This window comes from Muntiacus reevesi, chromosome 18 (genome assembly GCF_963930625.1).
Source record: "Muntiacus reevesi chromosome 18, mMunRee1.1, whole genome shotgun sequence".
In the NCBI taxonomy this organism is placed as follows: Eukaryota; Metazoa; Chordata; class Mammalia; order Artiodactyla; family Cervidae; genus Muntiacus; species Muntiacus reevesi.
Window position 1 is genome coordinate 29,469,517 of NC_089266.1, and position 71,635 is coordinate 29,541,151.

Below are 71,635 nucleotides of genomic sequence, written 5' to 3' on the forward strand. Positions count from 1 at the left end.
CAAACTTAGGGTTACTGAAGGAAAACAGCAGGGAGGAAGGATAAATTAGGAGTGTGGGATTAACAGATACACTACTATTTATAAAATAAATAACAAGGACCTACTGTATAGCACAGGGAACGCTACTCAATATTTTGTAATAATCTATAAAGGAAAAGAATCTGAAAAAGAATATACGTACGCATACATAACTGAATTCCTTTGCCATACACGTGAAACTAATACAACATTGTAAATAAACTATAATTCAATTTTAAAAAATAAAAGGAAAAAGAGGATAGAAAAACTTGAACTTACAGAAAAAGTCTTATTGCCTTTTCTACTAAACCTCACATTCTCAGGAAAAAGGAAAAGAAAAATGGCTCCACCAGTCACCTGGGTGGACGCATACCTGCTGGTGCGCTGTCTGAATGCGGGGCTCTGGTGCATAGGCTGGTGGACCAGGTTCCTGTTTTCTCTAGTTCCATAGCCAAGGGGTCCCGGTATCCAGCCCCTCAATGGTCATCTTTCTCAGCTTGCTGGAGTGGAGCATCTTTCTCAGAAGGTCTTCCTGTTGGGGGCCCATCCCCGACAACCCTCGCCAACCACTCTCACCCTGGATTCTCTGGAAGAACCTCTTGGGAGGGGGTTATTTGAGAAACCTGGGATGATCTGAGTAGCAATGTGATCAGGATGCTTTTGTTTCTCTGGAGGAGTTCCTGCCCTCCCCTGCAGCCTGCATCCCTGGGGCATCGCTGGGCTTCCATCCACCGGCTCAATATTCCTCTCTGTGTCACTGGTCTCTGGGTGTGGAGGTGTATCGGGGGGTCCCGGAGCTGACCTAGGAGAAGAGACACAGCCACAAAAGTCTGCAACACACAGCAAGCTTCATCAGTGGATCTTGGACAGGGCTGCAAGAGAGACAAGGTCAGTTCATCACAGCTAGAGACCATACACAGTGACCACCATACAGAAGGGAAGGAGGGAAAGGGACTCCTTGGGAGGGGCGCCAGGAGCGAGGGCTTACATGTGTGTCCAGTGGGACATCTCTGGGTCAGAGGACCGAAGGACTGTAGCGGTTTGCGGGGGTCTTACAACCACAGACTCTTTCTCATCAATGGCTTGGAGTCATGGGGTGAGGTCTCACGGGGCTTGCAAAGCAGCCAAGTTCTAAGTGGCTAAAACTTTTGGGCTATTTTTAAATAATTGGATGTGTAAGCTTTGGAGTTAGATGCCAGGGAGCTTTTAAGTAATGGGTTTCAGCCTGCAGTGAAGACGTAAACCACCCAGAGGCCACCTTCAGATCATTCCTATAACCCCATAATTGGGGTCTGGGTGTTCTTCCAAAGTCCATGATGAGGCCACACCCTGAGCTAAGACTCAGTGGTCTCCCTGAGAGGAGAATGACCACCTGACAGGGGAGAGCCTGAGTGGTCACTGGAAACCACGTGTCCCAAATGGCCTCAGACCACATTCTCCCTATTCCTTACTGGGGATCACAGCCCTTGTGAACACTGCCTCTTCCCTGCCGGGGGTGGGGAGGCCTTGGCCGATGCCTCCTGCCCCCACACCTGCCTCTTCATTTCCTGAAATGCCTGGAGCCATCTCTTCCATTTGTCTCCATTGATTTAGGCTAGAATGTCAGGGCCCAGGAGGGTCATATAGCCCAGTGTTTCCAGTGGTGAGTTCCAGGGAATCTAATCCTTGGAGACAATCCGAGAACAAGCATTCAGTGCTCTGATACATCTAGGAAAGGCTTCATCACCTAGTCCCCTCCTAGGGCCTCCCAAGACACAGTTGTAGGTTCAAGGATCCAAGATGATAATGGAGTGAGTATGTTGTGCGGGGCATCCTTTGGGGGAGATTCTGGAAAGGACATTGCTGGGGAGGAAAATGCAAAAGAGTCCTGAGTTCTTCCAAGGACTGAGAAGCTGACAAGATAGTGAAATTCAGCTTTTAATGGTGTTTTGATTTCATTATGGTTGTACAGCACAAAGGATGGATGAGCTATGAAAGCAATGATGGAGAGAGAGCGAAAGAAGGACAGAGAGAGATTCAGAGACTTAAGATAGTAAGACAAGGGGAGGGGCTTCCCTGATGGTCCAGAGGTTAAGACTTCACCTTCCAATGCAGGGGGTACGGGTTTGATCCCTGGTCGAGGAGCTAAGACCTCATATGCCTCGTGGCCAAAAAACCAAAACATAAAAATACAGAAGCAATATTGTAATAAATTCAATAAAGACTTAAAAAAAGGTGCACATAAAGAAATCCTTAAAAAGAAAAAGACAACAAGACAAGCGAGTCATTTAACCCCCGTGGTCAAATGGACCACACTTTTTATCTGAACCATGTCTGACCTTGCTTTTGCTGAGGGTTATAACAATTCTTAGGTTTTCCAGATGGTGCTAGTGGTAAAGAACCCACCTGTCAATGCAGGCGATGTAAGAGAAGTAGGTTTGATCCCTGGGTGGGGAAGATCCCCTGGAGAAGGTCATGGCAATCCACTCCAGTATCCTTGCCTGGAGAATCCCATGGATAGAGTGGCCTCATAGTTGTGGTCTCAGTACTTGTGGTGCCTGGGCTTAGTTACTCCTTGGCATGTAGGATCTTCCTGGACCAGGGATCGAACCCATGTCCCCTGCACTGGCAGGCGGATTCTTAACCACCGGACCACCAGGGAAGTCCAACACTTTCATTTTTGTCACTATGAAAACTGGCTGAGTCCACAGAGGCACATTTATGGGATGTAGTGGCTTATGGTCTAAGTGAATGTTTGGGCTGCATCACCTGCCAGTTGTGTGTCCTCGGGCGCTCTGGTAACCTCTGGGGGCTGAAAGGGTCACAGCGGTCCACCCCTCCTGCGATTGTTGTAGGTATTAAAGTCGAGGTTTCAGCATAGCATCTGGGGAGTGCCTGATCAGTTATACGGATCGTGTTTTGTAACTCCCTCCCCAACCACACGATGCTGACTTTTCTTCATTTCATTAAATTATCTTCCTCGACATTATTTTTAATACCTTCACAGCATTTCATGTTATGACTGTACCAACCTTTATTCCATATTGTTTGAGATATAGCATGTTCATTTTCCTTCATTATAAAGGTGCTGCAACAAATAGCTGCTTTTTTTTTCTTGCATATCCATATTTCTAGAATTTTCCTTTCTGGATCAAAACTTTAAGGTAATTGCCACACGAGGTCCGGGATTTATCACTGAAGTCCCCTGGAGAAGTATTTCTTAGTCTCAAACAATGAAGAGTAAAAATACTTGAAGCTTTGCCCAGTCTTGCCTTGAACCTCTCCAAAGGTTTCGACCTTGATCTGTGAACTTCCTAGGCTTTCGCTGAGGTTTCCCACTGGATAAGTGGTTCAGGAGGTCACGAGCAAGAAAACATCTGTTTTCAAGTTCATTTGAAGTGCAGCCTCGTTCCTCCAGTTCAGAAGTGCTCATGGAACAAAAGGAAGCATCGTGGGGACAATGAGGTAGCTTGGGGAATGCTCCTCCAGATCCCTTGCTGAGATGCTTTGTGTGTGCCCGTTGTTTTGTTTTGCTTTGCTGGTAATGAATGCTTCGCTGCCTGGTGTGGTCCACCTGCCTGAAGCAAGCATTCCCTTGGCTTAGAGAGGACCTTCCTGTCCACCTCACTCAAAAACAACCGGCCTCTGCCAGCCAGCCCAGGCTTCCTTCTTGGCCTTGTCTCACTTGATCTGCTGGACTTGGAAAGTCCGTCCACGCCTCTCCAATCCCCTCACCTCAAGGCTGTCACCTCCTCCACCCAAGGGAGCCTCTCTCCACCAGGAGAAGAAAAACGTTCCTTAGGAGTAAGAGTTTTTAGAAAAGTTTCAGAGTTCTCAGTCCCAAGTGCAAATCCACATGGGACCCTCTCTTTCTTGGGTTGCTTCAGAATCCCCGCTCTCGCCTGCTCGTGAGATGCCAGAGAAGACCGCCTTGCCCCTCCACTTGCATCTATGGAATTCGGCCTTTCTCAGCAACAATGTGTTTGGGAACAAAGAGCTCTTTGTACTTTGTATGGTGCCAATAACTCCACACGACCATTCTGTACTTTCTCTCTCCTATAGGTGGGGCAACTAAAGATGCGATGTATCCCATGATAAACCGCTGGTCTGTGTAACTGAGGGAATGGCCCTGTGCCAGCCTGAATTTGTGTGACTAGGCTGCTTTTTACCTGCGTCTTCGTTGCTCATTGAGAATATCTTCTAGGGGCTTGGAGATGACATAACTTCAGACACATCCAGCTATAGCGGAATCTGCACACGGAAGTCAACAATGGCTTTATTCCTCCCCTTCCCCCTCCCCTCCTCTTCCCTTTCTCCTCCGTCCTTCTCTTCCTTCATCCCCCTCTTAGGCTCACTCTCTTAATAACAAACTGCTCAGAGAGTCTAAATGGGTCTGGATGGGGCAGTAACCAGCCTTCCGAGGCCCTTTCAGACCAGCTGTGTCCCAGCCCCGCCAGGAACGCCCACACAGGCTGCAGGCTGTAAGGAAACAGGAAAGGCCACCCTGCTGGCGTAAACACTCCCCAGATATTGACTGAGTGCTTGGTGGGGCCGATGCGCCAACGACATTCATCCCCTGGACAAATGCCCGATTGAGACTCATCTCTGTTTTTCCTTTGGGGAATTCTGTATAATGGAAAAACATCACAGGTTTGGAAACCAGAGGAGCTGGTTTTAAGTCCCAGCAGGTACTCGCTGGTCCATGGAGGAAAGACCCTCAATTTTCCAAGCCTCAGTTTCCAGCTAGAAAATAGTCCTGATTCCCTTCAAGTAAAATACTATACGGAATGGCATTTTAGCCGCTCTAAGAGCAGAAAACAAGGGTTGCCTTTCACTTCCATGCATCTGCTCTGATTCTCCTCCCTGTAGAGAGCAGTGAGGGTCTCATGAAATCAAACCGCCAGCCATGTGCCGGCTGCACAGGTGAGTGACGCTGATATCTTGGAGGCAGGATGAGTCAGGGCACTGGGATGGGGGCCGCACAGGATGGGGCAATGTGTAGAAGTTGTAGGATATTCTCTTACTTTTTTTTAAATGAGAAAATAAACTGGGATGCATAAACAGATAAAACATGTCAGTATCTTTGGTGAAAAAATGGAATTAGATCATATAACATCTATGGAAGCACCATGAAAAAGGTATAGATGTACTATGAATCCAGACAGCTATGTGTGTTTGTCGCTCAGTGGTGTTCAACTTCTTTATTTTTTTTTTTTTTGTGACTGCATGGACTGTAGCCCACCAGGCTCCTCTGTTCATAAGATTCTCCATGGGAATCCTGGAGTGGGTTGCCATTTCCTCCTCCAGGGGATCTTCCTAACTCAGGGGTCAAACCCAGGTTTCCTGTGTTGAGGCAGATTCTTTACCACTGAGCCACCAGGAAGGCCCCCAGACACCAATAAGAGGCTCCAAAAAGCAGTGGGTACCAAGAGTGGACTCTGTAGCCAGCTGCCCGGATTGAAGCCGTCCTCTGCCGTTTCCTCATGGGGCATCTTGAGACAGTCACTCCATGTCTTACTGTGCCTTGATTTCCCCCACACCCCATCTTGCCCCAGTCTCCGTCCTCTGAATTCTTAGGGCCTGGAGCAGGAATCTCCAGGCTGAGTCCTGGCCTGAGTGGCAGCAGCCTCTGCAGTGCAGTCTTCAGAGTCAGATCCTGGGAGCATCCAGGAAGGCGGGTGTCTGGGGGGGAGGTTGCTGGGACACCATGCTCATTGGTCCCCATCACCACCATGTCAGCAGAGGACTGTGGGAAACTCCTCTCTCTCTCTGTCTGTCTCTCTCACACACACATACACACACATCAGATATACACACAAGCACCTGCTATGCCTACCAAGACTAACCACAGCTGTGTAACACAGCAGCCTGCACTGGGACTTACCTCGATTTGGGACCACCTGACACCATATGATGTGAAGGACTGACTCATTGGAAAAGACCCTGATGCTGGAAAGACTGATAGCAGGAGGAGAAGGGGGCTACAGAGGATGCGATAGTGGGATGGCATCATCGACTCTATGGACACGAGTCTGAGCAAACTCTGGGAGATGGTGAAGGACAGGGAAGCCTGGCATGGTGCAGTCCATGGGATCACGAAGAGGCGGACAGGACTGAGCAACTGAACTGAACTGACGCCACATGACGATCTGACTGGATGCTGAAACATCCCAGTGAATGTTAGAAATGTTCCACACCTGAGCCCCCTCCTAGACCACCGTGTCCTTGTGTGGCTCTGGGCCTGGGCAAGGATGTTCCCAATCAAGGACTGACTCTGAGGAGCAGCCAGAGCTGAAATCTGAGATATGAAAACAGACTAAATTGTTTCCCTGTGACTGGGGAGATGCTGCCTGGGGGCAGAACTCCCTCCTGACTGTGGAGTCCAGCAGAACAGAACACAAAGTGTCTGTGGCAGAGGAGGACCTCCCTGCATGCATGGGTGCTGCAGATGGGGGACCCTTCACAGAAGAGGGAGAGAAACTGCCAGAATTTTGGGAAACTCATTCACTGAAACCAAGCCCCCTTGCCCGGAAGCTTCCACCTAGAGAACTTGCTAGAGATGGAGGACACATTCTTTCTTTTTATTTTTTGAAATCAATTTTTATTGGAGTCCAGTTGTATTTCAGCGTTGCGTCAGTTTCTGCTGTACAATGAAGCGAACCAGCTATACGTATACATACATCTCCTCATTTTTGGATTTCCTTCCCATTTAGGTCACCACAGGGCATTGAGGAGAATTCCCTGTGCTATCCAGTAGGTTCTCATTAGTTATCTATCTTAAACATAGTATCAGTCTGTCAAATGTGTCCATCCCAGTCTCCCAGTTCTCCCACTGCTTGGAGAACAGTTTTCTGAGAGTTTGAAGGGGTCCAAGCTGCAAAGAGTCCGAGAAGCACCCTCCTTTCTTTTGTGCGCCTCTGCAGCTTTTCCATCATTCTTCCAACCTGTCCTGCCTGTCAGGTTAGATTGTTCTCAACAGAGGCTTCTTTATTTGAATTATCTCATAGAGGTCCACATTTAATCCTGACTCGATTAAAAGCCCACGGAAGACAGAGCCGTAGGAGCCCATTTCCAGGAGCTGCGTTTCAATGCCTGCCCATGTGACAGGGCAGAGCGAGGTCTAGACAGTCATGGCAGGTGGTGGGGGCCCTTTGTGGCTGGGGGCTGGGACGGGGCCCTGATTTGGTTCCCTGATGAGATCCTGTGAAGAGATGACCTGTGAAATGTTTGAGTGCCTTAAAAAGATGTTGTTGATAAAGGATGAAACCTACCTGCACACACATTATAAACATAGTGTACTGCACTGAACTCAAAGTCTGTTTGAGCTTGTGCACACGCCATAACAGAAAAACCTGAATGAACCTTTTGGCCAACCCTAGGTTTCATCTCCGCAGACTTCACTGGGGGTGGGGGGGGGCACTGAGGATTGGGTGATCTCTTTGCTCTGACACAGGCTGGCACTGGTGGTGAGAATGGCCTTGGCATCCCAGTTTTTGGGCACACCTGAAGCTCCTCTCCCTCTAGTCCAGGCTCCCCACGCCCCAAGGGCCTCTAGGGATCACTGTGTTCTGGTGAGGACACAAAGCTGGGTGCTGTCTCTTTAAACAGTAGAGGCTGAGCCGCTCTCAGGCCACCATGACATATCCTAGCATTGGACCAGCCCCTGAATAAACTGGATGGACGCCTGGTCTGGCTTCAGTTACTGGGGAGCACCACCAGGGCGCATTTCGGGGATCCTGGTGGGAAGCAGCAGGACTAGACCTGCCAGCTGCTGGTGTCTCGGCTGCCCTGTCCTGGGAGGGGCCTGCCTGACACGCGTCTGAGTGTGAAGAGAGCCGCGTGGAGGAAGGGGTGACCCTGTTTGGCCCGGTGAGTTGTCTTGGCAGACTGTGCCTCTGGATGGTGTGTGCTCATGATTTACAGAGCACTTGCTGCCCAGCTCCACGCCCTGAAAACCACAGATGGAAAGGATCGCAGGGGAGACAGCGCGTGTGTGTTGGAAATGACCAGAGAATCCCAGGGTTTCTAAAATCCTTGGCTAAGAACTGGATATACACTCTGGCTGGGGAGGCCAGAAGGGCCCTCTGGGAGCACCTAGAAACTCTGGCACATCCAGAGTTGAAGGGAGGAAGGGGACCAGACATGCCTGCCCTGATGGAAAACAGCTCCACGCACACGGCTGGCCGGTGACCTTGGAGTGAAAGCAGGTTGGGGAGAGGCTTCCACTTGTAACGGAGCCCCGCCGGGACCTGGGTGTGGCCAAGCTGGTGACATCGCCCTAGGCGCCGGCATTTGTCTTCCACAGCTGTGAGCTGAGTGGGCAGGAGGCAGGCGAGGGGCAGTGAAGTGACTGATTGACAGGGATGGGTGGGTTCAAATGTCCTGCAGTGTGACTATTGTGTGACCTGGTTAATGACTAAAACCTTGGGTGCAAAGGAAAGGAAGAAATGAGCTATACCTTACCATTTGTGCACTTTTCTAGATGTCTATATTTCATTCAGAAGCTTAGCTGGAAAAAAAGACAAGAAGGGAAGAAAATCCTGAGTAGATATGCTAATATTTATAAAGTGCTTAGAACAGTCCCAGGAACCTGGTGATCATGTCAATGTTGGTTTAATAAATAAAAAGTCTGAATGGCACAAAGGCAGGCAATAATTCCCAGGGCAAATCCAGCTTAGAATATGACCCAGGAGGAAAGTGATCACTCTCATTCATTTAGTTAGTCCTTCTACCTACGAATGTGCTTTCAATCTGGGGGGTGATAAGCGATTTTAGTTTAGGGGGTCGGGCTTTCCTTAAAAGGTTGTTGTGAGGATTAAACGTGAAATAATAATAATAGTAATAGTGACAATTTCTTGGGTACTACTGATCCTTTATTTGGTTCGACACTATGCTATTTCACACACTATCTCTTTTAATCAACACCATAACCCTTTAAAATGGGCATTCTCAGTCCTGTTTGCAGATGAGAAAACTGAAGCACCCCGAACCTCAGCAAACTGACCAAATCCACAGCCAAATCAGGTTTATTTGAGCCTCCATGCCTAACCACTGAACCACACCGCCTCAGAGTCCTGCTAACCCACCTACCATATCACTGTGCAGTGAACAAAAATTTCCCAAGGATTCGTCTTTTTGATCTAAGGATTTGTGAAAGACCATTGTTTGAAGAAATTTTCCAAATTATCTTTGCTTGAAGAATGTATAATTAGCTACCACAGGCAGCTGCTTTCAGATAGTAAAATAAGTAGATGGGGGTATTTGAGTCATTCAGAGCGGTGATGTTCCGTGACACAGAGCCGGGCAGGTGCTGGTGACTTGTGTATGACCTGCTGCGTTGGCAGGCAGACCTGTAACGCCCACCTTCCCTCTCCGCGTTCCTGCATCAAGGCGCGCTCCCAGAGCGTCTTACCCTCTTATCCGGGGCGCACCCACCCTGCGCCCGGAAGGGCTATCCTCTCTCCCCGTGACGCTGGGCGGACCGCCTTCAGCCGGCTATGAATCAGCTGATTTCCCTGGCTGCTCTTCCCCCACCTCAAATGGCCAACTCCCCACCCTGTGGCCGGGGACGCCAGCCCAGACCGGGCACCAAGCCAGCAAACTCGCCTGGAGCGTACCCAGTTGTGGTCTGGATTTGCCCAGCGACCCCCGGACGCGCTGTCCTGCAGTGGGCAGCCTTTTCCCTCCTCCTCCAACTCTCCCCCAAGCAGGCCCGCTAGATCCGTCCCGGGAAGCCGAGGCACCTGGCGCACCGCCTGGGCGCAGACGTGATCGCGCGGGCGGGCTTGGTGCGGGTGAGCCGCGCTAGGACGCCGGGGCAGGCCGGGGGCGCCAGGACTCCAGGGGAGGGATGTCTGTCTGAGCTTAAGTGCCGTCTCCCCCTATCCATGGGAGGGGCATCCAGGCTGGGCCTCCGCGTGGGCGCGGTCCGAATGCGTGCGCCGCAGACCCCGGCGCTGGCCACCCGCGGGGGCAACCTCCGGTCGAGTTTCCCACGTGGGCGGAGGGGCCAGTATATCGGTCAACTCTTGGTCTCGGTAAAGTCAGCGAAGTCAGGGGAAACGGAGGTGAGAAAGCTGCGCGGTCTGCTAGTTTCCAGGATAAGTCCCAGCAGTTTTGCCGTCATCGACTTTCTCCCGGGGCGCAGCGTAAGGCCCAGGCTGTCTCCTGCCCTCCCTCTCTCCCCGCTGCCCTCTCCCCTCCCCGAGTCCCGCCCCCCTGCACACGCTGACCCAGGGACACACCCTTCTGCAGCGACGCAGACAGGGCGTTGTTCCCGTTAAAGGGGAACGCCGGGAGCCTCCCTCCTGCCCCTCGCTTGGCGCGCGTAGCCCCGCAGCGCAGCTGTCTTTGCGGACGCCAGTCGCTGAGCGGACGCACGGAGTGTGTGCCCGAGGCAGCTCTGAGGATCTCTGAGGATCGGGGACAGCTATCCTTTGGGCCGTAAGTGCTTTGGCCGGGAGAGTGGAGGAGACGGAGGAGGAATGTGGGTATCTTCCATCGACGGCGCCAGAACGCGCGGAGCAAGGGGGCTTCGGGCTGGCGCCTTCTCCGATCGCTGGCAGAACACCGCCGGTCTGGCGTCGTTCCTGCGGGGCTTGTAAGGGTCTGGTATGGAGAGCCTGCGGGTCTGGAACCGCCGGGGGCGCGGGAGCTGATGTCTGGATGTGGGGCAGGGGCGGAGGACTTTTCGTCTCGCTGGAGAGTCGCCTACTCGGAGACTCGCTGGCAAAGCAGTCCCTGCGGTGGACATCTTCGGGATACAGGGTCCCCGGGCCCCCCCAATTTCTAGCTACATACCAGTTCTTATTTCTCTTGTCTCCCCCCACTTCCCTCGCCTCCTCGGCATGAGGAGTCACTGAATTTAATTTAAACCTTCTGGGAGACGTCAGAAAACCCTGCTTATTTCCTCTGTACGTTCCAGGGTTTTTTTTTTTTTTTTTTTTTTTTTTTTAAGTGTTGCTGAAGGAGAGTACGGAGGGGCCTGCGACTGGGTACTTTAAACACTGAAGTTATTGAATCGTTGTTTCTAGCCCAAGACTCTGTCCTTCAGCAGTTCCCTAAACGCAGCTCCGTCTTCGCAAACGTGCGGATCCTCCCGCTGATCAGACGCGGGATGTGAGGTGTGGGGTGAGGACCGCACCGCGGCGGATAGAGGAGGTCCTGCCGGCTCCGTGCGGCTGCACTTATTTCTGGGAGGCTCACCCCGTTACCTCCGCCTCTTCTTCGCACGGACACTTGCTCCCCTCCAGCCAGGCCCCTGAGCGCATCGGCCGGACCAGCGCCCGGGGAGGGCAGGAGGCGCCGGCCCCAGCAATTCTCCCGGGCGGTTCTTTCCTCTTCCCTCGACTTTGCGCCTTCTTTCCGGGGCCGCTGGTGTTTTTGCCAAGTGGTGCTGGGGTCGGGGCGGCTCTCCGGCGCGGGCCAAACTTGAGTGGAAACTCAGAGCCTAACGAAATGCGGAGCGCTCTGGGGTCTGAGGACCCGGCTCCCCGCCGCGCGCTCTCCCGCCCGGCACGCCGCTGGTATCCCTGGGCCTCTCGCCGAGACCTAGGCCCCTGCCCCTCGCCCCCACCTCCACTCCACCGGGAGAGCGCTGGCTCTCCCTTATCTGTCCCCGTTCCACAAGCTGGGCCGCCCCCGGAGCGCCCGGGTGGGCGGAGGCGCGCTGCAGCCTCTGCTCGGCACTCTGGAAAAACCTCCCCTCCCGGGGAGACTTCGACGTGCGTCGTGCGTACCGCTTGTTTTGTTCCAAAAGCAAAAGATGTTCGGCCCGGCGGACTGCGGGGCGGGGATGCTGCGGTCGGCTGCTGCCCTCTCTCGGCGGCCGCGGGGCGGGGTGGGCGGGCGGCGAGCCAGGCCCGGGCATTCCGAGCGCAGGACCCTCCCTCCTCCCCTCCCTCCTCCCCTCCCTTCTTCCCTCCCTCCCCCTCTCGCCCCGCTCGGGCCAGTTCGCCCGACCTCACGTCCAATTCGGCTGTGTCTCCCGTCAGACCAGACGGACACTCCGCTGAGCAGAACCCGCCGCCAGAATGCTGCTCCTGCTGCTGGGGATCATCGTCCTCCACGTGGCCGTGCTGGTGCTGCTGTTCGTGTCCACCATCGTCAGCGTGAGTGTCCGGCCGGGCAGTGCGCGCGGGGCGGGGCGCCCGGAGCTCACCCCGAGCTTGGCCTCCGGACCGCGATTCCCGCCGCGCCCCCTCAAGTTTGCAGAGCGCAACTCTCAGACATCCTCGGGCCTTTTGCAGTTTCTGGCAATCCGCGCCTTTTTCAGTAGTTTTTGAGAAAATCAGAGCGGATTCAGGGGAGGGGAGGAAGCAAGCAAGCGCTGGGCTAGATCAGCACGCAGGCCTCTCTTTAAAGCAACTCAGTGCAGATCCAGGGTCCCCCCTACCCCCTTCATGTGATAAGCTTGTTTAGCATTTTTCTTGATGGGGCGGGAGGAGAGGGGGCGGTGGTGGTTGTCCTTGAGGAAGGAAGTGGAGAATGTAGAAAGGTCTGTTTTTTTCTCCAAATGGCATCCATCAGATGGGTGACTTAGTTCATAAAACGGTCTTTAGGACTTGAAACTGGCAAGTTAAAATTGGATTTTCCTTAATGGTTCATCGTCCCAGGTCTGTTTTGTGCTGTGGACAGGGCATCTTCTTAGAAAAAAGCCTTCCCCAGTACAAACAGATCATTGGGATAACTTGCATTACAAAATCAGCAAACATCCAGCTCAGTAGGTTTTAAACTTATTTTCTTAAAAATGAGCCCAGAGTTGGGCAGTCATGCAACTGTGGTCTTAACTTCTTAATATACAAGTCCCAGGTATGATGTTCTTGCTTGGTTCAAAGGTTGAAAAATAATTATTTTGGGGACTGATGCGTTGATTCATCACTTACCCGCATCTTCCGAACGTCTTAACTGTAGGTTGACAGGAAGTACCAATGAGGAAATGAGTTCATGGCATGGGGACTGGCACTCAGGAGATCAGGGGAGGAGAGACAGCTTAGTGCAGGTGTCCTGGCTTAAGTCCATGGCTCCTTCTACTGCCGTACACACCTTGGCACAGAGCAACTCATATCTGTGAGGTTCTTTTCCACTTACAAAGTGCTTTATACTTGGAAAGCCCTGGCCCTCCCCTGGACAAAAGGTTTGGGTCAGAGCACCACCTCCCCCCACCAGAGCACGGTGGGCTCTGGTTGGACAGTGGATGAGGCTGCTCCTTGCCTTACCTTGGTCTTCTCCCTCCCTCTCTCTGTCACTCCTCACTGCCTCCTCTGACTTAATGTATCTGTTCTTTCTAGCAATGGATGGTGGGCAATGGACACGCGACTGACCTCTGGCAAAACTGTAGCACCTCCTCGATGGGCGGTGTCCAGCACTGTTTCTCGTCATCAGCAAATGGTGAGGATGGTTTTTTGTTCCACAAACTTGTCCTGGTCTGTCGGTGACATGCCTCTCTCTCCAGACTTAGAAGCACTTGTTCTTGGAAGACTCAAAAGCTAGAGCGGTGTTGCTGGGCTGGGGTGAGATAGGGTGGCCAGGGGCTGGGAAACCAAGATGAAAGGAGAGGGGCGGTAGCTTCACTGGCTAAGCTGAGATCTCAGGGAATTGTGCATTCTCTCTACGTGGAGAGAAGCCCTAGACCTGCCCGCCTGTTCTGCTCATCACTTAGTGTAATTCTTTTAGTGAGTGAAGACATATGGATGCAGATAAGCAATGATGATGCAAAATCTCAGGCAGATTCTGCTGGGAGTTTTGATCCAACAAGCAAGTTTGGTTTGGTGGTGGAATATCCAGGAGTGCCCTGGGTCTTCCTGGTGCAGTGATGGAGGGGCTGTCCCAGGGATGGATGGGCCCCTTTTGGTCTCCAGTTACAGGACTTCCTTTCTGGGTCCTGGGCCTCAGCGATCCCATTTAGCCATCAGAGCTGTAGAGTGGTTCCTTGTTGCAAGCTGGGGCATTGACACTGTTTGCACACCCCCAAGCCGAGCCCCGGGGTATTTTTACTCTGTCCTTAGCATCTTTGCTTGTGAGATGTTGGAAACCGGGCTTTCTTGGGTTCAGGTTAAAGGGATTATTTGGCAGCGGAAGCACAGTCTTAGATTCTTGCAGTATCCAGAGGGAAGGAGGGCTCAGCAGGGACCTGGGCTCTGTGAATGTAGAGAGGGAGTGGCAAATACGATGCAGTGTTTTTGGTGGCTGGGAAGTGTCTGGTGGCAGTGTGGACCCTGGCGGGGGCCACAGTACCTGGTGTTGAGAAAACAGTGGGCCAGGCTCTTCACAGTCTCGTGGCCCAAAGGATGTGTCCTCAGCCTGGACATGAGGTTTCAGTGTGGCCGCAGCTGCCCCTTGATCAGATATTTCTGTGGAAGATGCTATAGCCAGTGAGAGAAATCATTTCAGATGCAGTTGAACAAAGCAGGCGGGGCAGTGGCCATTGGTTCTGGCTTCTCACAGTCCAGTTTCACTGCTGGACTTTCCTTCTCTGGGCTGTGTACCCAAATTGTCCTTGAAGCATCACCAACCAAACATCTCTAACCTCAGCATAAAGAGAAACTGCTACAAGTACTCAAGGAGGATAGCCAAGCAGTAGAAAACACTGTTTCATGAGTGCTTTCCTGGGGACAAGAAAAGAGAGATCCCAGTCCGTGTGGAAGGGAGCAGTCCTTAATTCTTTTCTCTGAGTCTGTGAAGGATATTGAATTAAAACCACCCTAGAGGCTGCGTGGTGAGTTGGTAGCCAAGTAACTGAAACCCTCAGGAGTGTCTGAGCATGTGGCCGGAGCACTGCTTGGCCCGAAAGCCACAGCATCCGGTGTCTCCTGGGCGAGGTTCCCTGAAAGGTTGAGGATGGGAGGTGCTCTGCTCCCTACTGACACCTGGTGGCCTTGCATGGTGACTCCGCCCACAGGGCTGGCTTTCCCTGAGACCCCGGGTACCCACTCGCACCTCCCCCAAGTGGTGTGTGGCCATGTGGAGTTGGCAGAGGATTCTACACTTACAGGCCCGGAAGGGGCAGTTTTGACAGGCATGTTCCAACCCGATTGGGTTTCAAGAGGGATGAGTCGGCAGAGGAGCAGGGATCTAAATTGTCCTGCAGCAGGGCAGCGATGTTCGTATACTGCTGGCCTGCCTTCTGCATCGGCCACGGTAGGTTAGGAATGGCTACTGTACCGTCCTCCCAGCAGCTACCAAAGAGGCACCAGTGTTGTTTCAATTGGGAACTTCCCATTGCTCAGCTGGCTCTTTGTGTTCAACTTCATCTTCTTGGATTTGCTGACAGTGACCTTGGAGTGTTTCATCTCGGGTCTTTATCCAAATCCACATTGTTGCTTTCCTGGGGCGGGAGTTCTAAGATCCTGCTTCTCCCCTACACCTGCCTTCTCATCTGTCCCAGGAAGGGCATTTTTGAGGAGTTCTGGACAAGCTGTGTTTTTTTGCACTTGAACTTCTAAGTAAGATGTTCCCATTTCAGCTTCTCCGGTGGTCAGTATCTCAGTATCTCTGTTCTTCTAATGGGTCAGCTTGTGTTACAGCCTAAACTCTGATGGATTTGAAGCCATTAGGCCTCCTTTGCCTCTTGGATTGGGTTTAACCATTTCTGTGCCACACAACAGGCAAAAAAAAAGCGTAATTAAGAAAAAAATTAGACTGCTTTTACAGATGAACCCTGTTAGTCATAAACCAGTCACCTTGGTTTGTATTTGCTCTTAGAATGTTTCAAACATACCTTTTATTTAAGTCATTGAAAGTAATTTGTTGTTGATACTTGTTTGTGAAGAATATGTCAGCAAGCTTGTTATGTGAAAATACGTTGATTTACTTGACTTGCTATTTTTTTTGAAGGGGCATGTCTTTGTGTGAGTGGTGCTGGAGCCCTGCACCTCTGCAGGGCTTCATTCTTCTTTTTTTTCTCTTACATGAATGGTGCTTGTTACCACATTGACTGCATGGCAGTCAAACATCTGTGTTACATAGCTGGAAGGAGACATATTAGATTTTCCTTGAACTCCCTCTTTGTATTAGAGTTGGTTTTAGATTTCTTTTTAAATGCCCTCAACTTTGTCTGCTTTTCAATTATCTAAATGCATTTACATACATTTAAAATATAAATCCCTGGCTCTATCCTGATCCTGGCTGCAGGCAGAGGTGAAGGAGGCCAGTGAGGGAATATTTATCATGACCTTGTTTTGAGTGCCTCTTGGCCCAGGGCCTGCAAGGACTTGTAGACTCTGGACTTTGGCCTTGATGGTCCTGAGCTCTGTGAGGAGTCAGGAGATCACTGCGGGGGGATGAAGACAGCACAGGCCAGATGCCCGAGGAGTCGGGGCAGGCAGGCAGAGCCAGAATTCAGTGGAGGAAGTGGAAGGCAGGTCTCCTGTGGGAGGTGAGATATGATCCATCCTCCAAAGGATGGGCAGGATTTACATAAACACAGGCAAGAAGGAGGCAATTCCCTGTTGAGGCAATGACACGACCTAAAGCTAGGGGAAAGGCAGTAGGGGAACGCATTAGATCAATCAGCTAGCATTCTGGTTGGGATTAAGATTGACCCCATAAAACAAAACATCTTTAAATGGTAGTGACTTAAGTAAGATAGCTTATTTCTCTGTCTTTCAAAATAAGTATGGAAATAGGCAGCCTAACATAGATATGGTAATTCCAAGAAACTGTCAGAGCCCTGGGCACTTTCTACCTCATTTTTTTGCCTAATCCTTATGGAGCAGACAGCTGCTACAGTGCCAGCCATTTCATCTCTGCTTCAAGTCACAGAATAGAGAAAGGAAGAAGAGAAGAATGTGTCCCCCTCCCTTTTAATGAAACATCTTCAGATAGACCACACACTTCTGTTTTTGTCTTTTCCTGGAAGTCAGTCACAGAGCCACACCCAGTGTCAAGGGAGGCTGAGCAAGGAGTCATTTGATTTCATGGGACGCATGACTTCTTAATTCACAGAAATTTAATAGCAAGCACCTCCCAGTAAACCTGGCGTGAAACACTTGTCTTCAAGGCTGTGACCACCCCCGGTCCGTACCCAGTCATACTCTGACAATAGCTCTGGTGTGTCCCATGCTGTTTCAGAGTGGAGCCAAATTACTTCAGGATTCTGCAAACAGTCCATCTCTGCCGTGTCCTGGGTCCCCTCAGTAGCACAGTGACCCGTGTTGGCAATCGGATGAGCCTTCGACTTCCTTCTCTTTCTCTCTACTTCCCCAGTCATTAACAGCTTTTACTGTTTCATGACGTCTGTTGAATCCTTGTTTCCTCCCAGTCTGGTCCTCTCTTCTGACCTCCAGACCAGCCTGGCCAGCCACCCACTGGACAGTTCTGCTGGGATGTCTCAGAGGCGTCCCCAAACCAGCCAGCCTCCGTCCTCCTCCACCAAGTCTCCCTCTTTGACAGTTTCCAGTATTTTAGTGGATGCTGTCTCACCGTCCAGTGAGCTTCACACTCGGAGTCTGCCTTGGATGTGTCTCTTCTTGCTCCTCAGAATCGTCCTGGTCCCACTGGTCACTCGTCATCCCCACCCACATCGCACCAGGGCCACTGCAGCAGCCTCCTTACTCCTGATCTTTCTTCATTGTTCCTCCTTTTGTACACTGAATCCAGGGTGATATTTAAAAATACAAACCTTGTCATATCACTCTCAATTTAAAACCTCTCAGAGGTCCCTTTGGTCTCCATCTTCAGGTGAACATCTTTGCTAAGGTCCATATGTCTACCTGAATGATCTGCTCCTGTTAAACCTCACCCCATCTCCTCTTGCCTTCATCTTGGAGTTTCAGCCTTCTCTCACTTCAGTGATCATGAACTTCCTGCCTCAGGATGCCCCCGTCCTCCTTTCTCCCCAGTCTCCTCCCTTCTCTCCTGTGTCCTTTCATGTAGGACTATTCACTGAACACCTGTCTTGCAGAAGATTCCACTGCAGACATTTAGGGTGCCAGTGGATGAGAGCTTCCATTTTACTGAAGATCAGTGAATAAATGATCTGGTAGATCCGTCAATAAATGTGGGTAATCAGGAGGCAGTGATAGGAAGGAGGAGGAGAATAAAACACGGTGATGTGTGGTGAGGGATTGGGGTGGGGAAGGAATGACCTCTTGAGGATGACCAGGAAGGAGTCAGCCACAGGGACATCAGTGGGCAGATTCCAGACAGTGGGACTCCCAAGGAGAAGGTCCCTGGGGTGGGAAGGAGCCTGGCAAAGTTGATGCGCAGAGAACACAGGGGATGGAGAAGCAAGCCAGCCTGCAGGGTCTTCTAGATCCCAGGAAGGACTCTGGGGCATGTGGATGGGGTTCTAAGTTTCATGATTTCATTTACACCTGCTCTGTCTTGTATACATTTCTCAACTGTTCTGTTCCAAGTTGGAGTAACAATCCTGTGCCTTTATAAGGCAGAGTATGTCAGAAATCTTACAGAGTGGAAACCCACCTATCTATTTCCAGCAGTAGCAAGCTCATGGCCAGTAGTGTGTTGTGGGCAGCCTTAGACCAGTCCTTTGGATTGAAAGTCAGAAAACAATAAGCCTGGCCAGTCTCCGGAGCCCCTCGCTGAATTGAGTGCTCTGTGTGTGCTGGGACTGTATCTCCTGTGATTGCCAGGTTTATCTTGTTTATCCGTTTGGTGGCATCGCCATTTCGGCAAGGACGTCAGACCATTTCCTCATCTGTGGCTCAGCTTTTGGTCAACAGTTTTAAAAACACAGGAGGCCCTCTGCACTTAGGGGCTCATGTTTCGCAATTTAGCATCTTTGTGGCTCCTTGGGCTAACCCACAAGCTCTGCCCCAGCAGTGGCTCTGGATTCTACATGCCCTTGCGAGATGTGGAGGTCCTGGCAGGCAAGGGAGGTGCAGGGGTGGGATGAGGCGTCCTGAGGCTGATGTTTCAACCCTTGGAGTCTCTCATCAGATGCCAGCACCCAGGAGTAAATTCAGAGGCTTGTGCAGACCTGTGTCTCACCATTTTGGTGCTGGATGCTCAGTCTTTGCTTTTTAAAAAATGTAAATTGCTTTTCTGGGATTTTACCAGTGTTGAGAAAGCATCCTTTGTAGTTCAAAAGCCGGGATTAGGCATGGGGTGGCTTGAGGGCGTGGATGTTGGCTTTTGGTGCCCAAGAAAAGGATGCCTGGCAGGAAGCCTTCTGATATGCGCTCCTCAGCACACATGTAGATTCTGACGCTTGGCAGGGGCTCTAGAGGTCATCAGACCCATCTGCCTGCCCCATGTCACTCACTTCAGAGCCCCCTGCAATGTACCCATTATATGCTCATCCTACCAGTGATGGGGAACTCACTACCTTTCAAGAGACTCCCTTTCATTTCATAGAGCTAACAGATTGGTCCATTCATCCATTCTTTAACTAGACTGAGCATGTGCTAAGTATGGGGCACTGTTCCAGAAATGGAGCTGATGGAGCTGAACAAGAAATACCAGTCCCTGCCCCAGTGGATGGAGCTCACAGTTACTCGGGGGAGATGGAGGGAAGACAATGAATGAGTCACTGTGGGCAGTGTACAGCGCTTTGCAGGAGATGGCCAGAGCAACGAATAGTAGGTCGCCATTGGGGAGGAAGCAGCTGGTCACGGAAGGCCTCTTCCTGCCAGAGTCATGTGGATGGAGGCTTAAAAGATGGGAGGGACCAGCTGTATGAAGAACCACCGGAGGAACATTCCAGGAGGTACTGGAAAGGGCCAGGTCCTTAGGCAGGGAGGAGTCTGGTGTGTCCACCAGTGCTGGGCTGGCATGACTGAGTGCAAGGCTGCAGGTGGAGAGGACAGGATCTGATGCTGAAAAAGCCAGGCTGGACATACAGAAGGGTCTGGAGCAGAAGGGGGGTGTGATTTGATTTGTGTTTTGAAAATGCATTCTGGCTGATACATTGAGAAGGTACAGTGTCAACAAAGCACTTGGATTTAGGAATCTGTGGCTCAGGGTAGACGTCTGGGATGGACATTCAGATTTGGGGTCTTCGGTGTCTGCAGGAGGGTATTTAATGTCTTCAGGGGAATTGAGAGGAGAGGCAGGAGGAGCAAGGGGTCCAGTGTGAGTCTTGTGACATCTGGTGGCTGATGGGGGCAGGAAGGAGCGGGCAGAAAGGTTGGGGGGAGGGGCCCATGATGTAGAGGGGGCAAACTGCTGTGGGATACTGTCATTAAGATATTACTTAGCTGTGGGACTTCCCTGTGGTCCAGTGGTTGGGCCTCTGAGTGCCCATTGCAGGGAGCATGGGTTTGATCGCTGGTTAGGGAACTAAGATCCCACATGCTGTATGTATGGTACAGCAAATAAAAAAATAAAACAACTTTAAAAAAAGAAAGAAATCACTCAGCTGAGGCCACGTCAGTCCCCTAAATTTTCAGTGGTTTCTGGTTGTCTTCATTCATACCTGGAGAGTTGGACCTCATCCTCAAGGTGTCTAAAATCCCTGTCGTGTCCCTGGAAGCAGTAGTTTTATCTTCCTGGGTCTCCCCTTCTCCAGGTGGTGCTTCCTCCTTGCAGTGACCTTTCTGTTGCTGGTGAGAGTCCTCTGCCCCCCATCCCCACCTATGTTACGTGTTGTCTCTGGACCATAGGTGTTGGCCTCCCGGTGCTGCTCAGCTGCTGGCTCATGGTTGGCCTGGAAGGTAGATGCACAGAGAGCGGGGGCTCTCTCCTGTGGCCACCCCATTAATTCTCCTCCCCACCAGGCTCTGCGGATGCCAAGCCTAAGGAAAGGCTGAAGGATCATTTAACTCCTTAGATTTCAAACATACTTTTGAATTTCCTGGGCTTCCCTGGTGGCTCAGACAGTTGAGAATCTGCCTGCAATGCAGGAGACCCAGGTTCAATCGCTGGGTCAGGAAGATTCCCTGGAGAAGGGAATGGCTACCCACTCCAGTATTCTTGCCTGGGAAATCCCATGGACAGTGGAACCTGGTGAGTTACAGTCCATGGGGTTGCAAAGAGTTGGACACGACTGAGAGACCAACAACACTTGGAACTTCTCAGCACCCCAGTGGATGAGCACCAGGAGTCCCTGCTTTTCTGCACGGGGTCTGCCTCTCACAAGCTGGTTACCTGGGGCAAGTGCCCTCATGGCCTAATAGGGTGACTGTGGAGGCGAGACCTGGGGTGGTTGCCCATCACGTCCCATGCATCCTGAGTCCTCTTCCCATTCAGGATATAATTGTGACATGGGGGGATCTTGAGTGGACACCGCTTTTGAGCTGGGCCTTGGAAATTGGGTAGAACTTTAGTAGGTGTGGGGAGAGAGGAGAGTGCATGGTTTACTGAGCTTGGTAGGCTAGTGGCTCTTAATTTCCATGATGCTTTGGACAGAAGGCCTCTGATTGTTTGCATATGGAGAATGCCTTTTAATCCCAAAGATCCTGAACCCCTCCCTCCACCAGGCATCCCCTTCTTCTCTGTACATCCCCTACCTCCTCTGGGCAATTGAAATGTCTTTCTCCTCTCTTCCTTTCTGAAGTCACTGTCTGTGGCCAGACTCCACATGTTCAAGTGTCTTGACAACACCTACACAAGGAATTCTCTGATCAATCAATTTGGAAAAGACTATTTAAAATCTACTCAGGCTATTCTTTTTAGTGGTAAGACTTTTCAGAACCTTGAGTACCTTATTGTACGTTGCAGTGTCCAAGGAGGGACGTTAATATACTTGACCATGGAAGCCACTTCCTCTGTTTCTGTGTGTGTGTGTGTGTGTGAGTGTGTGTGAGGTGGCTCAGTTGTCTGATTCCTTGCAAGCCCATGGACTATAGCCCACCAGGCTCCTCTATCCATGGGATTTCCCAAGCAATAATACTGGAGTGGGTTGCCATTTCCTTCTTCAGGGGATCTTTCTGACCCAAGGATCAAACTCACATCTCCTGCATTGGCAGGTGGATTCTTCACCACGGCACCACCTGGGAAGCCCTCCATTTTTCTGTTTAATCAACAACAATTTTGGGGGGCACACAGCCTAACCTGACCCTCCTGTCACTAGAGTTTTCCAACCAGGGAATGGAGGAAGCCTGAAATAGCTGGACATTTTCAGTAACCTCGGAACCTCAATGACTATATTATATTCCCTGTTCCAGTCTGAAGACTAGTGGGAATAAGACTGTTGGTGTCAAACCACACCTATAAATTAGACTCTGGAACAAATTCCTCTGCCCACAAGGGCGCCTCTTGGTCAGGAGGGCAGTTAAGAGTGACAGTGTCAGGTGCAGCCTGAGCGCCTGGAACATGAGTTCACTCATCGTCAGCCAGAGGTTTAGCTGGAGTTGAAATGTCACCCAGGATTTGAGTTGAAAGAGCCTCCCGCATGGTCTTCCTCATCCTTGTGAGCTCCCGCCAGGGTCTGTGGGCTGAAAGACCCCATATGGCTTTCCCCTCTGGCTGCATCCTTGTGGGTCCCAGGGAAAGTGAACCTGGGGCGCAGTTTCAGAGCTCCCAGCTGGGTGGGATGGGAAGAAGCTGGAACCCTGGGCAAGGACCACTCAGTCCCTGCTCAGGCTCCTGCCAGTGGGCAAAGCAAACATACAGCAAAGTCCTCCTGGATAGGATGGAGGCTGCTCACAAGTCAGCAGCCTCTGGAATGACATCCATCCCAAGAAGGAAGGAAAGTGGCAATTTGTGGGATGTCAGTGGGGAGGGTGCCAGGTAGGTCAGTGGTAAAGAATCCATCTGCCAATGCAGGAGACATGGGTTTGATCCCTGGCTCAGGCAGATACCTTGGAGAAGGAAATGGCAATTGGCTCCAGTGTTGTTGCCTGGACAATCCCATGGACAGAGAAGCCTGGAGGGCGACAGTCCATGGGGTTGCAAAGAATCAGACACAACTGAGAGACAAAACAACAACAACAACAACAACAGTGGGTAAGGAGGTTAGCGGATGGGTTAGCTGCTTTGAAGACGGCCCAGCATTCTGGACAAGGGCGGCTCTCACTCCCCCAGTGGTGATTCACCCCAATGGCTTCTTCCTCCTGGCTTGGCCTCCCCAGTTCATGCTCTGACTCAACTGCCACTGCCCTTCCTTTCACTCTTGATGGAGTCAGAGAGCTTTTGTGAATTGCCAGAGTGGGACTTGAGGTTGGGGGGGCAGGCACTCGGGTGTGGCTCTAGGCTGGGAGGAAAGGAGGCAGAAGGACGCAGAGGGGCTGGTGCATTGAAGAGGGTTGCAGCCTCCCTGAGCCCTTCGCTTGCCGGCTTGTTGGCCCTGGGCTAAGAATACAGCTGAGGGGGCAGATGTATTTCCTTCATAGCTTAGCTGCTGCGGTGGTAGGAATCTGACCTTTGGTCATTGGGCATCTCCAGCTTTCCCTTCTGTGGCAGGGAGCAGGTCTCTGCTGGCCGCCACAGCCTAGCCCACGTCAGAAAGCTGTCAGCAACCCTATTACCTGACAGGCTCATCAGAACAGCAGGTCTGCGAGGAATTCGGGGGTTTTTAATTCCCGGGCTCGGCACCAACGTTGGAGGTTAAAACGCTGTCACTGGGCATTCCATAGATAGTTGCCGGGCACTGAGCAAGGCCTGGAGAATGACCGTGGGTGCTGGTCATGGGCTCTGCTAATGACCCTGAACTTGCAATTTGAGAGAATAGAGTATCACTGCCCTGGGGCTTGGGTAGAAGTTCAGATTCGCCACCTGGCCTGTTGGCCTCACATTAATTTGACTTTGTATAAAACAGGACTGCAGTGGACAGCATTTTCCTCTGCATCCCAGTCTCTCCACTCTAATCACTGCTTTCCGTACACTGGATGTATTTGGCTATGGCAGAGGTTGGCGTCTGATGCAAAGAGCCGACTCATTGGAAAAGACCCTGATGCTGGGAAAGATTGAAGGCAGAAAGAGAAGAGGGTAGCAGAGGATGAGATGGTTGGATGGCATCACTGACTCAGTGGACATGAACTTGAGCAAACTCTGGGAGACAGTGAAGAATAGGGAAGCTTGGTGTGCTGCAGGGGGTCACAAAGTTGGACATGACTTAGTAACTGGTCAGCAGCAACAGAGGTTGGCAAGCAGATCCAGTGGGGTCCACTGCCTGATTGTGTAGATAAGATTTTATTAAGGTGAACAGGCCACACCCACTCATTTACATATTGAACGAGGCTGATTTTGTGCTAAGATGGCAAACTTTAGCAGTTGCCATGGAAACCATATGACCTGAGAAGCCTAAACTATAGTTTGACCCTTCACAGATAATTTGCCAACCTCTGTGCTGAAGCTCTCATAAGAACTTGTATCAGAATTGTATTGAAATGGGCTCTGCTCTCAAGTGGCATTCTGATTGGCACCCTATAATGGCTTATATGGACACAGTTGTCCACCTTATTCCTTGGTGTGGCGCAGATAAAGATACCCTCAGGACCCCCTCCCCACTCTCCACCATAGTCTACAGATACTAATTTACTCTGCTCCTGAGCTCAGCCTTTTAATGGGGTTATTTGTATTGTACAGAGCTTTTATATCAACATTCTTATTTGATCATTACAGTCCTCTGAGGTAGTTGGTCCCTCCTCTTAGCCAGTTAAGCAGGGGGTACCCAGGCCTGTTTTGATGGAGCACATGGCCTAGCCTGGCTGGGGCCACAGCCTGTAGGTTTAAGGTACATACTGTCAGTAGAATTCCTTGCTGCAGAAAGGTTTACTTCTCATCTTGGTTTCTTTATCCAAGGGATTATCCGAAATAGTCTTTTAACATTTCCAAATTTATTTTGGCTGGTTTATTTTGAATTTCTACTTTCTGTTTTTCTTTAGTTATATTTACATCCTGTGTGCTTTCTTTTGAGATTTATTGAGGTATTTTTTGTTGTTGCCTACTGCATAGTTGGTAAGACTATCCCATGTGTGTTTGAAGATTCTATCATCATCACTATAGAGATATATAAAATAATGTATATCTTATCACATTTTTGATCTACTTGATTTACCTATTCTGAGAGAGGTATGCCGAAGTCTCCCCCTGTGCTTGTAGCTGTATCAGTTTCATCTTATACTTCAGTCATTTGTTGCTTTATATTTTTTCCAGGTCACACTGTGCACAGAGGTTTATGACTTTTGTTTCTTTATGATAAACTGGAAATACCATGAAATATCCTATGAAATATCCCTCTTTGGCCATCTTCATCTTTTTCAGTTTGAATTCCAGTTGTCTGATGCTATTATTACTATATCTTTTTGTTAATATTTGCCTGGTGCCTCTTTTAAAAAATGTTTTAACTTTTAGCTGTTGTTGGTTTTAGGTATATCTCTCTTATCAGACTCTAGATAGGAATTACATAATTCAGGATGGAATTCTACATCTTATAATGATTTACATTACTGTGACTGATAATATAGTTGCATTTATCCTACTTTCATCATGTATGTGTGTTATTTATTGTGCTTCAGGTTGAAAACTTTATTCTTCAACTCTGTATTCCCAGAACTCAAAACAGTAGATTTGTAGCCAAGGCCCACTGAATAAAAACTTCCTTGATTCCTTAACTCTGATTTGATTAGAGAACTAACTTATGGAAAATTAACTCAGTTGTAATGAAGTTGGCATTAAAATTCAAGTTCCTGGTAAAAGAAGTTTTGAGAAGAATTTAGTGACATTGTTAAATTTAAGAGACTTTTCCTATTGATGGAGTTTTAACTTGTATGATTTTGAGTTTTCTCTAAATGTGAGGCCTGGCAGAAGTTTCTGTTATTAATGAGAGTGGAGGTAGAGACTAAGTAAAAGATCGCAGAGAAAGAAATCTAGGATGTTGCCTGTACTAACCGTGCACCTTCTGAGGGTGTGCCTTGAAGGACATTCCCCTTGATCTCTGTTTTAGTTCTGTGCTTAGTTCTAGATTTATTTTTGTGGCTCAGATTTCTTTATGCTTCCAGCTTCACCTACCAGACTGGTGGATAATTGCTTCATTCAAAACGTAGAGACTTCCCTGGTGGTCCAGTGGCTAAGACTCCATGCTCCCAGTGCGGGATGCCTGGGTTTGATCCTTGGACAGGGAACGAGATCCCACGTCCTGCAGCTGAAGATCCCACATACTGCAATGAAGATCCCAGTGCAACCAAATAAATAAATTAAAATAAATATTAAAAAGATAATATTATTGCGGCAGTAGCTTTGTTGCAGACTGCTCCTCCAGAAGAACCACTGCACTGGGTGTGAGTGAGTGAGTGAGTGATAGTCACTCAGAGTGAAGGTCACTCTATTATGTCCAACTGTTTGCGACCCCATGGACTGTAACCCATCAGGCTCCTCTGTCCATGGAATTCTCCAGGCAAGGATACGGAGTTGGTTGCCATTTCCTTCTCCAACTATACTGGGTGGAGTGGTTCAATGAGAGATATAAAAATGAAGTCAGGATGGCTCACAGCCCATTAGATATCCTTTTCTAACCTTAATTGACAAAGAAATTGCAAAGATTAAAAAAAGCATATGGTCCATCAAGGTAGAAAGAACACCAGCCTAGAACCAAGGGCCTCCCAACCTTGGCCATGCCAATGGGGCTCATTCGAACATCTCCGGAAATCTCTCTCAGTACAAAGGGCCTCGGTTAGCTGATCCCACAGGCTTCTTCCAACTCTAAAATGCTTCCAAAAGATTCTTCCAATCTTCCACGAAACTCTAGTCATGGTTGACCTAATCAGCATCCTTAAAATTCTTCTATGAACTACTTGCAACTCAAACCAGGGTCATCTTCATGAGGTACTGATGAAAAGCCATCCAGATTTCACACTTTTTTCTACTGTGCTAAGCATAGGCATGTATTTTTCTAAGCCACTGCACATTAGGCTGTTCCTGACTGTGGAGGAGCAGACACTGGGTCTTCTCTAACTGATCTTCCTTGTTTAGAGCAGCACCCACCCCCAGGATTCTTTGCACTTGGAAGGAGGGAGGCAGGAAGGAAGGATGACAAGGACCCTGGAGCTCTCCAGGGGGAACCTGGCGGGTTCCTGTCTCTGATGCCAAACCCAGGTTTTTGCCTCTTGTCGGTTTCTTCTGGAATTGACATTCATTTGTAGTAGATGGTGAACTACAGAGTTCTCTTCCTTGCCTGAATTTCAGTTGGACACTTGGAGATTTGATCTAAGGCTGGTGGTTCAGCTAAGATAAGGAAGTGTCATCTGTGCTCCTATCTGATGACCAGCTTGAGCGCTGACTGCTCTGAGATGAGCTGGGAACAGACACAGTGTAGCTGAGCGAGTGGTTCATAGCTAAATAAAGCATACTCTTCCCATCAGCATCTTCTTCCAACTTTCTGCAAAATTAGTCTTGGCTCCAACGTCATTTTCTTCGTCCCAGCCGTCCACAGGATCTCTCTGACTCCTTGGGGGATGCTGACATTTTGAACGGTGGTTTGGAACTATTCTCAGAATCCAGGGGCTCAAAGAAGCCCTTCAAACCCCTTGAGGACAGAGAGAGAGAGGAGGCAGAGGGCAGGGTTCAGAGCCCCTTGAACACACGCATATCTGTGTAAGTAACTCTTTTGGTTAAAAGACTAGAAGGAAATTTAATATATTTTAACTTGATTTTAGCTCCTTGCCGTGGGACTGAGTATTTTCATACAGCCTTTTCTTAAAATGTCTACAATTAAACATGTATTAATACCTCTTTTTTTTTTTTCCTCCAAAAGAAAGCATGAACTAAAGAATGACTTTTGAGAGTGGGAAAATGAATAGCTTGAGTTTCATTCAGAAGAGGGCAGCTGTTCCTGCCTGGGGGTGGGTGTGGCTTTCTGCTGCCCAGGCCACGCCCCATGGCAGAGCCCCGCCCCCCTGGCTGGCCAGGGCTGCCTTTTCCTAACCCCGTGTCTCCTCCCCTAGAATGGCTGCAGTCTGTCCAGGCCACCATGATCCTGTCCGTCATCTTCAGCGTTTTGTCTCTGTTCCTGTTCTTCTGCCAGCTCTTCACCCTCACCAAGGGCGGCCGGTTCTACATCACTGGGGTCTTCCAGATCCTCGCTGGTAAGTTGGAGAGAACAAGTCCCCGTGGGGGCTGGGCTCCCCAAAACTGCAGGCAGGATGGTCAGTCAGGGGGGCGTGGCTCCAGAATGACTGACGTGCGTGAGTCCCCCCTGGATGGATTTCATACTGCACAGGGGTGTGTGTGGGTGTGAATCTGGGAACTCTCCATGGAAAGGGGTGCATGGGGAATAGGACTTAGGGGCTCTGGAAGGAGGGTCCCTAACCATGGGAAGGAGCTACAATCCAGGGTGCATCCTTGGAGGTAAATGTTGAGAGTGTCCATAGAGCAGAGGCCAGTCTTGAGGCTGGATTTCTGTAGCTCACATTGTGTGCCCTGGGAAGCACCCCTGCTCCAGTGTGGAAATGGCCCGGATGTACTGCCCAGATTGCTCTAGGGTACGTGTCTCCCTCTCTAAGCGGTGGTGGAGCCACCCGCCAAATCTTTCTCTCCTTTACTCCAGCCCCTGGAGTCCACTGGGCTCCTGTTTACTGGCATCTTCCTTTTGTGTAACATGTAATGCACGGTCAGTTCCAGACATGGGGCCCTAGCACCAAGGTCTGCTCTGCCCCCTCCCTGAACTGCCTCGAGCAACCCCCTTCGCACAAGTTATTCACACGGTCTGTGTGCAGAGCCCTAGATGTGACGCCTTCCCGCTCTTGTCTCTGGATACTGGCCCTTCTCTCGCTTTGTTGCCTCTTATCCTTCTGTCCATCAATGACCAGCTGACTGAGTCCTCAGGGCACCAGAGAGACATAGGAGGTGGATGTGGTGGATTCTGTAGTCCAGGCTAATAACCCACAAACCCCGTATGTGCTGGAGTACATCTGGGGACTGTGAAGTATTCTCAATTCTGACACTTGATTGGGCAGTGGGTAGCATCTCTTGTTTAGTTGCTGGATCCCAAGCAGTCATTGGAGGGTTGAAAAGAGCCCACATGTCCTAGATGAATGGATGGGTGGACAGGCAGAGCTCATGGCTTATGCAGGGTTGTATTACAAGACACAGCCTGAAGTTGGACATCGATGACCCTTTTCTAGAAGACAGTCCCTTTTCCTGGAAAAAGGAAGTAAACTAGGAAACTGCTTCTCCTCAGATCCCTAAATACAGCAGGTCAATGTGCACAGTTTAGAATTTCAAAATCAAATAGAGCTTGGCTAGTTGCACAGGTTTCATTATACCAGCTAAGCTTCTCAGGTGTTGCCAGTGTTATTAAATTACTAATTCTGCCGTAAGAAATCATTTCTGGGGATGTTAGGAGCAGTGACCATCAGTCACCCCATTTCCAGAAGTAACAGAGAACTAGGATGTATTCTGGGATTTCTTTTTTGGCTCCCTATTTACCGTTTGATATCAGAGGTGATCATCTCCTTTGTATCAGTGACTGTGTCCTCAAGAAAAAGGGACACAGACTTAGGAAGCAGAAGTTTCATAAAATATTTATATTTGCTCTATACACTCTTGTTATGTTACTGATAAATAAGCTGAGAGTAGGAGAGGCTACATGAAAGTGCAGCTCATGCAAGGACACTTCCTCCCCACTTCCTCCCATCCCACATAGAATGAATATATTTAGAGATTCAGGATCCACTTCAGTTTTTAATGGACACAACATCCAAGGCAGAAACTGCTTTTTATGTGATCTTTCATTGAACCTGATTGACCAGGGAAGATAAGTTCAAATCTACATTCTTTTTGATCTCCAAGTTCCCAAACATCTGTGATGAATGAGTCCATGTGTCAGAACTGATGAGTAGTCAGACTGAAAACATCAGATGGAGTGAACTTACTACTGTTGAAGGGACATCTCAAGGCAGGGAGTATGTTATCTTTTTTCCTCTGAGGTATTTTAGCTTAAAATTCTCTAACAATGTCTTTTTAGCAAGGTCATTTTCAGTCAAAACTAGAGTCCAGAGATGAGTACTTCCTTGCAGCCCGAAGACTCTTAGGCATTGAGTTTTTCTAATTTAAAGTTTATTTACTCATTCCTATTTGTTTCACCATTTGGATTCTTCTCCAAACTCAGTCCAAGCTGTTCGGTACTCTGCCACGAAAACCTCTGAATTTAGAAGCACTTGATTTGTTTTTGCATTATCCCTTCCAAATCTAGCTTCTTATCTCTCATGAGACTTCATTTCGGTTATTGGTTTGTCAGCTTAGCAGTCCATCTGTGAATAGGAAGTTACTGAATTAGAAATATTGATCCAGAATAGCAGTTGTACTCTATACGTCTAAGAGTGTTCTGTGTTTGTTCCTTCCGGGCAGAAGAATGCGAGAGCTGGTCTAAGAAACTTCAGCTCTCTAGAATGTTGCATTTGAACTTGCTGAATCATCTTTCCACTCTAGTTGGGATCTAAGAGAGTGGGGACTTCCCTTAGAGATTTCGTGACTTTCAGCATCTGACAACCCTGCTCTTGTGTGTTTCTCATCTCATGATCGAAAGGATCCAGTAACTAGGGAGATTGCGGACAGTGACTACAGTCATGCAATTAAAGGATGCTTGCTCATTGGAAGGAAAGCTATGACAAACCTAGACAGCATATTAAAAGGCAAAGACATCACTTTGCCGACCAAGGTCCATCTAGTCAAAGCTATGGCTTTTCCAGTAGTCATGTATGGATGTGAAAGTTGGACCATAAAGAAGGCTGAGCGCCAAAGAATTGATGCTGCTGAACTATGATGCTGGTGAAGACTCTTGAGAGTCCCTTGGACTGCAAGGAGACCAAACCAGTTAATCCTAAAGGAAATCAACCCTGAATATTCATTGGAAGGACTGATGCTGATGCTGAAGCTGAAGCTCCAATACTTTGGCAACCTGATGTGAAGAACTGACTCATTTGAAAAGACCCTGATACTGGGAATGAGATGGTTGGATGACATCACCAAGTCAATGGACATGAATTTGAGCAAACTCCAGGAGACAGTGAAGAACAGAGGAGCCTGGCATGCTGCACTCTATGGGATTGCAAAGAATTGGACACGACTGAGTGAACAACAACAGCAACAAACTAGGGAGACAGTTCGGGGAGGGTTGTTGGTGATAAAGGCTGGTGATAGCCCGAGAAATTACCCCTAAATATCAAGGAACAAATCAGAAAAGCAAAAACAGCCAAGCAGTAAACAAAAAGAAGAGTAGAATGGAGTGAGGAAGGAAGGAAAGTAGGAAGTAGGTCCACAGTCGTGGGGTGCGGTCCACAGGCAGGTCGGCCACTGTAGGCAAGGTCCACTTAGGGCAGGGCAGGTGCTTCTTCAAACACTGCAACCTGTTGAGTGGAAGCCCTCAGAATCCGCTGAGCATCCCTGGGGCTGTGCAGCTGGAGGGTTTCTGTGGAGCTTCCTGTTGGAGGGCCTGGCTATGTGGACTCCAGACATGCACGTGAGTGTGCAGGGAAGGCAGGTGAAAGGTGTGTGGAGCTCTTCCGCTGGCTGCAGACCTGGGAGCCGTCTCTGCCTGGCACTGCCTGTCTTGCTGCATCATCCCTTCTCCACTTATAATAAGCTGAGAGTCTCACCTGTAAGAACTGTCTTTCCTTGATTACATATTTCTCAGTTTGGCTGTTTCCTGGAGACGTTTTGAGAGGCACCCTGTCATCCTTTTTGGTGCTTCTCAATCTTAGCTGCACATCAGAATCACATTTTTTTTTAAAGAGGATGCTTTTTAAAAGGAATTTCCAGGGGGCTCAATGATAAAGAATCTGCCTTTCAATGCAGGAGATGTAGATTTGATCCCTAGGTTGGGAAGATCCCCTGGAGGAGAAAATGGCTGCCCATTCCAGTATTCTTGCCTGGAGAATCCCACGGGCAGGGGTGCGTGGCAGACTACAGTCCAAGGGGTCGCAATGAGTCGGACACAACTTAGCTACTAAACAGCAACAAAAGGGCATTTAGAATAAAAACCCAGGGCCGTTTCTGTTCTGAGTGGTTTGAAGTTGGAGACCACGTTTAGAAACGCTGGTTCTGGGTGACTCATCCCAGCTGTCGTCCTGGCCGGGCCAAGATGGGCATCTAGTAAGGCTGGGGGGTGATATGTGAGGCTTCAGGGGTCACTCGGAGGCTGAGAGTGGAAGGAGGGACAGCGGTTTATCTATTCCACGGGAACCTTCATAAATGCATCACCACCTACTGGCAGCTGAGAACTTCCCCCTTACGGGGGAAGTGTTTGACTTTTCAGGATTCGTGTATGGCACTGGCTGCTCTGTATTCCAGGGCTCGTCTGTTGCTTTGCACACAGACAGCCTCGTAATGATATATTCCCTAAAATATCAGTCTCCCGACAACAATAATTAACAAGTGTGTCTCTTCTTGTTGGCTTTGCAAGTGCATTAACTTATGGCTTCTTGAAGCGAAGCACAAATTCTTTTACTTCTGAGATTCTCCCAGGGTGGATGTCATATAATTAAGCCATCGACTCAGTCACTGCACTTGTGCGTCCTGTTTCTCTCCCCCCCCAGGTCACAGATGGAGTGTTTTCCCTTTGCTGTTTTCTGTTTGCTGGGGAATTCTGGGCCCAACTGGTCCGCACAGGTGTCATGGCATTTCTCCATGCTGGGTGGACATGGGCCCCATCCGGAAGCCCTGCCAAGGGGGTGGGCACCGTCCTACCCTTCAGATGCTCTGTTTAGACCTCCCTCTCCCTAGGTCAGGCCTCCCCTTTGAGAGCTCTGCCCTCATTAGGAAGTTAGACAATGAATTAGTACACTGTTGAGGTGAGCCATAGACCTCAAGGCAAAGACAGTGTGTCTCCAGCAGGTCGACACTGCAGTTCCCCTCCATGACAATTCACCAGCTATGACATCCCCATGGACTCAGCTGTCTTTGCATCTCCCGGGCTTTCAGGATGTAGAAGGTCCTGGAGCTGACCCCCTGCGGTCCCAGGCCTGCTGTGTGGCTCTCTCAAGGGGTGGGGGGGGCAATGCAGTGGGAGTCTCCTCTCTCAGACTTGCAGAAGGACAGTCTTATCGGGGCGCTGAACGTGACACATTCCCACCTCTGCACTTTGTTCAGACAGAGCCACAGTGTCCAGTGAAATAGCCCAAATAGCAGTGAGGTTAGATGTAGGTGGTCCGGCCTAGGGGGCCCTGGACCCACAGGCATCCCACATGCTTGCTGGACTCATAATAGAGTCACTCAGAGCCTGTCAAAGCCCCTGTGTTCAGGAGCGGACAGAGTGGCCTTTGTGCTGCTGGGGCTGGGGTGCTGACCTCACTGGACCCCTCCCCGCAGGGATGCTGACCGTCCTCGTGGGCAGGGACCGTCACGCTGGAACTTGCCTGCTGCGTGAGGTCCCAGGTGGAGGTTTTTCTTGTCCATCCCACCCCAGAGGCTGCATGGTCAATGAAACAGGGGTGGTCTGACCAGCCTGCCCATCTGAGACCTCCTTGCCTTCATCTGGGCTGTAGACCAACCTTGGGGGACTTTGGAGAGTCGAAAGGGACCCAGCGCCATGAAGCTTGTCCGTGACGGCCTCCTCTCTTGGCTGTGTCCTTCCTCTTGCGTTCCTCCCCCACCACCCTATTCCTCCCCACGTGTTCCTCTGTCTGCCTAGCGGTGCTCACGGACGTTGTTGCTCTGTCTCTGATGTAGTGATTCTGCCAAGGGGGTCAGCACAGCCTTCTGCCCTGTGCTTGGCGTGAGTCCCACTCAGATAACGATAAAGTGTCGCTTTCCGTGGTTTCAGAGACTCCTACCACCCATCTGTGGAGCGCTTCCCAGCTTCCAGGGGCTCCACAGTCAGCCATCCTTGCAAAGAGATGGATGGGCATCTCTTGCCACCTGAATTCTCGCTGGTGCCCTCATGTTCACTGGCCACGGGTGACAGTTAAGGGAGATGAGGCAGGAGGGAGGCTGAGGGGCCCGTGACCTGGGTCAGGCGGACTGGACGCAGAGAGAGACTGTTTCCTGGTTCCTGTACCTTCCTGTTCCTCCTCGCAGTTCTGGGTCTGGTGGCAGATTCCTGCGTGAGATGGACTTACCTTCTCTCCCTGCAGCCTACATCCTTCCCCCTAAGAAAGAGAGAGGGGTGCCCTGGTGTGTGTGTGTGTGTGTGTGTGTGTGTGTGTGTGTGTGGTGTGTGTGTGCAAGGGTGAGGTGAGCTGGAGTCTGGGAGAAGAGCAGAGTGGGTGGGGGAGGTGCCCGGGGTCTTGGGGAGTCTGGGTTGGGGGTGGCACAGGGTCCCTGCCCCATGACCCCTCCCGCTCCTAACTGGTCCCCCTCCTTCCCAGGTCTGTGCGTGATGAGTGCGGCGTCCATCTACACGGTCCGGCACCCGGAATGGCATTCCACCTCGGACAACTCCTACGGCTTCGCCTACATCCTGGCCTGGGTGGCCTTCCCCCTGGCGCTTCTCAGCGGTGTCATCTATGTGATCTTGCGGAAGCGTGAATGAGGCCCGGGGATGGGACGGCCGAGGCTCTGAGCTCATGTGGGGAGGGAGGAAGCAAACCAGAAGCCAGGAAAACAAACAAAAAAACGAGCTAGCCAAAAAACCCAAACTCAAACCAAACCAAACATAAAGCAGTGCGGGGGGTGGGGGGGTGGTTAGTGTTGATTGAAGATGTATATAATATCGACGGTTTATAAAACCTATTTATAACACTTTTTACATATATGTACATAGTATTGTTTGCTTTACGTGTTGACCATCAGCCTTGGGTTGAACCTTAAAGTAGCTAAGGAACTTGACATCCTAACCATATAATCAAGCTGTTTTTTTTTTTTTTTTTCGTTTTTCTTTGTTTGTTTTGCCCAGAAAGAAAGTAAGCCCATCAACGCCCCTTCCCCTTCATCTGAAAGAAGTTACCTCCCTCCCACTCCACCTCATTTAGAAAACCAAAGTGTGGGTAGAAACCCTGAATGGCCCGAAGCCTTTAACTGTGGGTGGCCCGCTGTGTGACACAGACATGTGCTGCCCATGCCTCTGTATGCAGCCTTACCTGCACTCAGCAAAACCCCCAAACTGGAGCCCTCGGAGGATCGCGGCTTGTGGCCTTGGAATCCTTGCCCTGGAGAGGGCGAGGTGGCCCAGTCACGCGTCTAGGTTAGAATCGGTGACAACAAACCTACCAAGTGGTGCTATGTATTTACCATTCCTTACGATCACTAATCATCTAAACGCCTCACTGGAAAATTCAATTAACAATTTTACAACATAAAGTCGAACGGAGACCTGAATAATTGTGTGTAATATAAATGGTTTATAACCGCTTTTGTACCTGGCTAGGCTGCTATTATTACTATAATACATAACTGCGCACCGCCTTTATCACGCCCACATTTCCTTATGGTCGGAGCATCCGGACAAGCTTCTAGACCCCCTGGGACGATGGGATCCCAGGATGCAGCGGAGTCTAGACTGTCCTCTGCCTCCAAGGACTGTCTGGCAATGACTCGTACTGGCCACCAACTGTAGATGTATATACGGGGCCCTTCTGATGCCAAGACTCCAGACCTTGTTTTTTCCCTCTTTTTTGCTTTGCTTTTTCTGATTTTATACCAACTGTGTGGACTAAGATGCATTAAAATAAACATCAGAGTAACTCACTGAGCTCTCGTGGGTTTTTGTGGGCGAGGGTGTGAGGTGTGTGTTGGAGCAGGTGGAAGAGGGTCGTGAAGCTGCTGTTGGGTAGATGATCTGGGTTGTAGTTTGGTGCTAAGGAACCAGAATGATCACCTTTGTCCAGGCTCCCAGGGGCATCTTACACCTTCTAGAAGCCTGTGCAAACATCTGCTAGCTGAAGAGGCTAGGCCTTGTGGCTGAAACAGACCCTATAAGTGGGCTGGAGGGACTCCAGTGTTATTTAGCTGAACCATCTTTCTCCTGTTCTGGTCTCTGATGACCCACGTGGGGTGTGGAGCACCGCACACACTGAGTGTAATGTATGAGATGTTGGCATGAGCAGTGCCGGTCCCTAAACTTTGGGGGGCAGGTGTGATCCGGTAGATTGTCGGTGGACCATCTGCATGATGATGACCTGAGGCCAGGCTTTCAGGTTAGACATTAGTCAGCACCAACTCCTCCCCATGCTGTCCCCAGGGAAGGTGGGGTCACAGTGCTGTCAGCTCCAGGGTCCCAAGCTGTGTGTCTCACTCACACATTTTCTTTTACTCAGTACTTTGAGCTGATGATGACCTTGCTGTTCTTCAGCATTATCCAGCATATATATTGATGGACATACTTCTTGATCTTCAAGGTCACATTTTAGTAAGAGGCAGAGCAGAGAATTAACACTGTTACAATGTTGTTGTTGTTCAGTAGCTCAGTTGTGTCTGACTCGTTGTGAACCCAGGGACTGCAGCACGCCAGGCTTCCCTGTCCTTCAATATCTCCCAGAGTTTGCTCAGATTCATGTCCATTGAGTCAATGATGCCATCCAACCATCTCATCCTCTGCCACCGCCTTCCCCTCTTGCCTTGAATCTTTTCCAGCATCAGGGTCTTTTCCAATGAATTGGCTCTTTGCATCAGGTGGCCAAAGTATTGGAGCTTCAGCTTCAGCATCAGTCTTCCCAGTGAATATTCAGGGTAAACATAAATTAGAGACCTTGGCTTTGAACCTGCCCTCTGCCCCTTACCAACTATGTGAGGCCAGACAGGTTCCTTAAACTCTTAAGGTTCTTTTTCCTCGTCTGTGAGATGAAGATGCTGATTTCAAGCTTACAGGATTGTGTGGAGATTAAAAGGAGGTGATCAATGTGTGTAAAGCATTTAGCCTAGGGACCAGCGGTAGACAGCACTCTATAAATGAGTGCTTATCCCCAAAATCATGTTAGAGGTGTATTGGAAGATGTTGGCTGTTCTGGGGAATCAATACCTACATATTAGAATTGCCTGTGCAGGGCTCACCCAGAGATGCAGGTTCCTTGTGGTGGTGGTGGGACCCATCTTGCCTGGATAGTCTTAAAGAACCTTGCCAGTGACTGCAGCATTCAGCTCGGGGTGACAAGCTCTGAGCTCGTCCAGGGCTTCTAGACTTGAACCTGCTAGTGAATCTCCTGGGAATCCTATAGTCCTGTAGAATCAGATCTGAGTGGGGGCTGAAGTGCTGTATTTCCAACTTAGAGCCCGAGAGATGCTGGTGCCACCGGCCCAGATCACACTCTGAGCAGCAAGAATGTCGAATGAGGCCACCTTCAGGCACCTCATGCTCCCATGTCTTTGAATATCTGTGATGGAAGGCCTTCTCCCTTCCGAGGTTTCTGGTAGTGACCCACAAACTCTGTTTTGACTTGGATAGATTGGGTAAGTTGGCACAGATGGCCGGGAGGTGACTGAGAAAACTGGGATTTTCACTTCATGAGCTTGAACACTGAAGATACACACTTTCATTTCATAAGCTTTCTTTATAACATTGAACTAGAAATTTAAAATGAATACAGTTAAGAACAAAGAAGAAAATCAGAAATGGCCCGAATCTCACCATCCAGGTAAGCGTGTTGGTTGCTCAGTTGTGTCCGACTCTTTGCAACCCTATGGACTGTAGCCCACCAGGCTCCTCTGTCCATGGGATTCTCCAGGCAAGAATATGGGAGTGGTTGCCATTTCCTCCTCCATCCAGATAAACCTTTTGGCATTAAAAAAAGTAAGTCTCTAGGATCATGACATCCTAAAGTTATCCAGAGGGAAAGATAAGATGTGGAAGCCTCTTTTCCTCCTTTTTTCCCCTGTAGTCTCTTGCCAAAGGTAACTAGAAGACATGGTTTATGATTTCTTCCAGGATAAAAAGGGATGCCCACATAGATATCTATTCAAGTATTTGTAAGATTTCCACAAAATGGAGCAAAGTACTCACATTATTCTACACCATGCTGTTATTTCCCTGTAAGGATATAAATTGGAGATCTTTCTATAGCAACATATACCTTATTCTATTTTTAGTGAGCTCTGCTTCATCCTTTCAGAATCAGCATAGTATTTCACTGTGCAGTTGCACAGACATTGACTTCCCAGCTCCTCGATGATAAGCACTTTGACTGTGTCCTAGTTTTTGTTATTACCCAAAATATGTCAGTGAACATCCTTACATGTGAGTATTGGTGCATTTTAAGAGTACGTCCAAGTGCTAAATTCCTGGTAAGGATATTGCCAAGAAAAGGACATGCATATTTTAAAAAATGTACTAGCAATGGCCAGTTTTAGTCTCCAAAAAAATTATACCAACTCTGACAGTGAGCTTTATTTTCTAAACTTACCTACCTCATGAGGACTGCCAAATACAGACGCATGTTAAAATAAAAACACTTGAATAGAAACAGGTATTTGCTGCCAGTTTCTTTGTATGTGACTGTGATGGATCTTCTATCCACAAGCCAGTCTTTCTGATCTGGGACCCTGTCTGCTATAGATTATTCTAAGTGTGAGAATACTTGCAAATCGTTTATCTGGAAATTGGCTTGTATTCAGAATATATATAAGGAACTCTTATCAGTCAGTTCAGTTCAGTCGCTCAGTTGTATCTGACTCTTTGTGACCCCGTTGACTGCAGCACGCCAGGCTTCCCTGTCCATCACCAACTCCCAGAGCTTGCTCAGACTCATGTCCATAGAGTTGGTGATGCCATCAAGCCATCACATCCTTTGTCATCCCCTTCTCCTGCTTCCAGCAAGTATAAGAACTCTCATACTCAACGATAAAAAGACAAACCATCCAATTAAGGGATCTTCTTGGTGGTTCAGATGGTAAAGAATCTACCTGCAACACAGCTGACCTGGGTTCAGTCCCTGGATCGGGAAGATCCCCTGGAGGAGGAAATGGCAACCCATTCCTGTATTCTTGCCTGGAGAACTCTATAAACAGAGGAGTTTGGTGGGCTACAGTCCATGGGGTCACAAAAAGTTGGACACGACTTAGTGATTGAACAACAACATATATATAAATGGCCAATGAGCAACTGAAAAAAATGTTCGGCATCATGGGTCATCAGGGAAACACAAATCCAACCACAGTTCGGTGCTATTAGTCCACATCCACTAGGTGAACTTGGGTTGAAAAGTGTAATGATAGCACAGGGTGATGAGAAGGTGGAGAAATTGGGAACTGATATGCTGCTGGTGGGAATGGAAATGGTACAACCACTATTGAAAATCTTGATAGTTCCTCAAAGGGTTAAACATAGCATTACCCTAGGACCCAGCAATTCCTCTTCTAGGTACTCATGCAAGAGACATGAGCAAATATGTCTGAGCAGGAACTTGTGTGTTCCTTGGATGTTTATGGCAGCATTATTTATAGCAGTCAAAAGATGGAAACAACCCAAATGTCCATCAACTGATGAATGAATGAAAGACTGTCTATCCATGTGCCGGGATACTACTTGGCCATGAAAAAAGAGATGAGATACTGCTATGTGCTACAACATGGACAAACCTAGGATATCTTATGCTAAATGAAAGAATCTAGTCATAAAAGACTGCATTTTATGTGATTGAATTCCCATGAAATTCTCAACTGGAAAGTCCTAGAGACAGAAAGTCCCCTATGGTTTGTTTAGAGCTAGGAAAAGGCAGGTGAGGATGTAGGGTTGTAAAAACTAACACGTGTGATGTTTCTGTTCAAGTTGAAGAAATATCCTAAAATGAACTGCGATGATGGTTGCTTTCCTTTTCACAGATGTGAATATACTAATATCCAATGAATTGTATACTTAAAATGGGTCAATTGTATAGGAGGAGAAATACATCTCAACAAAGTTTCTAAAAAAGAAAAGTGACAGCTGTCTGCTGTAGCTGTTCCTAATTTTCTCATTCAGTCTGTTCTCTCTGGAAAGTAATACCTCTTTTTTTTTTTTTTTCCTGTGGTTTTGGATCTATATTTTAAAGGGAAGAGATTCTTACTCCTTCTGAGCAATTTAAAGCAAAACAGGATATTGGAGATGAACAGTTAACATAGTTCTTCACTCAGAATCTTGAGTTTTCCCAGAGGATTGTTTTAATGACATTTATTTTCCGTCCTTGAGCTCTTCTGAGAAATAATGCAATCTTAAGAATTTGTAGCAATGGAAATTTGATTCAAAACCACCCTCCTGACAGTTTCTTTGTGCTTTGCACTCAGGGAGGGTACCGTTTAGGAAATGGTGAGTGCAGAGAGGGGTCAGGCTGGCTTCTTTGCAATTGTCTTCTCTCCAAGACCTTGAACCCTTCATGTCTTAGAAACCCTGAAGTCCAATTTTGTCTCCCAACTCTTTGAGCTCCTGAGAACGATGTTAGCCTTCCTGCCCTCAGCAAGTGGTTTCAGGGCAGCTTTTCAGTCTCTTGGTCTGTTGCTTATTAATTGGCAAACTTTTTCAGCAGGAATTCAGGAGAAGATGTTGGACTGGTCCCAGTGGGGAGGGGGGTTTCATCTCACACCTGCAAGCTCCTGAATCCTAGAGGCTTTGGTATCTCTTGATGCTGCTAAACAGAAGGAAAAATCTAATGCAGATTTTCTAATAGTTCTTGGCCAGAAGAATCTGTCTTTCTATAAGATGCTACAAGCTATTCTACAAGAAGGCCCTTTTGTTTTGAAAACAAAAGTTCAGTTTTTATTTTGAAAGAGGTCATTTAATTTTTAATATTTATTTATTTAATTTATTTATCTGAATGCAGGATCTTTTATGTGGCATATGGGATCTAGTTCCTTGACCAGGGATCGAACCCAAGCCCCCTGCATTGGGAGAGCAGAGTCTTAACCACTGGGCTGGCAGGGAAGTTCTGAAAGAGTTAATTTAAATGTATAAATGAATGTCAACCGGGAGACATTGATATTGTCTCAGGCAGACTCCCAGTCTGAACAAACTCTAATGAATCTATTCTTTGTTTACACCTTCATAACATTTTTTTGTTTTCATTATATAGGTTCTACACTTATATATTAACTCTATTTCAATCATTTACATGCTTTATGGCCTCTATGAATTTCTTTTATTCTGTGGTGTTTTATTGTTAGGTCTTGTGAGTGTGTTGGAAACATGGATTTTTCTCAGCCAGTTTTATAACTGTTTCTTTGACTGAATTGTCTTACTGTTTTCCATATTTATCCAGTTGATTATCTTGGTTTTTTACAAAGATAATCACAGCAATGCAAAAACAGGAAAAAAAAAAAGAGAGAGGTAATGTGCATTTTCCCCCCTTTTCCATATTTACAGTTCTTCATTTTTAAAATTATTTGATTGATTTTCTAGATCTTCCGGCACATGCCAAGTAATAGTTGGGATGGTAAACACAGTTTCACTTTTTGCCCCTAAATTTAATGGAAATGCTAATGTTTATAGTTAACTTGTTTAAACATAATTTATTTTGGTAAGTGCATATTTCTGATTCTCAGCTTAATAGGAATTTTAATCATGAATTTATATTACATATTACCCAATGTTTTTAGTCTTAATCTCCTACTGCTGCTAAGTTGCCTCAGTTGTGTCTGACTCTGCAACCCCATGGACAGCAGCCCACCAGGCTCCTCTGTCCACAGGATTCTCCAGGCAAGAACACTGGAATGGGTTGCCATTTCCTTCTCCACAATCTTTATCAAGATGACTTAATTTTGTTATACTTTTAACCAGGTACTCTGGTGAACCCTATCAGTAGTTTTCTTAATATTGACTCATTCATTTTGTAAATGAAATAAAGACCAGTTTTGGGAAAGTGGCATTCTTTTGACATTGATGGGTTATTTGCTTATTTATTTTTGACTGTTTGGGGCCGTTGTTGCTTCAAGGGCTTTTCTCTCGTTGCCGTGAGTGTGGACTGCGCTCTAGTTGTGGTATAGGGGCTTCTCGTTGCGGTGGCTTCTCTTGTTGTGGAGCATGGGCTCTAGGGCATTAGGGCTTCACTAGTTGTAGCACACTTGCTAAGTTGCTCCCCTGCATATGGAATCTTCCTGGACCAGGGATTGAACCCGTGTCTCCTGCAGTGGCAGTTGCACTCTCCACCACTGAACCACCACTGAATATTCCACTTGTTGGAATATTTTTGCTAGCATTTTATAAAGGCTTTTTATATTTTATTAAGGTATTTACATTTGCAAATAAGATTGATTTTTAGGGATGTGTGTGTGTGGAGGATGGAAAAGTGACATGCATTCCATCTGTATTAGTACAGAGAAAATATTGGCTTGTTTTTCTGGGGTACAGTATGGGGATTCTCATTTTCTGTACAGTTGGCAGTTTTCATGTAAAGCCCAAGTGCAAGTGACTGCTGGAAATTATAAGACAGTTCACAATCGATTGACTTATCGACTTGACATAATTGATAGTGACGTTTAGACGCTGTCATTCACAGTCTGATCAGTGGACTCCAAAATTTAACTCCACATGTTTAGAATTTCAAGTGGATCTTGTCTGGAATTTAAATTGGTCCTTTTATTTTTGGAATTCCAAATGGAGCCAAGAAGAAAGCGAAAACAAGACTTTAAAATGCCCAAGCTTTATTACTGCACTCAGATTTACAACGTAAAATCTTCAACCCACTGATCCATAGCGGGCAGGCATGTAGGTTTAAGAGCTGGAGACGCATGGAATCATCTTGAGACTCCTACACTATTTATCAGAACCTGAATCTCTGAGAAATATACGGTGAGTCCCCATCTCCGGTGGACTGCAGCCAAGACACATTTTCTAACTGAATGAAAAATCATTCCCTTTATTCTTTGTGCTCCTTTGGTTTCCATTAGGTATATCCCAGGATAACTTTATTGCCTGCCAAATTAAGACTAACAACAAGAAAACCATTCTCTAAGAGTGCCTCCCTAAAACTTAGAGCATCTTTCTATACTCACCCTATTCATCTTAGAGCAAGTGAATTCACTTTACTAAATCAGCAACTCGGCTTCATAACACCAGAAAGGCTTTCATTACCCACATAGACAGGGGATGTCAGTCTTGCAAGGTTAAATTATGGGTGCTTTTCTCATTCGGTTCCCAAGGAGGTAATTCAGTCAATTACACTGTATGGGTTTCAAAGTAGATTTCCAGCAGGGGGAGCCCCTGCTTGGGTAATAGAGTGTTCCTTTTACCTTGGTTAAAACTCACAAAGTGAAGATTTTGAATAGAATTCATTAGCATAATTTTTTCACCTCCAGCTCTATTTGTAGTCAAATGCGCTATCACTGAGCTCCACCACCCCACCATTCCAGCTCTATGTGTAGACTAAGTACATAATTTTTTTTTTTTTTGCAGAAATGAACCAAATGACTGTTTCTATATCTAGACCCCAGGGCAAGAATTGCCCAGGGTTCAGGATCCTGGCTTTGATGCCTGGTAATTGGCCATTCCTGTGGCTTAGTCGGTAAAGAATCTGCTTGCCACTGCAGGAGACCGCCTGCAATACAGGAGATCCGGGTTTGATTGCTGGATCAAGAAGATCCCTTGGAGAAGGAAATGGCAACCTGCTCCAGTATTCTTGCCTGGGGAATCCCTTGGACAGAGGATCCTGGCTCAGTCTAGGCCTCACTAGTCCCCTCCAGAGGGTATTCTGAGCCCTGTGGTGGGAATGAATTGAAGGTGGTGGAGGTTAAGAGCCTGAGGTTCAGAATCAAGTGCCTTACGTTCAAATCCCAGCTTTTTCATTCACTGACTGTCACTTGGAAGCATTGTGCAATCTTTCCAAGAGAATGTCAGTATTTACCCTACAGGATTGAATATTGAATATCAGGTGACATAATGCTGGCAAATAATAAGAGCCTTATATGTTAGGCATTATTGCTGTTGTTGCTTTTATTAAATCCAACTTTCCTTTGTGGTCCTAAATTCTTACCCTGAGATCCTCTAGTTCTGCTTCACCCTTGCAGCTTGCTGACAACTGTAGGACGAATAATTAGGCAATTGTCATGTGTAATACACTATATAATTTTCCCCCCACTTTACATTGTGTGCATAATTTATCATTTGGTATCAAAGGGAGTTGAAGAGTTCTCATACCATTCTCCTGTTCCCAAAACACTGGGGCAGAGGGTGTGGGGAGGGACAGGGTTGACAGAAGATGGACACAAGATCTCATTTAGTTGTTGAGGAAAATGTCTTAGAAAGCAAAACCTACAAAGACAGATCCAATGCTGCTTTTTCTTACTTCAAGGCACTGGAAACTTTTTTAATTAGGGGGAAAAAATTTCCTGTAAATATATGTACACCAATGTAATCTTATAAATTCTTGTCTAATACAAATGAAAATTATTAGCATAACCCTCAATATCCAGTTTCAGATTTTAATCCATATGTTCTGGGCTGAACTGGTTATCTTCAATTGGTCTCTATTGATTGGACTTCTCCTGAGAGTCACTCTCATTTCTGCTTTGACAAAAGAAACATTTGCTTTTGTTAAACCTCCTTTTTTTTCTCCCATTGATTTTGCCCTTTTCCCTTTAATCTCTTACATGATCTGCCTTTTGGGTGAAGGACGTTCCAGAGGTCTGGAGGGAATGAAATAGGGTTTGCAAGAGGAGGGGCTGTTGAGTTGGGGGTTATTTTTGTGGACACCCCTCCTAGAAGGAGGTGTGGAAATCTCCTTCTCCTTGTAATTCTTCACTTTGAACTGATGGAGATGGGTGCGGGGGGGAACCTGAGGTTGCAAAAGTAAATGACTATTTTCTGGGAGCTCTAGCAGCTTCCAGTGGGGAGCGACAGCCAGTTCAAAGGATCAGGACCACTTGGACACACCCAGCTGTTCCCAAACGCCACTGGCCACCACTTTCTAAAAATGAAGTGTTAAGACACCAGGAGGAGAAAAGAGATGTCTGCCTTTTAGCTGCTAAATGTGGACTCGCCGTCACTCGTTGTAGGCGGGTAGCAAGCACTGGGAAGATTAAACTGACCTTTGTTTTTTGCATAAATACAGAACCAGGGAAAGTGTGGAGTATTCTCAAGTGATTTCGAGCTGCATTCTCCTGCCCAGGAACAAGCAGCCACATGTGTCCAACGGGCACTTGCAACGTGGTAGGTGTGTTGAGCTGAATTTTTAACTTCAGTAATAATTTGCATTGAATTCACGTGCAGTGTTTTTGTATATTTATTATACATTGAAAAAAATTTCCCTGGTGGCTCAGATGGTAAAAAATCTGCCTGCCGTGCAGCAGATCTGGGTTTGATCCCTGGATTAGGAAGATCCCCTGGAGGAGGGAATGGCTACCCACTCTGGTATTCTTGCCTGGAGAATTCCATGGACAGAGGAGCCTGATGGGATACAGTCCATGTGGTCACAAAGAGTCAGGCATGACTGAGCAACTAACACACACATTATAAATTGAAATGATAATATTTTAGATATACTGGGTTGAATATATTTTTGAAATTAACTTCATTGTTTCATTATACATTTTAAAAAATATGTGAAAATATATTTTAAAAATGTGTCAGTGGTTTCATTCCTTTTAGGTGTGGACAGGTGTTCCACTGTTTGGCTACCACACTTCATCCATTGACTTGTTAATGGATATTAAGATTGTTCCTGTTTAGAGATCATTATATATCAAGCTGCTTAGAAGCCATTATATTATCACGATGCTATGAGCATTCATGTGCGAGTCTGAATGAATACATATTGATATTTCCTTTTTGTTGTTGTTCGGTTGCTCAGTCGTATCCGACTCTTTGCGACCCCATGGGATGCAGCATGGGGTGTAGGAATAAAGTGACTGACTTCACAGTCAGGGTTAGTCTACCTTTATAAGAAGGAGCAATACTGTTTTGCAAAGTGACTGCATCATTTTACACATTCACCTGCAAGGCAAGAGTGATCTGGTTCCTCTACACTTTTACCATGTAAAAATGACTGACTTCAGGTCAGTCTTTGATTTTGGCAGTTTTGGGAGATAATAGAAAATATATGTCGTTCTCTGCCCCCTGGTTCCTGGAACAGAGCTCCTAAAACCCTCGTAATTTCCTAAGTGATAAGAACACTAGGAGCACCTCATTCTAATACTTGTCTTTAACCTCTGTTCCTGACACAGAGCTCCCAAACTCTTGGAATTTCCTGGGTGGTAAGAGTGTCTTTTGTCCTAATGAGGCAACTCTGGATGAGGGCTGGCCACCAGAAAGACCAGGTCATGATTAGAAGCTTGAAATTTTCAGCTGCCCCATTCTACTACAATTCTCTTGAGAAGGAAGAAGGACTAAAATGGAGTTAATGATGGATTATGCCTTTGTGAGGAAGGCCCCATAAAATCCCCAAATTACAGGGTTCAGAGAGCTTCTGGGTTGGGGTTGATGTACATGTGAAGATGCTGGCAGAGTAGGATGTGGAGTTCAGCCCCATTTCCTCCATAGCCTGCCCTAACCCCTCTTCTCCATGCATGTTCACCTGTTGTTCACTCCCTAAATTGTGTCCAACTCTTGCAGCCCCATGGACTGCAGCACACCAGGCTCCTCTGTCCTTCACTGTCTCTCGGAGTTTGCTCAAATTCATTTCCACTGAGTCAGTGATGTCATCCAACCATCTCATCTTCTGTTGCTCCCTCTCCTCCTGCCCTCAATCCCTCCCAGCATCAGAGTCTTTTCCAATGAGTGGGCTCTTTGCATCAGGTGACCAAAGTATTGAAGCTTCAGTTTCAGCATCAGTCCTTCCCATGAATATCCAGGGTTGATTTCCTTTAGGACTGACTGGCTTGATCTCTTTGCTGTCCAAGGGACTCTCAAGAGTCTTCTCCAATTCAAAAGCATCAATTCTTTGGTGCTTGGCCTTCTGTATGATCCACATCTCACATCTGTACATGACTACTGAAAAAGCCATAGCTTTGACTATACAGACTCTGGTGGCAAAGTGATGTCTCTGCCTTTATCATATTCTTTGTAATAAACCTATAAGCATAAGTCCATTGTTTTCCTGAGCTCTGTGAGCCACTTTAGCAAATTAACTGAATTCGTTGAAATCTCCCATCTCTAGCTAGTGGGTCAGAAGTCCAGGTTATCATTGATCTGAGGGGGAGTGTGTGTGTGTGTGTGTGTGTGTGTGTGTGTGTGTGTGTGTCTTGTGGGACTGAGCCCTTAACCCATGTGATCTGACACTATCTCTGGGTAACTAGTGTCAGAATTGAGTTAAATTATGGGACCCCCAACTGGTGTCACCGAGAATTGCTGGGGGTGGGGGAATCTTCACTCATTTGGTGACCAGAAGCGTCAGGATTGAAGTGCGTGTGTACATTGTACAGAGAAGAAATAGAACTTGATTTTTCCCTACACAGGAGGTACATAGATAACTGAGTTCTTCCTTTACACATTCTGATCAGTATGTAGTCATATCTCATTGTGGTTTTAACTCTCACCCTCAAATGATTTACAAGGTTGAACATTTTTTAATGTGTTTATTTTCAAGCTGCATATACTTGCTTAACTCCCTGCTCACATGTTTTTGTCATTTTTGAATGGGGTTGTTTGCTTTCTTCATATTGGGTTTTGATATATCTTTATTTATTCTGTTTACAAGCCCTTTGTTGGGTGCAGGATTCACAAATATTTACTCCTGATGTGACTCATTTTTCCATTCTCCTAACAGTGTGTTTCAAAAAGAAGAAGTTTTTAATTTTGAAAAAGCCCAGTTTACAGATTTTTTAATTGTATGGATTATGTTTTTGATGTTTGTGGCTGTGAAACCTTTGCCAAACCTAAAGTCGTAATCATTTTCTCCTGTATTTTCTTTTGGAGTTTTATAGTTTTGGGGTTTTACATCTAGGTTTCTCATCTGTTTTGAGTTAATTTTTGCATATAGTGTGAGGTGTGGGTCAAAGTTCCTTTCATCTTTTTTTTTTGCATGTGGATATCTGGTTGTCCTACCATTGTGTGTTGAAAAGAATCTTTTCTACACTAAACTTTCTTTAGTGTGGAAAATCAGTTTTTCGGCAGGTCTAGGTCTATTTCTGTACTTGGTTTCTTTGATTTATTTGTTTATCTTGATGCTAAAACACACTATCTTGATTTCTGTGGCTTTATAATAAGTCTGGAAACTAGATAGTGTTACTGTTAATGCAAGTCTGCATGCCTGGCGCACAGTGAGGCCAAACACACCAAAACATTGGAGTTTGGAATAGAGAAAGGTTTATTGCAGGGTCATGAAAGGAGACAGGTGGCTCACATCCCCCAAAGTCCCTAACTCTCTGAAGGGTTTCAGCAAAGTGTTTTAAAAAGTCAAGTGAGGGAAGGGGTGGTACGTGATCAGCTGGTACAGTTCTCTGATTGACTGATGGGTGAGAGAAGACGGTGATGTCACAGGGGTTAACTTTCTCAGTCCTGAGGCTCCGGGAGGCTGGGGCCATGTGCTCGTGGTACTCAAGTTGTCTAACATCTTCCGTTTGGTGGGAGGTTTTCACATCTGAATATTCCTTGGAAGGACTGATGCTAAAGCTGAAACTTCAATACTTTGGCCACCTAATGCAAAGAACTGACTCATTGGAAAAGACCCGGATTCTGGGAATGATTGAAGGCGAGAGGGGAAGGGGACGACAGAGGATGAGATGGTTGGATGGCATCACTGACTCAATGGACATGAATTTGAGTAGGCTCCAGAAGTTGGTGATGGACAGGAAAGCCTGGTGTACTGCAGTCCATGGGGTTGCAAAGAGTCGGACATGACTGAGCGACTGAACTGACCTGAAACAACTCAGGAAATCTGCATCAAATGCTATTATCTGGATACTTCTGAGAGGAGTTAAAGCAGAGGCTAAGGAGGAAGACCTGCCCTGGGAAGGAGGGCCCCAGTGCGTCCTGCTGTGTTACACAGCTACTGTACTTTGATTTATTTCAAGTCCTTGTGGCCCTTCTGTGTCTTTTGCATTTTGTGCTATTGTTATAAATTTAATTTTCACATGTATTAACAATCTCACATTACTTTGTTATAGAGTTTGTCTAAACAATGATCTTTTAGAGTGTTCCCCTCACCTTTTTTTTTGGTGAAGTATGCATAACATTTGCCATCTCAATCATTTTTAAGTATTCGGTTCAGTGGTGTTAAATATTTCATAAGGTGGTGCAGCCATCTCCACCATCTATCCCCATAGCTCTTTCCATCTGGGAAAAGTGGAACTTTATGTCTAGTAAACACTAACTCCCTATTCCTCCTCTCTCAAACCCCTGGAAACCACCAATTTTCTTTGTCTCTGTGAACCTGACCACAATAGGTACAAATGAGGTCATGTCCATTTGTGATGGCTTATTTCACTCAGCACAGTGTCCTCAAGGTTCATCCTTATTGCAGTAGGTGTCAGAATCTCCTCCCTTTTGAAGGCTGAATGATATTCCGCTGTATGTTTAGACCACACTTTGCTTCTCCATTCATCCATTGATGGATACTTGAGTTGCTTCCACATTTCAGCTGTTGTGAATTATGCTGCAGTGAACATGGTGTACAAATATCTCTTTGAGACCTTGCTTTCAATTCTTTTAGGTATCTTGTATAGTGTTTTTGAGTATATATCCATGTATAGTTTTTTTTTAGCATTTTAAATATTAAAAGATACATATATGATTTTTATTGATATCAACATTTTACCAATTGGGGTACAGAAGTAAGCACAAAACAGCTCTATGAGAAACAAAATGAATTAAAGCTAAGCATCTAGGCTCTCAGAGAGACTACAGACCAATGGGGTAGGGTGGACAGATGTACACCCAAAATCTCTGTGGCATCCTTGCAATTTGACCTAAGCTCAAAACAATATGGGCACATCCCAAATTGAGAAATAATGGTGTCACCCACCACTTATTAAGTGCTTTACTGGGCATGCACTGGAGTGTTTCCACACTTTGTTTCTTTGACACCAGGAGGGAAATGGATATGAAAATCTGAACTTACAAAATAGATCAATTAAAGGGTGACTATTTGCATTACAAAAGAATTCTTTGTGGCACAAGAGGATTAGCATGGGGTTCCTTTAAATGGCCTCTCTCCTGTGTATTAATGTGTTTATTTATAGATCATTAACTACTTGACAAAGATGCCTCAGGGCACAGCAGCTCAGAGACAACTGGTCAGGGGGCCCTGGGTGAAAGATCAATTAAATTTGAAGACAAAGTGTCTTTGAAAGAATACACAAAGTTAATAAAGAAAGGGGATTCATTTGCCCACATTTGTTTTATCTCAGTGGGGAGTACATGTATTGGGTGAACAGCACACCTACGTGCTCTCATTCATGGCTTGTCCAGGCAGATGTACGCTCTCCTCTGTGTGGCTGAGGTCTGACATGTCCAGGGTCATAGCTGTGTTTGGCCCCCTTGTGGTTGTGCTTTAATTAAGAGGTAAAATGATTAAAGTGGCAGATGTTTCTAGCCTGAGGACCTGGGCCCTGTTACATCAAGCAGATGGTCCCAAGCAGGAGAGCATCCTTTAACGAAGAAGCATTTGCAATTCATGAGCATTCAGGATGTCCGTTTCTCTCAGTGCCCAGTGTTCTGCCTGTCAGGGCTCCCATTGTGTGGCCAGGGAGCATGATGAATTAGGCAAACCCCTTCTGGTTTGGGACGGCATCTCACGCTGATGAAAATTAAAAGTATTATCGCCCAGAAGATCAAGGGACGCTGATCAGCGGAGTGGGGGTTCTCCTGCCCTCTCTCTCATGTGCCTGGTGATCTGGCCAAGAGCCATCACCCACATCACAGACTCTACCCAAGGTATGACTTGGCCTTAAGGACCCAGAGCTGTGAAAGAACTTCCTTCTTCAGTCGATTCCTGATATTTTCACCTTGGAGGGGACTCTGGTTAGATCTGAGGCTCATTTTGATTCTTTGCCAGGATGACTGGCAGGCAGAGGCTTTGGAAAGACTGCCATTTACAGAGAAAATATTTTGGTTCGATAGCCATGTGACCTGGGCCAGATCACACACACACACATACACATATACACACAAACTGGGTAAATGTAACCAAAATGCTTGCTCAGTTGCTCTGACTCTGCAACCCCATGGACTGTAGCCCACGAGGTTCCTCTGTCCAAAGATTTTCCAGGCAAGAATACTGGAGTGGGTTGCCATTTCCTTCTCAGGGATCTTCCTGACCCAGGAATCAAACCCACACCTCTTGAGTCTCCTGTATTGTCAGGTGGATTCTTTACCACGGCACTACAAAATATTTTATCCTGATACCCACATGACCCTGGGTCAGATCATACACACACACACAAAATAAACTTAATCAAAATAAGGGACAACAAATACACAACATTAGAAGTGAGATGTGAAAGCTGACCATAGATTCTGAGTGGGTAAAAAGAGCAAAGAGAGGATTCTGTAAACAATTCCATGTAAACCCATTTCAAATTCTTACAGAAATGGATGCTTTTTTTGGAAATTCAGATGCTGACCCAAGAAGAGACCGAAATAAAGCAATCACCATGAGAAAATTTTTAAGCGTTTGTCAAAGGACTGTCACATCCCGAAAATTCTAGGCCAAGGGGGCACTAAAGATTAGCTCTTTGACCTTCCAAGACTAGAAGATTCTTGCACTGTTTTGTGTGTTCCACAGCACAGATAAAAATAGAAGGCTTTCCAACTCCTTTCACTAAGTTAGCCTAACCACATGTGTCCATCATGTTTCCTGCAGGAAAGAGATGTCACTCTCACATTGGCTAATTAGAAGAGAGCTCAGTTAAGGAGTGGGGAGGATTCAGAAGTTCTAGGCGGCAGTGCAGTCCTTTTCCATACCTTGGCTTGAAGAGACCAGGAAGCAGGCTTTATCAGAGTTTCTCAGAAGGACCTGGTAGGAGCTGTGATCTTTGCTCCTGGGATCTAGTTTCCTGAGACCTTGCAAGGCAGGCCTGGGAGAATAGATGTTCTCACCCCCTTCTCCTCCCATCCTCCAGTTTCCTTCCTGGTTCCCCACTGGCCAAATCCAACTGGAAGCCACAGGTCAGTGGAGTCCATTAATGTGATCCCTGTGAGTCAGCCTCCCAGGGGAGAGACAACAGGTGGAGGTAGATGGAGGTGGCCCTGGAGGGGCCTATGGAAGTCCTGTCGCACCCCTGATCCTGCAATCTGATAAGCATTGCACAAAGAATACAGGTGGAGAACAACCTAACCTCTGAAGAGAGATGCAAAAACACTGAAATGAAATACTAGCAAGAAATCAAAGAGGACACAAATAGATGGAGAAATATACCGTGTTCATGGATTGGAAGAATCAATATTGTGAAAATGACTATATTACCCAAAGCAATATATAGATTCAATGCAATCCCTATCAAGCTACCAATGGTATTTTTCACAGAACTAGAACAAATAATTTCACAATTTGTATGGAAATACAAAAAACCTAGAATAGCCAAAGCAATCTTGAGAAAAAAGAATGGAACTGGAGGAATCAACCTGCCTGACTTCAGGCTCTACTACAAAGCCACAGTCATCAAGACAGTATGGCACTGGCACAAAGACAGAAATATAGATCAATGGAACAAAATAGAAAGCCCAGAGGTAAACCCATGTACCTATGGACACCTTATTTTTGACAAAAGAGGCAAGGATATACAATGGAAAAAAGACAACCTCTTTAACAAGTGGTGCTGGGAAAACTGGTCAACCATTTGTAAAAGAATGAAACTAGAACACTTTCTAACACCATACACAAAAATAAACTCAAAATGGATTAAAGATCTAAATGTAAGACCAGAAACTATAAAACTCCTAGAGGAGAACATAGGCAAAACACTATCCGACATAAATCACAGCAGGATCCTCTATGACCCACCTCTCAGAATATTGGAAATAAAAGCAAAAATAAACAAATGGGATCTAATTAAACTTAAAAGCTTTTGCACAACAAAGGAAACTATAAGCAAGGTGAAAAGACAGCCCTCAGATTGGAAGAAAATAATAGCAAACGAAGCAACAGACAAAGGATTAATTCCAAAAATATACAAGCAACTCCTGCAGCTCAATTCCAGAAAAATAAATGACCCAATCAAAAAATGGGCCAAAGAACTAAACAGACATTTTTCCAAGAAAGACATACAGATGGCTAACAAACACATGAAAAGATGCTCAACATCACTCATTATCAGAGAAATGCAAATCAAAACCACAATGAGGTACCATTACACACCAGTCAGGATGGCTGCTATCCAAAAGTCTACAAGCAATAAATGCTGGAGAGGGTGTGGAGAAAAGGGAACCCTCTCACACTGTTGGTGGGAATGCAAACTAGTACAGCCGCTATGGAGAACAGTGTGGAGATTCCTTAAAAAACTGGAAATAGAACTGCTATATGACCCAGCAATCCCACTCCTGGGCATACACACCAAGGAAACCAGATCTCAAAGAGACACATGCACCCCAGTGTTCATTGCAGCACTATTTCTAATAGCCAGGACATGGAAGCAACCTAGATGCCCATCAGCAGATGGATGGATAAGGAAGCTATGGTACATATACACAATGGAATATTACTCAGCCATTAAAAATAATTCATTTGAATCAGTTCTAATGAGATGGATGAAACTGGAGCCCATTATACAGAGTGAAGTAAGCCAGAAAGATAAACACCAATAGAGTATACTAACACATATATATGGAATTTGAAAAGATGGTAACGATAACCCTATATGCAAAACAGAAAAAGAGACACAATTGTACAGAACAGACTTTTGAACTCTGTGGGAGATGGCGAGGGTGGGATGTTCTGAGAGAATAGCACTGAAACAAGTATACTATCAAGGGTGAAACAGATCACCAGCCCAGGTTGGATGCATGAGACAAGTGCTCAGGGTTGGTGCACTGGAAAGACCCAGAGGGATGGGATGGGGAGGGAGGCGGGAGGGGGGATCTGGATGGGGAACACATGTAAATCCATGGCTGATTCATGTCAATGTATGGCAAAAACCACTACAATATTGTAAAGTAATTAGCCTCCAACTAATAAAAATAAATGGAAAAGAAAACACCATTACATATGTCAAAAAAAAAAAAAAAAGAAATACTAGCAAATTGAATTCAAACTCAATAAGGATACTATTAGCAAATAATGCTGTGGAGCTGGGCTGGCTGTTATTTCAACTCTCTCTCTCTATATATATAGAATTTGAGCTTCCCTGATGGCTCAGGGGGTAAAGAATCACCAACAATACAGGGGACACAGGAGACATGGGTTCCATCCCTGGGTTTGGAAGATCCCCTGGAGGAGGAAATGACCACCCACTCCAGTATTCTGGCCTAGGGAATCCCATGGACAGAAGATCCCAGTGGGCTACAGTCCAAAGGGTCGCAAAGATGTGGAAACGACTCAGTGACTAAGCACATATATATTTTTAGGACTTTGTTTTTTGGTTCTTCATGTTTCAAGGAAAATTCCCATTCTTTCCCTCCTTATTCTGTTCTTCCCAAGGGAGGAGAAATGACTGGCTTCACAGATGTGTTGAAGAGGACACTAAGTCTGCTGGGTCTGTTTCAGAATGAGCTTCTCCATGAAAAGTAAGCCTCCCCCGCTTCTCCAGCATCACAGGGAGGGCCTCTGGGCTCAACGCTGGATCAGTGACCGGGGGTGGGGGGGGGGGTTATTTAATTCAGCAGCAAAGAATTAGCAAAATCATTTAGCTATGCATCTAGGCCGTGTCATCCAATTCAGTTTTTATCAGTAATCAAGCTAATATTTATCTCTATCTAATTCCTCTTATCTTTTATTCATTCTGTACTTGGGAGGAAGATAAACTGTTAATTGATTAGCCTTTAAAAGTGCCAGCATCAAGGATATTGAGAAAAGGGAAAACTTATACTCTGTTGATGGGAATGGAAATTGGTGAAGCCATGATAGAATACAGTATGGTTATTCCTTAAAAACAGAACTACCATGCAATCCAGCATTTCCACTGCTGAGTATATTATCTGAAGGAAATAAACCATTGTCTAGAAGAGATATCTGCAGATCCATGCTCACTGCAGCATTTATCAAAACAGTCAAGACACAGAAACAACCTAAGTGTTTGTCAGTTGATGACTGGATATAGATGATGTGGTCTGTAAATAGGAAATGGAATAGTATTCAGCCATGAAAAAGAAGGAAATCCTGCCATCTGCGAGAGCATGAAAGGACCTTGAGGGTGTGAGGCTGAGATAAGTCAGACAGAGAAACGCAAATACTATGTGATCTCACTTATATGTGGAATGTGAAAAAACAACTAAGTTGTGGACTGGTGGTCCGCCAGAGTGGACTGGTGGTCATCAGGGGTTGGGGGTGGAGGATTTGGGGAGATGATGTTTAAGGACACAAATGGCAACTGGTTGATAATAAGTTTAGATATCTAATGCACAACATAAAGATGATAGTCAAAAATACTGCGACTAAGTTACTAAGAGACTAGATCTTAACTGTTCTTAACACAAAGAAGAAAAGACAATTATGTGACCTGATAAACGTGTTGGCTAGCATTGCTGTAGGGCTTCATGGTGGCTCAGTGGTAAAGAGTCTACCTGGGATGCGGGAAACTCGGGTTCAATTCCTGGGTCAGGAAGATCCTCTGGAGAGGGAAATAGCAACCCACTCCAGGCTCCTTGCCTGGGAAATCCCCTGGACCTAGGAGCTGGGGACTCATATATGATGAATTATGATTCATATATGATGTGTATATGTATATATATGAATCACTTTGCAGTTCATCTGAAACTAACACAACATAGTAAATCAACTTAATTTTACTAAAAAGTGAAAAAAAATAAGGTGGCCTTGCAAGATTCCTGGGTTCCTTGGGGGAAAGCAGCCAGATTTCCCTGCCCTGGCCCCGTGGTGAAAGGCTAGATGTCTGTTAGAACCAGTGATCCCTAGGGGACACTTTGCGATTTGCTGTTGTCCTTAGATCTTGGGTCTGAGGCCTGGAGCTTGAATTTGGGCAGAAGGGCACAGCTGACACCTTCGGGCAGAGACGCTAAACTCTGCCTGCACTTTCTCCTTCCTGGGATCCAGGGTAGGTCCCGTCAGCACCTGCCAGAGGCCAGAGGCTCTTGTTTATCCCATATTTCCCGGCGCTATTCCTCAGAGGTCCTGGCGTCTTAAGAAGCTTCATGGTGCTGTGATGCAAGAAATGCATGTCTTGGCTGGTCCTAAAGGGCCTGCCATGAGCAGATGAGGGGGTAATGCTAAGACCACAACCAGATGAAGACAGGAAGGGGGTGGTGCTAAGAGTAAAGATGCACAAAAGGACTAAACCTTTCAAAGAATTTGCTCCCAGCAGCGTTGAATCAGAGTCACTCAGAACGGATCAAAACACTCACCCAGGAACACTGCAGAGGTGGCAGAAAGAGCTTTCAGACCTAGGGTTCAAGGTTCTGGCTGGTCTGGTCCTCACTTGTTCCTTCTCACTGGGCTGCTGGGATGCCTCCAGGTCGTGATGAATGTCAATGAACTTTTAATGAGGTCTTAATCAACTGCTTCATTACTGGGACTCTCTTCGGGGAGCCCAGCCATGGCCCTTTGGAGACAAAGGCGGGTATTCAAGCCAGAGGGACTTGGGATCGCTCACAGGTCCTGCTCCTTTTCAAGGCCAGCGCTGCCCGCCTTTTCACCCCGTTACTCCCACTGCTGGGAGGACCTTGAAACAAACAAAAGGAAACCCTCAGACCTGCTTTGCGTGAGCTCTGGACTGCCCTTGGCCTTGGTGCTAATGAAGGAACTCAACAAATGCCCTCTGAAAAGTTGCATTTTATTAGCATATGTTTAGCTGGCCCCAGTATCCCTACTTCCTAAGACTGCTGTGACCCTCAGAAAACCACAGGAAGGCACGTTTTTCTTCCCTCCCTCTCAGGCCTCTTCCTTACCCCAGCTAACCTGTCTTGCTTTTTGAGGTCTGTTTAAACAACAAGGTTTAGCCCCTGGCAGATTTTTCACAGGACAGAGAAACAGACATTCCTACATCTTCATTCAAAGTGTTAACTCAGCTTGAAAAATCCCAGCTTGACCTCATTTCTTACTGTCTTTTCTCCTTCAAAGACCCAAATGCTGACTTGCTAGTGAATCAGGAGAGCTGCTGCTGGATGAAGAGTCCCTCTCGATAAGCTCTCAGTTTTCAAGGGTTTCACCAGGTAACGTGGATCTGTCATGGGTCTTACGTCTGGGTGCTGAGATCAGACTCGAGGAAAACTGGCAGAGACGTTTTGTGTATTTCACAGTCATTCTCATCAGATGCCTTGAACGTGGAGCTCTGGAAACAGCCAGCTTTTAAAATTCAGATATTGGCATCTACCAATGTACTTTCTGACTCTATGAATTTGACTATTCTAGGTGCTTCATATAAGAGGAATCAAACAGTATTTGTCTGCATCTACTATATATTGGAATGCATTTTAAGGGTTAACCCTATTGTATAATTGTGTATTATGCAGTCTTCTAAAGTTGTACTATACAATATAATTCATTCATCGAAAAACTAGGGAGCCCTCTATGTTAGTGGGTATTATGCCTATATGCACACACAGTAGAATTCATTCATCAGAAAAGTTAGGGAGACTTCTCACAGAGAGGAAAGTTGGTGATCTCTGTTTTGAAAGACATTCTGTCCACAGGCGCACTAAGAGCAGAGCAGGGCAGCAACCTCAGCTGCTTGAGCAACACCAAGAGGATGGGGGGCAGAGGGGCTGCGGTCCCCGGGAGTGATGGGGGTGGACAGGCGCCGAGCTGCCAACTCGGGGATTCCCCGGAGGTCCGATCTGTCCCTTTACACGTCCAGATGAATTTTAAAACCAGTTTCTTCCTCAAGAAACAGGGGCAACCACTCAGTGAGGTGTGGACAACACTGACAAGCGTGGGGCCAGTAACTGCAGGGAATCACAAAGAGTCAGGTTAGGGTCATCCTTAATAGACTGAGAGACTTCAGACCCCCCAGGAGAAATCTCTGCAAGGGACAGAGCTGAAGAGAAAAGCAAAAAAAGGAGAGGTATTAAGGCTAAGAAAGTCCGATATCTCTCAGAGCGACAGTGACCACACTGCACCACCCCCAACCCTGTACCTGCAAGGGTTCGTTCACCGCACACACTTGTGTAACCCAGCAGGGAATCAGCGCCTACATATACCATCTCACGAGGTGAATATCTGCAGCCCCATTTTATTTTTAAATTTTATATTGAAGTACAGCTGATTTTGGGCTTCCCAGGTGGCTTAGTGGTAAAGAATCTGGCTGTCAATGCAAAAGACATGGGTTCGATCCACAGGGTTGCAAATTCCATAGGGCCGCAAGGAGTTGGACATGATTGAAGAGACTTAGCATGCATGCAGGCAAACATGGCCAGGTTCAGGACATGTGAGCCCCAAACATGGCCCCTGGGCACGTGAAATGTTTTTGACCAAAAGCATTTGAGAAACAGTGGGTACAAGAAGGAAGTATCTTGCTGGTGGATTACTACAACCATTCACATGAACAAATGGCCATTTCTGATGAACACAAGAAGAATCGTAGGTGTGGGTAGATACAGGCTAACTTTTGGGGGAGAATTTTAAACTTATCCATAGAGGTTCTGTGCCTGACTTATGGTCCATTTTTCAAAATTTTTAGCTTACAACTTGAGAAGGGATGAGGACAGTCATTTAAGGTGTATTTTGATTTTCTGCACTTTTTTTTAAGTGGGTTTTCTTTTTTTTTTTGGCCACATGGCTTGCAGGATCTTAGTATCTTGTTGTTCAGTCACTAAGTCGTGTCCAACTCTTTGCGACTCCATGGACTGCAGCACACTAGGCTTCCCTGTCCTTCACTATCTCCCAGAGTTTGCTCAAACTCATGTCTGTTGAGTCTGTGATGCCATCCAACCATCTCATCCTCTGGTGCATCCTTCTCCTCCTGCCCTCAATCTTTTCCAGCATTGGGGTCTTTTCCAGTGAGTCGTCTCTTTGCCTCAGGTAGCCAAAAGTATTGGGGCTTCAATTTCGGCATCAGTCCTTCCAATGAATATTCAAGTTGATTTCCTTTAGGATGGACTGGCTTGGTCTCCTTGCTGTCCAAGCGACTCTCAGAAGAATCTCAGGTTTGTCATAGCTTTCCTTCCAAGGAGCAAGCATCTAGGGATCAAACCCGTGCCCCCTGCAGTGGAAGCTCAGAGTCCTAATCACTGGACCTCCAGGGAACACCTAATTTTTTGTACTTTCACATCTACAAATAGATTTCTTGAATTTCTAGATGATGCTACAGCCACTGTAGATCATTAGGTGGACCTGTGTACGTCCGTGTACACCTGTGAGATTGGGAGTCAGGGAGGAACTTCTTTAATTGTTTTGTTTTGGGTTTTTCGGCTCTGCTTTATCCTACTGAGAATTAGGAATGCTGGATGTATTATAAAAACTTGGCTCAGAGAAACAGTGAAACCTTTATGAAGGACTTGGGGTTTGGGACTTGGAGGTGGATGTGAAGAGATAATCACTACATAGGAGGTTCTAAATACCATGAGATAATAATGAGCAACTTCTCAATTGCCTTTTCTAAACACTGCTCCACATTTTAAAGAGAAATGAACAGTCATGAATGTTGAAATTCCCTCCTATCCCAGCGGCAATACTGTTCCAGTCTATCTGATCTGCTCAGCTCACCGACACAGAGAAGAACCGGGGGTGGGAGGCCATTGGTGGAAATATCCTTAAGGAAATTGCAGGCGGATGTGGGCCTGGGCCCTTGTACCTCGTGGGTGCAGTACCAGGCTGTATCCACTGGGTGGTGCGCATGGCCACCGACTCTGGCCCCGCGGACCCCGCCTGGCTGGACTGAGTGGAAACATTTGTAGGGCGTGGAAGCGTTTAGCTCCTCACAACTTATGGTCAACCTGATGTTTTAAAAATGTGCAGTTTCCTCTGTTCTTGACTGAGGCTAATTCTGCTTATTAGCATGACAAAGAGACAGGCTGTAAAGTGATCTTAAGAGTTGAGAGAGCGAGATTGAGAATAAAAGGCCTGAAGGACTCAGGGGGCCTACGATCAGCTTGAGGCTCTGGTGTCTCCCCAGATCACTTTACAAATCTGGCCTCAGAGGAAGTCAGGAGAGGGGGTGTGTATCGACCTGTTTCCCAGCTCCCTTTCTGTGGGAGATCCTCTGATGTGTGGTTAGGGGATTTCACATCGTCTGAACGTGAGGCAGGGTCTGAACAATGATCGTGGTGGGAAGAAAGAGAAGAACACTGTGAAGGATGCTTGCTTTTGGATATTGGAGGATACATACGAGTCACATGTCTTTATTTGCTGAAGTCGAATCAGGCCAGACCTCCAGTAGCAACGCCCCCACCCCCGGGAGGAGAGGACTTGACGAAGGCTCCCTTTCTTCCCAGAGGACCCACTCCCTGCGAAAACAAGGGCTTCTCTGGTGGCTCAGCTGGTAAAGAATCCGCCTGCAATGCAGGAAACCTGGGTTCTATCCCTGGATTGGGAAGATCCCGTGGAGAAGGGAAAGTCTCCCCATTCTAGTATTCTGGCCTGGAGAATTCCATGGACTATATAGTCCACGGGGTCACAATGAGCTGGACATGACTGAGCGACTTTCACTTCACTTCCTCAAGAGTGGTGTTGAACTTCCCCACAGGAAGGAGTCACAACACAGTAGGAAGAGGAAATTGGATGGTGTTTGGTGAGGGGATGCTGTCCAGCCAGAGTGATGGAGAAGGCTTTTGGCATCATTTTTGTTGCTCCAGTTGCTCAGTCATGTCTGACTCTTTGTGGCCCCATGGACTGCAGCACACCAGGCTTCCCTGTCCTTCACCATCTTCTGGAGTTTGCTCAAACTCATGTCCGTTGATTGTGTGATGCCGTCCAACCATCTCATCCTCTGTCACCTCTTCTTCTCCCGCCTTCAATCTTTCCCAGCATCATCATTTGTTTGAACAATATAGAGAAGTGAGGAGGAGCAGCATTTGGGAGAAACTGGATGCATTTTATTCATTCAGTCCCTCATTTTTTTATTGAATGAGAGGGGACATGCCAGGCACCAGGGCAGCAGGTCTTCTTGAGGACTTTGTAGTCAAGGGGGGAAGGCAGACAGTTGAAGGAATGAGCACACAGATATGTAAATATGGGATTGTTCTATGCAGTAGGCACTCTAGGGCCTGCTGTGTAAGCCATGAGTCAGAGGGTGGTCAGACCCAGTGTTCACTGCAGCACTATTCACAATAGCACAAACACAGAAGCAACCTAAATGTCCAACAACAGATGAGTGGATTAAGATGTGGTACAGTGAAATATTTATGTCATTTGCAGCAACATGGATGAACCTGGAGATTGTCCTACTAACCAAGTAAGTTAGACAAAGACAAATATATGACATCAATAATATGTGGAATGTAAAATAGGACACAAATGAACTCATCTATGAAATAAAGAGAGACTCACAGACACAGAAAACAGATTTGTGGTTCCCAAGGGGGAAGGATGGATTGGGAATTTGGGATTAGCAAACTGTTTTTTAACAGGATTGATAAACAGCAAGGTCCTAGAGCACAGGGGACTACATTCAATATCCTATGATAAACTATAATGGAAAAGACTATGAAAAAGGATGTACATGTATATATGTGTGTGTGTGTATAACTGAATCACTTTGTTGTACAATATAAATTAGCACAACATTGTAAATAGGCTATACTTCAATAAAATAAATTAAAAAAAGAAGAGGGTGGTCAGAGAAGTAACCAGGGTGTAGCAGTGACCCTGAGGTTTCCTGAAGCTTCTCTGCTTCCTCACCTAGAAGATCTGTGTCTGGCTTTGCTGCTATTATAAATGTGTCAGGCATGCAGTCCATCCTTATATCCTGGGGATCTCTCTGTCTTAGGCAGGCTGCGAATTCCCTACTCCTAGCAACTGGCTGAGGCCGTGCTTGGGCTGTGCAGTCTACCGCTTGCCACCAGTAGCGAGGCCCCTTGGGTAAGTTAATTCATTTCCTTAAACCTCAGTGTACACATCTGTATAATGGAAACAGTGATAGAATGGACCTGTAGATTACTGCAAGAAATGATACCTGTGTTTTAAGTATAATGTATGTATAATGATATACTATATGATGTAAGTGTAGTAGACATAATAAATATTAAGTGCAGTAAAGGCTCCCCTTTGCAGTAACTATTAGTCTTTCAAGAGCTCACAATCCCCTGGGGAGGCCAACTGATGATAGGGTGTTTGTACAAACTTCTGGGGAGGAGATAGGTGCAAAAGGGCAGGATACCTGCAATAGAATTGCGGCAGCTTTGAAAAAGGAAATGGCTCTTTTTTTTAACCTTTTATTTTGTATTGGGGTATAGCTGATCAACATTATTGATAGCTTCGGTGAACAGTAAAGGAACTCAGTCATACATATACATGTATCCATTCTCCCCTAAACTCCCCTCCCATCCAGGCTGCCACAGAACATTGAGCAGAGTTCCTTGTGCTATACAGTAGGTCCTTGTTTATTATCCATTTATATATAGCAGTGTGAACATGTCCATCCCAAACTCCCTAACTATCTTATTCCAATTTACCCCCCTGGCAATCATAAGTTCGTTCTCTGAGTCTGTATCTGTTTCATAAATAAGTTCATTTGTATCATTTCTTTTTACCTGCCACATATCACAGGATGTCATACAATATTTCTGCTTCTCTGTCTGGTGTGCTTCACTCAGCACGACAGTGTCTAGGTCCATCCATGTTGTTGAACATATCTGGTCTCACATTTAGATCTTTAATCCAATGTGGAAATGACTCTTGAATTGAGTTAAAGAGATTGTCAGACACCTCTTCTGCCATTAAATTCTTTTTTTTTTTTTTAATAAAAAAGAAGAAAGAAAAAAGAAAGAAAGAAAATGACAGGAAAAGAACATTTGTTCCTCGTACAGAAGGCTGTAGTGGCCGGGGGTGCTGGGAAGATGGGCTGGGAGGGTTTTACCTGCTTTTTCTGGCATTAAGATCGCTCAGTGCCAGAGCATCATTTCGTCCAGATGTTCCATTCACAGGAAAGCAGAGGTGGGCTAAGCGGAGGATGTGTGTAATGGACAAATGCTCCCGGGCACCTCTGTTCCCGGGATGATGTTTACCTCTGTGTCCATGGGAAGCCACACAGCTGGTTTGACTGAATTTGTCTCTGGGTTAATGATGTTTGGATATCAGGGACAGACAACCTGATGGAGACAGATGAGCAGTTCCTCTCTGCGTCATCTTGGGAGCGAGCGCTGCTGTTTCTGAAGGGTCGGCAGGGGTGTGTCCCTCCCATAACTGGGCTGTGACGCTCCATGAGGATGTGTCCAGAGAAGGCAGAGGGACTCACTGGGGGGATGGCTCACAAAACTAATGCGCGTGAGTAGCTGGACTAGATGAAATCCCAGGGTGAAGAAATGTGCTCTCAATACCTCTTTGAAAAATTCGACATTTCACTTCTGCATCTGAGGACTGCCACCATACGATTCACGTCACGGTTCGGCCGGAGTGCAACAGTGAGGCAGCATCTTTTATATTGTTGATGTTTTCTTAGAAATGTCTACGAAATGAGTTCATCAGAGATGCTGGAGCCCTTCACTGGCTGGTGACCGCCCTCAGGGCCCCTGGGCTGACCCTTCTCTTCCCACGACTGCCCAGAATCCCCTGATTACATTCACCCTTTGCTCCTCCTCTCCTTTTAAATTTCCTGTTGGATGAAGTTAATGGATGGAGAGAAACGGCATGGTTGAAACTTTCTGTACAAAACTTGATCACCCCTCAGTAGGTGCTGGTTTCTGAGACAATGAACGCGATCTTGTCCTCAGCTCTTTAACAAATCTTTTCAAGTAAGGGATCAGCGTCTTTAACAAATCATTGACTTGCAGCACTGATATAGCTGCAAATATGTTACATGTTGTGTGTGAATGGTGGAAAGAATGGTAGAATGCAGCTCAACTCAAAGGAAAAAACAAAGATCTCAGGTCATTCTGTCATCAGAAATAACCTCTGTTAACCTTGTTATGGAGAAAGCAATGGCAACCCACTCCAGTACTCTTGCCTGGAAAATCCCATGGATGGAGGAGTCTGGTAGGCTGCAGTCTATGGGATCGCTAAGAGTTGGACACGACTGAGCGACTTCACTTTCATTTTTCACTTTCATGCATTGGAGAAGGAAATGGCAACCCACTCCAGTGTTCTTGTCTGGAGAATCCCAGGGACGGGGGAGCCTGGTGGGCTGCCATCTATGGGGTCGCACAGAGTCGGATACGACTGAAGTGACTTAGCAGCAGCAGCAACCTTGTTATCTTTCTTTCCAGCTTGTTTCAATGCGAGTGTTTATAATGACTTAGAATTATTCCACACAGACGATTCTGACAACCCACTTTTCATTCCATTTATCTCCCATTTCATCTTGTCGCAAAGAGTCGGACACAACTGAGCCACTGAACTGAACTGAGGCATTCTTCAATCTATTTTGTATAATAAAGTATCCATTCTATTCGATTACAAAAAATAATCTACAATGTTCATTGTAAAATGTTTGGACAATACTGAGACACAAGGCCTGGATTGCTCAAACATTCACACACATTTTCTGTTCTTTAAGGATATATTGAAAGTGAAAGTGAAGTTGCTCAGTCGTGTCTGCCTCTGCGGCCCCATGGACTGGAGTTTTTTCCACCAGGAATTTCCGCCGTGGAATTTTTCAGGCAAGAGTACTGGAGTGGGTTGCCATTTCCTTCTCCAGGGGATCTTCCTGACCCAGGGATCGAACCTGGGTCTCCAGCATTGCAGGCAGACGCTTTTACCGTCTGAGCCACCAGGGAAGCCCAAAGGATATATTGAACTGAGATGTAAATCATCTGAAACCGGTTCCTTTCTTCCAGTAGTTCCCCTGTGGTGGCTTGGTCCAGTTTGTTCTCTGATACAGGGTCTGTTCTGGTTTTCTCAGTCTTCTCATAGATTTTTACTTCAGTGGGAAAATCCGTTTTCTCTAGTTTTTAAACAGTTACAGGTTGAACGACTTCCCAGGTGGCGCTATCGGTAAAGTAATCTGCTTGCCAGTGCAGGAGTCGCAGGAAATGCCAGTTTGATCCCTGGGTGGGGAAGATCCCCTGGAGGATGAAATGGCAACCCACTCCAGTGTTCTTGCCTGGAGAATCCCATGGACCGAGGAGCCTGGTGGGCTGCGGTCCATGAGGCTGCAGAGTCGGACACGACTGAGCACACACACAGTTGAACATGCTTTGTTGTTGTTGTTCAGTTTTCAGTCGTGTTCGTCTCCCAGAACTTGCTCAATCTCGTCCATCGAGTCGGTGATGCCATCCAACCATCTCATCCTCTGTCACTCCCTTCTCCTGCCCTCAATGTTTCCCAGCATCAGGGTCTTTTCCAATGAGTCACCTCTTTGCATCAGGTGGCCAAAGTATTGGAGCTTCAGTTTCAGCATCAGTCCTTCCAATGAATAGTCAGGGTTGATTTCCTTTAGGATGGACTGGTTGGATCTCCTTGCAGTCCAAGGGACTCTCAAGAGTCTTCTCCAGCACCACAGTTTGAAGGCATCAGTTCTTTGACTCTCAGGCTTCTTTATGGTCCAACTCTCACATCCATATATGACTACTGGAAAAACTATAGCTTTGACTCTATGGACTTTTGTAGGTAAAGTGATGTCTCTGCTTTTTAATATGCTGTCTAGGTTTGTCGTTGCTTTTCTTCCAAGGAGCAATGTCTTAATTTCACGGCTACAGTCACCAGCAGGCTCATCTATCCCTTAAAAGTTCATCAGAGAGGAATTATGGTGTCAGTTTTTAAACACTGAAACACACGGTAAGGGGGAACAGCAGAAAATGGGATTGAACCTATGCCCCCTGCGTTGGAAGGTGGAGTCCCACCCTTTGGGTGGAGATCAGATTATGTAAGTACCACTTATTAAACTTTATAATATCTGAAGAACTGAAGATACAGGGAGAGATTTATAAAAAGTGTAATTATAGTGGGAAATGAAAAATTTGGCAGATCAAATAGCAAGTTATCAGGAGGTATTCATAGTATTCATGGTATTTGAATAACAATTTGTAAACTAAGGTACAATTGAAACTTGGGTATTTGGTACACACACATACACCACATGCATACAGACTGATAGAGGAAGAACATGCTTTCTTTGAGGAAATGTGATTTTTAAAAAAATGTCTGTGGAACTCTTATAAAAATTCAGTGATATACTTGACCAAAAAAAAAAAACTTTAATAATTTACCAAAGTATTTGAAAGCTAACAAACCACATTCTTTCATCCTAATCCAATAAAACTAAGAGTCAACAATGAAAAGCAGACCCCAAATGATTTTTTCATAAATATAGGAACACTTATACGTAATCCCTTTACTAAATAAGAATTTATAACCAAGATTTTTTTTTTCTCAAATGTAATAACCAAGAATATATTTCATTCCCGAAACCTACGGGATCAGACTTGTTTCTAGAAAAGTGTATTGCTGTCTACGATATTATCTTTAATTTTGAGAAAAAACTAAAACCAAATGAACAAAGTATATAACCTCAGACATGAGAAAAAGAAAAACAAAGTAAACCTTATGAAAGCAGGAGGTAGGTATTAAGATAAAAGCTTATGCTGATTCACTAAAAAACAGAGGAAGAATTGAAAAGATAAATGAAACCAAAAGTTGGTATCCGAAAAGGCTAATAGAATAGACATTTCCCTGCTGATTCTGGTTAAATAAAAAGAAATAAGGCAACATTATAATATGTTAGTACCAAGAAAGGAGATACAAAGGTGGGAGAGATTAAAAATATTAGAGATGATTATGTACAACAATCTGGCAATTTATTATGAAAATTCTTGAGAACACAGAAAGTCTCCTCTTAAAATATACAGTTCTGAAATGCACCCAAGAGGAGTTACAAGACTGGAACAATCGCAGAATAGATAGAAATAGTGATTATGAAGCTACTGTGGTAAAGAAATGGTGTTCAAATGATCTTGTAACTGAGATCAATACAGTGGAACCAATAATATGTGTATTTACCTGAATGATTCCAGACAGTAGAAAAGATAGAAAACTCCTCATTTATGTAGACAACCTACTCTAGTAAGTAGGTTGCTAAGTTGCTTCAGTCATGTCCAACTCTATGTGACCCTATGGACTGCAGCCCACCAGGCTCCATGGAATTCTTCAGGCAAAAACACAGGGGTGGGTTGCCATGCCCTCCTCCAGGGGATCTTCCTGACCCAGGGATCAAACCCACATCTCCTGCATTGCAGGTGGATTCTTTACTGGGGAGCCCCTGGAGAGGTTCTGGATTGACTGACTAATGGACAGCAAATACTAGCTGGAAAGGTAAGTAATGAAACAAGGATTTTTTCCTCTTGGATCGCTGATCACTTCCTGGGTTATCACAAGTCACTCATTGCATGACTGCATTAACGTTAGGGCAATGTCATCATTTCTCCAGACTTAACACTATAATTATTGGGAATTAGCTTTCTTAGTGACTTAACTGTTGTAGTAGAGAGGCAGGACAATTGAAGTCTTTGCTTCTCTATCTCCTAATGTGGCCTAGCTCTGACAGGTTAGGCGAGGCTCCTGAGTCTCAGGTTTTCCATCTGAAAATTGGAGATTATGGGGGACCTCAAGTTAGATATTGTTGACATTTGAAAAATGGCATGATATGTTGCACTCTTTCTTTTCCATTTCTCATTGTTTGTCAAACTCTCATATCCTGAGTCTGTTACAGAAATCATCTGGAAATAAAATATGCCATTTAACCACAAGAGGGTGTATTTGACCTTTGCAGGCAAGGAAGCTTAATATTTAAAGCCTCTCTTCATAGACAAGGGCTTTTCAGAGGGTTTAATATGTATGAGATCAATTCCAAATGTCATCATCAAATTATTTAGGAAAGTTATTCATGTGTGTGTGTGTGTGTGTGTGTGTCTGTGTGTGTGCAACACGCAGGAAGTCTTTATATCCCGCCCATGTGTTTTCTGATGACTGTGGAATGGAAACCATATTTTGACAACATTTCCTCCATCAAACAGTAAAGCTTTGGCTTTAAAACAAGAGACTGTCCCACAAAGAGGACAGTATTCTCATTTGGAATCCATTTAAAAAAATCCCAGCTTGAAATATGGCTGCAGAACATGTCTCGTCTTTTGGGGCCCATTGAACAGCTCAGGATGGAGAACCCGAGACCCAGGGCACCAGGTCCAAGGCACCATCTTTTCCACGTGTCCCCACTTGATAACTCATGTGTGTTGTTGCGGCTCCTCAGACTTCTTTCTACCATCCTTTTCTGTGCACCAGGGAAATTCCAGTGCAGACAGTGTACCACAGGTGAGTATGCCTGTCTGTCCATCTCTCAATGGGCTCACTTCTCCTGCCACTGAATGCTGATGGCTCCCCCTCCACATCCCTCATTTTCCCAAGGCCATTACAGAAGAAAATGCATAGGCTTGAGGTCTGGCAGATTTTGAACTTGAATCTTTTCTTGGCCACCTACCAGCTGACTTAACTTGAGTAAGTTATGCAGGGCTTCTTAGTTTTCATCTGAAAATCAGACACGACCATCATTGTCACAAGTTTATTGTGGAGTTTAATGAAATAACCTGAGTCTGAAAGTATATATATATTTTTAAACTTTTGATTGTATATTGGAGTATAGTTGATTAACAGTGTTGTGATAGATGCAGGTGGACAGCAAAGGGACTCAGCTGTACTTATACACGTGTCCATTCTTGCCCCAACTCCCCTCCCATTTGGGCGTTGGCAGTATACTTTTTTGAGATATACTTGGTTTTGGTTTTCCTCCTGTGTCCCCCTGCTTCCACATCCATTCTGCCAAAGGAAACCCATCTTTCATGCTTCTTGGCTGTGGAAAAGGATTTCAATGACAGCAGAAGTTGCCCGCCGGTCTTCTCCCTTCCCAGTTTCTGTGTGACTTCCCAGTCTGAGCTCAGTGATGAAAGCCACTTAAGGAATCTTCTTTGAGGGATCTCAGGAGACAGAGGAAGGGCAAGGGAGAGGGCTGATCAGTTAGTTTCTACAGGAAAAGGAGAGAACAGAGCCAGGATGGGGTAAAAACACCAGGTCACAAGCTTCCTCCCACAGTGTGAAGTCACAGGGAAGGTCAAGAGGCTCCCCCCAGGCTGCTTAGGGAGACCGCCTCCAGCCCAGGTGTGTATGCACGCTCAGTTGCTCAGTCATGTCCCACCCCCTTTGCAACCCCCTCAACTGTAGCCCTCCAGGCTCCTCTGATCATGGGATTTCCCAGGCAGGAGTACTGGAGTGGGTGACCATTTCCTCCTCCAGGGGATCTCCCCCACCCAGGGATCAAACCCACATCTCCTGTGTCTTCTGCATTGCAGACAGATTCTTTACCTCTGAGGCATCAGGGAAGCCCCTAGCCCAGGCACTGAGTCTTAAACCCCCTGCAGGTGGCACAGAAGCAGAGCGCCTCCAAATCTTAATAAACCACTAGGGACTTGGACAGTGAGGGTTCCAGCAGGGCTAGGATGAAATTAAAGCCCTTCCTTCCTAAAACTGCAGTGTTTCACAGACCTTCTTGGTTCTGTTGCAATTCTTGGAAGAAGGATCCCCAAATGACTGAATTTTCCACCAGCCTAGTGGTCTCAGGCCTCAAACTTGGATTTTATTGGACGTAAAGAAAATAAGGAAATGGATATTTTCTGCATGTCAGTGTTTGTGCATGCAGAGCTACTTCTGTTACACTTGTAAAACCCTTAGACAGGACCTAACACTTAGAAATTCAGGATAGAGTCATCATTTTGTTGACTTTGAATTTTTGGACCATTTGCTTAGCATCTCTGTATTCTAGTTCCCCTTGATAATAGAACATGACTATGTAATCTATGTAGTCTTTGCAAACTCTGACATGTGTTCATTCAACAAATATTATTCAGTACCTACTCCATGACAGGGTCTGGAAAAAACTTTTCTTTTTTTTTGTAGTTGGAGAGATAAATGAGATAGTTTATAAAATGTCTAGGGATCTGAGAGAGGAAATTTAGTACCCACTATCCGGAATTTCTTTGTTGACTTTAGCACTTTGGCTTGGAGATGAGAGTTTAGAACTTTACATTCCTAAATATTAACATTATCTATTTGTCGAATGACTGTTTTGTATTTGAAATGGCTTAAGATGGCAACTTAAAGCAGCTCCTTATGAATTTCTTTGAGCTTCCCACCCAAGCTGTTTTTTTTTTTTCCAAAATTTCAGCTGTTTATTTCTGTTTTAGTAGTTGTTGGTAGGTTGTTTATTATCAGTAGTATTTTATTGAAGGATAATTGCTTTACAGAATTTTGTTGTTTTCTGTCAAATATCAACATAAATCAGCCATAGGTATACATATATCCCTTCCCATTTGAATCTCCTTCCCACCTCCCTCCCCACCCCACCTCTCTAGGTTGATACAGAACCCCTGTTTGAGTTTCCTGAGCTATAAAGCAAATTCCCGTTGGCTATCTATGTTACATATGATAATGTAAGGTTCCATGTTGCTCTTTCCATACATCTCATCCTCTCCTCCCCTCTTCCCATGTTCATAAATCTATTCTCTATGTCTGTTTCTCCACTGCTGCCCTGTAAATAAATTCTTCAGTACCATTTTTCTAAATTCGGTATATATGTGTTAGAATACGATCTTTGTTTTGCAGACAGAGTGAGATTAAAAGTAAGCGTAATTAACAACCCAAGATCAGAAGGCAAAGCAAGCTAGATGGGCCCTGAGTGGGGGCAAACCAGCTGAGTTCTCCCTTTTGCCTTACTCAGACTTCACCTCATCATGCAGAACACTCTCACTGAAGCCAACATGGGGAATATTTCCTATCTCACCCCACACTCTATGCCTGGGAGGAATCTACTTACTGTACAGGCTTAGCCTTTTGGTATTTCTTTCTTTCTTTCTTTACTTTTTGGCCACACCACACAGCATGTAGGTTCTTAGTTCCCCAACCAGGGATCGAATCCATGTACCCTGCATTGGCAATGCAGAGTCTTAACCACTGGACCCCCAGAGAAGGCCCAAGCCTTTGGCAATCCTTGAAGAAATAACTTCTGGGGGTTGGGGAGCAAGCAGGGGGGAAAGCAGGGTGGAAGGATTTGGCTGTAGTGGGCCACAGTCCTCCACGTGGGCTGGGAGGATGGGCCCCAGTGGCATGTACTAGACCTTGGATGCTAAACTCTTGATTACTCTGAAGCATCAATCTCCGGCAAATGCTAATCCTATCCTGGTAATGAGTGGTAATCCTATCCTGGTAATGAGTGGCTGCTCAGTTGGGCATAGAATCCTGTGGCTAAGTCAGCCCTCCAGCTGTGGATGGGAGAAAGGGGTCAACGGCCTATGAACCAGGCAGCAGATGGTACCATGCCTCCCTTATACACACAGTGTCCTTTTTGTAATTTAAAAAAAGTTTTAATTTAATTTTTTTGGGGGGGTGCTGTGCCACATGGCATATGGAATCTTAGTTCCCAGACCAGGGATTGAACCCATGCCCCTTGCATTGGAAGAGTGGAGTCTTAATCAGTGGACCAACAAGGAAGTCCCCATATGCCCCAGTTCCTTGAAAAAAAAAAGATCTGTTGTTACTTAAATATGTGTGTGCTCAGTTGCTCAGTCGTGTCCGACTCTTTGTAACCCCATGGACTATAGCCTGTCATCTCCTCTGTCCATGGGATATCCCAGGCAAGAATACTAGAGTGGGTTGCTGTTACTGTCTCCAGGGGATCTTCCTTATCCAGGTTTTGCACCTGCATCTCCTGCATCGGCAGGCGGTTTCTTTACCACTGAGCCACCTGGGGAGAAACACTGTAGCCCTGTTGCAGTCTATTTAGGCTCACAGTCCTAAACACCATCCAGATGTTGACGATTCCCAAATGTGTATCTCCAGTGCAGGTCTTT

General features: G+C 46.3%; 1 protein-coding gene across 3 annotated transcripts; it reads left to right on the top strand.

The window, feature by feature from the left end:
* Positions 1–7,713: 7,713 nt before the first annotated feature.
* On the top strand, positions 7,714–35,464 carry PMP22 (peripheral myelin protein 22). 3 transcript variants are annotated; one of them, XM_065910246.1, is made up of 5 exons: positions 7,714–7,866; positions 11,991–12,107; positions 13,287–13,386; positions 27,783–27,923; positions 34,143–35,464. In XM_065910246.1, exons 2-5 carry the CDS (start codon positions 12,030–12,032, stop codon positions 34,304–34,306), a joined length of 483 nt encoding a protein of 160 aa, XP_065766318.1. In that variant the 5' UTR covers positions 7,714–7,866; positions 11,991–12,029; the 3' UTR covers positions 34,307–35,464. The 3 variants fall into 3 exon arrangements, with proteins under 3 accessions (XP_065766318.1, XP_065766319.1, XP_065766317.1); XM_065910247.1 differs by lacking the exon at positions 7,714–7,866 and adding an exon at positions 10,272–10,440 and having other exon boundaries at positions 11,996–12,107; XM_065910245.1 differs by lacking the exon at positions 7,714–7,866 and adding an exon at positions 10,273–10,440.
* The last annotated feature ends 36,171 nt before the right edge of the window (positions 35,465–71,635 follow it).

Excerpts from the sequence above, each read along its gene's own strand:
- PMP22 (XM_065910246.1), top strand. The coding sequence starts at position 12,030 with ATGCTGCTCCTGCTGCTGGGGATCATCGTCCTCCACGTGGCCGTGCTG. Across the intron at positions 12,108-13,286 it reads TCGTGTCCACCATCGTCAGC|CAATGGATGGTGGGCAATGG; the intron begins GTGAGTGTCCGG and ends TGTTCTTTCTAG. Across the intron at positions 13,387-27,782 it reads TTTCTCGTCATCAGCAAATG|AATGGCTGCAGTCTGTCCAG; the intron begins GTGAGGATGGTT and ends CTCCTCCCCTAG.